Source organism: Melitaea cinxia, chromosome 5 (genome assembly GCF_905220565.1).
Source record: "Melitaea cinxia chromosome 5, ilMelCinx1.1, whole genome shotgun sequence".
In the NCBI taxonomy this organism is placed as follows: domain Eukaryota; kingdom Metazoa; phylum Arthropoda; class Insecta; order Lepidoptera; family Nymphalidae; genus Melitaea; species Melitaea cinxia.
This window is the reverse complement of record NC_059398.1, coordinates 7,097,858-7,169,946: the sequence shown is the minus strand read 5'-3', so window position 1 is coordinate 7,169,946 and position 72,089 is coordinate 7,097,858. Positions and strand designations below refer to the sequence as shown.

General features: G+C 32.2%; 1 protein-coding gene and 1 long non-coding RNA gene across 2 annotated transcripts; both read left to right on the top strand.

Annotated features, from left to right (window-relative positions):
- The first annotated feature begins 22,555 nt into the window (after positions 1–22,555).
- Positions 22,556–50,168, top strand: LOC123653997. The gene is made up of 3 exons (XR_006743172.1): positions 22,556–22,878; positions 48,585–48,613; positions 50,061–50,168. It is a non-coding gene; the product is annotated as an uncharacterized LOC123653997 (long non-coding RNA).
- A 51-nt stretch (positions 50,169–50,219) lies between these two features.
- On the top strand, positions 50,220–57,167 carry LOC123653996 (heparan sulfate glucosamine 3-O-sulfotransferase 1). Its single transcript, XM_045589958.1, has 7 exons — positions 50,220–50,320; positions 50,543–50,711; positions 54,959–55,102; positions 55,366–55,581; positions 55,978–56,195; positions 56,598–56,755; positions 56,962–57,167. The coding sequence occupies exons 1-7, from the start codon at positions 50,220–50,222 to the stop codon at positions 57,165–57,167; spliced, it is 1,212 nt and encodes a 403-aa protein (XP_045445914.1).
- The last annotated feature ends 14,922 nt before the right edge of the window (positions 57,168–72,089 follow it).

Here is a 72,089-nt window from a genome sequence, read left to right as displayed (position 1 = left end):
GCGCTGGGGATGAGGTGGGTGGGCTCGCTTGCCCGCCTCGGAGAGGGGTGGTGCTTAGGCGCTTTCCCTTGCGCCGCCCCGGCCCGTGTTGACTCACGTTGGCACTGTCCGGGCGGTGCGGGGCAGCCTGAGCGCCAGGCAGAGGGCGGTCGATTCGGGGGGGTTTCGGCCAACCATCAAATCTGCCTGGGTTGGTGCACGCGGTGCCACCGCGCGCCACCCACTAGAAACGGGATGGGCACGCAAGGGCAACGCTGCCGGAGTCTGCAGAAGAATTTTGGATTCCTGCGACTCCGGCAATGGCGAGGGAGTGGCACCCGTGGATGGTTTTTATTCAGTAAGAGTTTGACTCCCCTCTGGTGCCCCTCTTTGCCGGAAGGTGTCCATAATGGATTTTCCCCATGTTAAAAAAAAGTTATCTGCCAGTGAATTATCCAGCGTAAAAAAAAGGTATCTCCCAGTGAAAGTCACGTCAAAATCCGTCCAGCCGTTTCAGAGATTAGCCGGAACAAACAGACAGACAGACAGACAAAAATTGTAAAAAATGTTATTTTGGTATATGTACTGTGTATAAATCTATACGCATTTAGTAAAAAGCGGTTATTTCAATATTACAAACGGACACGGACATTTTATTTATTTGTATAGATTAAAATTACGTTACGGAAAATCTCAACCTCTATTTATAAAGAAAATTATTTTAGTAAGATATTTAAAAATATGCAATAATGCATTTCTGTAAACACAGTATAATATATTAGACAAATAGGAGTTGACAATAGATATTACAGACTGTGCACGCTATTTTGTAATTTAACGGTCTTTCTGTCATTCGGTAGAAACGTTACGATGTGACGTATCAGGTTGTAAAATGTTATGCAAGATTCTACTGAGTAATCAAATTTTACTAAAAATTAAATTAAAATATGGCAAGTAAAAGAATTAGAGTGGAATTTAAATTAAAAATTGTTTATAAATTGTCAAATTGAACTAGAAACTTTTGATGATCAAAAAGTCTACCATATTAGGTAGATACACAAATAAATTAAAGAAAAACACTTAATTCAATCACTAAGTCTAGCACTGTAACATTAATTTTTTTTCTTTACGTCGAAAAAAATTCGTTTCCACGTGCAAATAAATAAATTTACAAAAAAAAAACAACTGTTGTAATGACACTTACATAATAAATGGTTAAACTTGAATTCTATACATTTAAACAGTTTATAATATGTATAAACTATTTAAATTTGAATCTGTGTCGTATTTTTAACCGACTTCAAAAAAGGAGGAGGTTACTTAATTCGACCGTATATAAATTTATATTATATACACATTAGTCAGTCAGTTTAGCCTATTGTAGTCCACTGCTGGACATAGGCCTCCCCAAGTTCTCGCCAGATATCCCGGTTTTCCGCAATTCTCATCCAGCCTACACCGGCAATCTTACGTAGATCGTCGGTCCAACGGGCCGGGGGACGTCCCACACTGCGTTTGCCAAGACGAGGTCTCCACTCCAGGACCCGTCTGCTCCAACGGCTATCGGTCCTGCGACACAGACGACCAGTCCACTGCTACTTCAACTTGCTAATTCTGTATATATATTTTATGTATGTTCGGGGACAACTTTGTCGTTTATGAATTATTTTTATCTAAAAAAAAAGAATATAAGCCACTTATGTCAGTTGTTGAACTCTAACATGCAATGTCATGATGTGTACCTAACTTTTGAAATGTTTTTACCTTTACTCTTCATTAGAAATAAGTTCCTTCCATCATACACGATTTTCTTCATATTTATTTTCAATGTAAAGGAATTAATTTTCAATACTTAGTTTTAGCTATTGAAAATTATTATATATATCTAGCACGGTCATTTCTGGACTCACCATAAAATTTGAGATATCATACCTTACTTCGTAATTTCAAGCAATCAATGTTGAAACCAATACGCCTGAATTTTTGAAAATTAAAATGTAAATGGTTATGTATAAAAAAAAGTTATTACTTAGTATCTTTTGCGGGATTTTATTTTTGTACGTTGTAATTTTTTGAGTAATCATGTGAAAAATGAATGGTTGGTATACTTTTAGACGTTAATAAAAATTTCCATTAGGACAAAGAGAGACAGGGCCTTTATATCTTTTTTTCCGGTATGTTCCGTCAACCCGGAAGACAAATGAAATATTACCTACAGACAAAGTGCGTTTGGAGTTTTCTTTCTTTTCACGAATAAGTTATAGAGAAATAAATCTAAGGCAGTACTCAGTGACGTACGTCACTGACTTCTATAATGCCTACTGCATGTTATGACATGTAAAGACATGTAATTGTAATTTTTTCTGTCCAAATATTTTATTACATAGAAAAATAAGGAATACATATTATATTGTAGGTACTAACTAATATAATATATACCGAGAGTAAAACACTGTATATTTCAAGTTTGAGCCTTCAAACTTTTTTTTTGTAAGAGGTATCACCTCCTCTATCTCCAACATAGACTTATCATAATTATTCAGATTATATTATAATCATATTTCCATTGTGATTTTCTCCCTGAAAATTCGTTTAGTTATCCAACTATTGTCATTCCAACTATCATTGCAAATAGTACAGTATTAGCAAGAAAGAAATGTCTATCTTCAAAAAAGTTACATTTGTATTATTATGAAAACCGACATGTCAAATGAACATATAAGTTTTATGTTTCTACGGAAAAATAATTTGATAAGATGTTGAAATTTATAAAAAGAGAAGTAGGTGATAGGTAAACAGAACGAAATATTAATTTGACAGATGATATTTAAGAATACGTTATCTGTGGAATCATAAATCTATGAACAAGTTTCCATATCACTATTCTGTTTTGAAATATCTTATCAACGTTAGCACAATAGTATTCTTGCAATTTCAACTCAATATTTAAATATATTTGATGTTCTATAAGATATTCATCGTTAATTTTTGCAGTAAAGAATTTTTTCTTGGAACAGAATGAAAAAGAAATCGGCAAGGACGATGCAGTTCCGCATTAAAAGCGGGTCACCACCTATTGCAATAAAAGGACTTGAAAAGACTAGATAACTACGTGTACAAGACATTAAAATAATAAAAAGCTTATAACTTTTCTTCAGTTGAAATGAAATATATTTTATATCTAAAATATAATAATGTCATGTAAAAAAAATTAGAACTTTCACATTTAATATACGTTATAATATAAGCACGTAATTACGTACACATCTATATAAAGAAAATAAAATTGGAGTGTCTATTTGTAATATTAAAATAACCGCTTTTTACTAAATGCATATACCAAATATATAATATAACTATGTATAATACACGATACATATACTAAAATACCACTTTTATAATTTTTGTCTGTATTTCTGCCTATCTGTCTGTCTGTTTGTTCCGGCTAATCTCTGAAACGGCTGGACCGATTTTGACGGGACTTTCACTGACCGATAGCTGATGACATTACGAGTGACTTAGGCTATTTTTATTTAAGAAATTTATTCATTTTGTAACTCTGCGAACTGATCAATAACTTTTTTGTTAAATTCCACGCGGACGAAGTCGCGGGTACAGCTAGTATTAAATATGATTAGTTTTTCCAAAATATCAACCAAACAGGATATACGTTTTAAATTTTCACTACACTGAGCGTTAAAAGTGGTAGCAGGTGGAATGCCGGGATGGCACGTCAAGTTAAATTTCTTGTATACCTACTAAGTGCAAAACGTAAAGCTACGTATTGACTGCGCGTTCCACAAAACACGCTAGCCTTGTACGGAAATAATATCATACACAACGTATTATAAAATTACGTTTAAGATTAATTGATAGTGGAAAAATTTACCTAAAACGAAATATGAGACAACACTCTTTTTTTATCGTCAATCATTCTTGGGTTTTGGGTTCGAAAAACTATATAGAAATAGACTGAAAAATATATATTGAAAAATAAACTCAATATTTCTCTGATGTCATTTGTCTTTACGTGCGATATGTGTAATATCTGACAACGAGTATGAACAAACACCCAGTCCGTAGATTGCTAAATGGTAAACTGCGGTAGCTATTCAACACTAGTATGAACGTATCTCAAAAGCCAGAGTTTGCACACGGATTATTATACTGAGCTAGGCGAGCTGCCAGAATAGTTTTATATTAACTACGATATCTGTCCTGGAATATGTACTTGACGGCAAATCAATTGTCATATAGAAGGACTAGATATAAACTTAGAATTAGTTTTCTTTTTAAAAAAAATCTGTTAGTATAATACACGTTATAGATTTAAAATTAATTTATTGCTATGAATACAACAGCACAGTTAATATTCCTAAGATTTTTTTCACTTGTTATATATAGTTATATATTAGGATTTCTATGCTTATTTACATAAAAAAGCCGTGCGACTTTTTCCGATTGGATTACTTAGACACGGTCTCGTTCTTATGAATCGTAGCGCCGTAGCTTCATTTCGTCGAAGTATTATAGAAGGCTGCCATTTTATCATATCTACTTTCAATAATGAAGCAGTAAACAGATGTATATGAATGATGTCATTATAAATCGGAAATAACAAATAATCGATATAAAAAATACAATTAAAATTGAGAGTTAATCAAACAAATCAGTATGAAATACGCTCAGATTAATAAACAATATTAATCTTTGGAAATACGATTCAGTCTGCAACATCTCACTACTGCTGGGCATAAGCCTCTTTCTCCATGTAGGACCGGGTTTCCCAAATTTATTTTGTCTACTGCCTACTTAGAGAATAAATTATTTCATAGTGCCCCCATTTTTTCACCTACTTAAAAACCACTATAACTTCAAATTAAATTAATTATTGCGAGCTATATTAGCGAATATTAAACATTAATTATAAATGAGACTTTTACTATAACCCTCAAGAGGTAACTTGAGACCTGAGCGCAGTAGGCAGTACAAAACGACACTCAGGTCTCAAGTAATTCTTACAGGCTACACCTGCCAATGAGAATGATTAAGTATTGAGACACAACTTTATAGTATTTACAGAGTTAGACAGAGTCTCTTTTATTCAAAATAAAACAAACAATCGATTCTAATGTAAAAACTAATGTGAAGGATGACTTAAATCGCCCCCCAAGCCTCTACACAATGACACCATTTTTTTCTGGGTTTCTTACCAGAAGGCCTACCTTACCCTTTAGGCCTGCAGCACCCACAAGGGGGCGTTATCGCCCACTTCGGGAAAGGCTGATGTAGGAGATGGTTCCGAGCTTAATCTATCACGCTGTTCTACTGCGGGTTGGTGGATATATTTCCTACTAGGAGTAATGTTCGCTATCAGATGTCTATGAGAACAACTCTCTAAGGTACGGTAGGGAATCCCACAAGGACAGATAACCAGACCGGATTGAAATATTTCTACAAATTATCCAACTGGAATAGCACCTGCAATTGCCGGTATGTGAGCACCTGCACGGTGCACGCACCACTACACAGGAGCGATGTCTAATAGATATCTGTAAGAAATAATAACCTAAAATAAATCAATTTTAGTTTAATATCTCTCTTATGTAACTAAATGCATGTATTCCAACGACAGTTCGGTAATGCGTCATTTCAAAATGACGTCAGCGAGTTACTGCTATTACGAGTACATCACGTCGTATGTTGTGACCTTGCTGTCCCGAGCAGGCGCACTGGGTGCATCTTTGTATGCATTAGATATCTGTCTTTGATTGTATTGAGTCCGTTCTTATTAAAAATGTGAATACGCAGAATACTGAAGATGCTTTCTAGTTATTTTTATAATAATACCTAAAAGTTGTAAAACATGTTAGATACATGTTATAAAAATATAAAAAATTGTAATATTAGAGATCCAGGTCGAATTTTTAAGGATAAAAATATTGGTACATATGGAAAAAAGAAGCAGTCAACTAAAAACTAAAGTTGTAACTAAATATAAACAATATCATTGTAATTTGAAAATATTTTACGGTTGAGCAAATTCCCCGTGTATGTATCTAAATTTTGTCTTTGCAAAATAAAAGTATTTAACAAGTATAAAAGCTTCTAAGCATGTTATTGAGTTCACATTTCGATTTGAAAATCGTAAATGATTAAAAATATTGAGAGGAAATATTGGTTAACCTATTTACTAACTATGCATTATTAGACATTTTAAAGTATTTCTGAAAGAAATTCCCTATTAAAATATGAGATAAAACAAGTAATATATTTGAGAAAGCATTTAATTTATTTTAAAATATAAGTGTAATGGCAAAGTAAAATAAGAATTTTTTTTATATAGTATATTATTTTCGTAAACATTTAATTTTTGAACTACAAATTTACCAGCTATAAGAAAAATTCAAATATAGCTGTGAGCACTATTTCTTTGCTTATGCTGCTCGTCTTCGTCAGTCATTCCCGTAGGCGATGGTAGAAATTTTATAAGAATCTTTAAGGATTATTGTTATTATTATAGGATATGAAACAAATTTGTAATATCGTTCCGTTTGTGTTGCGTTCTGTTCCGTTGAAATATTTGTTACAGAAACGTCCAACCATATGTGGTCATCCACTCTGTCTACAATAGAGTGGGTAAATTATTACATACTTCGCTTAATTCAGATATCGTTTTAATTACGCAGTTCATCTTGAAATTTTTTGATGATGTACCTAAATTGAAGTTGTTGCTATCGAGCTTAAAATATTATCTTGCTGATTCTTATCAACTGAATGTTAATTATGAGTCTAAATAATTTTATAATCTTAATTAACATCGTTAGACAGCTTTGTTAAATATAAACAATGGTTTCCTCAAGTACTTGCCCATAATAAATTTATTATTATTTAAATAATTAGCTTCGGTTTAATTTAATCAATATAAAAAATAAATCTGCCTTAGTCTTAATATTAAGTATTATGGTTTATATGATATCATGCAATGACTCATAGAAGCGGAAAACAACATTATTGTATTTGCAGGCAAACGAAAGAAAAAAACCGACTTCAATTATATCGACAAGTAATACAAGGTAGACGAAAAAATAGTCACGTAATACGCATTATCAAAGATTACTCCAAAAGTTGTAAACAGATCTCGATGAAATTTAAATGTGGCTACATGATAAACATCAGCTTTCGATTAACTTAAAAATCATCAAAATCGATACGCCCAGTAAAAAGTTATGTGGATTTTCGAGAGTTTCCCTCGATTTCTCTGGGATTCCATCATCAGATCCTGGTTTCCTTATCATGGTACTACACCAGGGATATCTTCCTTCCAACAAAAAAATAATTATCAAAATCGGTTCATAAACGACGAAGTTATCCCCGAACATACATAAAAAAATATACAGTTGAATTTAGTAACCTCCTTTTTTTGAAGTCGGTTAAAAAAGGAAATTCTAAATTGATGAATAATGAAACAGCGCTGGCTGAAACTTTCTTTTTACATCTATTTATCTGTGAATCTGTGTGTGGCAAACAATCGTACGTACGTACGGTGTAATCTGTTGATGCCTTTAACACCAGGAGCATCACAAGCATTGTAATTACAATCACTATACCGAACCTACCCCGGCTGTCAACACAACCTGTTCCCAAGAGCTCTGGCTAGCTTATTAAAAAAAAAATGAACTATTTGAGAGCCGTGTTAATTATCTGTAAACTCTTGTAAGACTGGGCTACTTCCCTATTCGGGCTGATCCAGATTTTGAGGAAAAATATTTCCTAGAGTGTCTTATTTCAATAGCTTCATAACTTTACCAATATTACATAAAATTTATGTGTATATGTAGCATGTGTGTGACATAATGTGTCCACTGAGCAAGTTGTCGGTGAGCTGGACTATTCAACCGATACGAAATTTGCTATAGTTGACCAAACATCTGTTTATTCATGTAGATTTTTTTTAGAAAGTAGTTTTTAATTCTAACATAAATGTTGTCTATTTTTATTATCGTATAACGTATTGAACAACAATAACAGTTAAAAATTTGAAAATTCTTCTTTCTATGTGCATAAGTCACTAAGTTTTGATAGGCGTTAAGTGGAATGTTGTTTAAGATTTTATTTTACATTAGCTATACCGACGACTTCATCCGCGTGAAATTCAACAAAAAAGTTCACAAAAATGTTCAGTTCGTAGAGCTATAAATAAAATAAATTTCTAAAATAAAAGTAGCTTAAGGTACTCCTTATTACATTAGCTGTCTACCAGTGAAAATACCATCAAAATCGGTCCAGCCGTTTCAGAGATTAGCCGGAACAAACAGACGGACAGACAGACGAAAATTGAAAAAAAAATGTTATTTTGTCATATATACCGCGTATAAATCCATATGTATTTACTAAAAAGCGGTTATTTTAATACTCCAATTTTATTTATTTGTATAGATAGCAGAATAAAACAAGGCTTTTAGAAATCTCTGACTGAGTTGATTTTCCGCTGGTATTAGATTGTCACTTATTTTACATTTTAGTGTCTTTATTGTACAAGAAAATTAATAAATGTAATAACTTTTATTTTTTTACAAAATAAAAAAAAATACGCATATTTTAGGAACAAAAAATTCCTTATTCACTAAAATATTTATTATTATGAATTCCTTTTGCCATTTACGTCAATTTATAATTGATATACATTAACTTTATAATTGTAACTCTAAGGAAATTAAAAATAATTTCAAATGAAACTTTATTAAATAAAAGTAACTGTTATTGGTATACAATAATTAAGTAGGCGCTAACATAATTTAAAAACATCACAAAAAAATATTATTTTATGCAATGATATGTATTATTACATATCAATAAAGTTTAAAGTTGATGGTAAAATGCACTATTTAGTCTTTCGAATCGGATGCGAGAGCTACGGGCGTCGGGACCAGTCCCCACGGGTTAATTTTCATAATAAAACCATTTCCACAAATGGATTCGTTCTATTCCCCGTCAATTTGTTTTATGCACCATCTCTTATTCAACTCATTGATTTTATAAAACAGGAAATAATAAAACTTTACCATCTGATGTTTTCTTCTAAGTTGATTTTATTTTTGAAAAAATCTGATCGATTTATTGCTTAAATTTTAGCACCAGTTATAAAAATGTTTGTAAAAGTTACGAAAATTGTTTAAAAAAATTGTTATCAGTTTTTCTTTTACAACGTTAAGTACGGGATATCCTACCCTTGACATCAGGCCTGGTATGAAAGCAATACTTGTTAGAAGTATGGGGTCAAAGTTAAGTGCTTTTCAGCTTTCCGTAAGATCAATGCGATGCCGCGTCGGCGTATTATGATAATATAACATTTTTAGTTTCAAGTACAAAAATGTATAATCAATATGTATCAAATAAATATATTAGTCAGTCAGTTAGTTAGTCAGCTTAGCTTATCGAAGCCCACTGCAGGACATAGGCCTCCCCAAGTTCGTGCCAGATATCCCAGTTTTCCGCAATCCTCATCCAGCCTCCACCACAAGCGGTCTCCACTCCAGGACTCGTTTGCTCCAGCAGCCATCGGTCCTGCGATAAAGGTGACCAGCCCACTACCACTTCAACTTGCTAATTTTACTGGCTTTGTCGGTTATTCTAGTTCCCTCGCAGATAGTCTCATTTCTGATCTGAATTGTTATAATACAATTATTAATAATGATAATAATATTTGTACCTGAACAGGAACCTCGTTTTATTGACCTTTTTTTAGTTAACGGAACTTATAAGTTGTAATTTTAAATATTAAGGAACACTTCATGCGCTAGTGAAATTCATGCTTGGCAGGTTTTTATTTGAAACGCGAAACTGGGATATGAATAATTCAATATTACACAAAAATAAACAAAAATAAAATCTTGTTTCAACCAGCCACATAATTCGTTTATTTGTTCATTTTATAACGATTTCAAACGAAATGAATTAGTGGATTTTGATCAAGTTATGTCTTCAGGAAAATCGAATACACAGTGTCGTACATCTTTTTATTATCAAAAACTAATTAAATTTACGTTAATTGGTTTTTAACTATAAGATAAGGATTATTTAGTAGGTATATAAAACCTTAAGCTATATTATTTTTCAACGTTGTATGTGTTTCTCAGATGTACAATGGATAGTTGATGATATTGATTCGTGGCCTTCATACACATACATCTTTTAGACAATGTCGACTTTTGGTGATAAAATAACCGTTAAAATAAAATACTTTTATTAGTTTTAGAATCAAATACTACAGTTATTATTATTATGAATATATAATTTATTCCTTTTTCTTTTTCTTATCTTTTTCCTCCGTTTTCTACATGTGCATGTACAACGCTTGCAATATTTTTATACATATATGACCTTGACAGTATAGAAAACCGTAGCAAATGTGTTATTCAGAAAGGTTTTGATGTATTATACACCAGGTTTTCAGACAAGTACTAAATTATACCTACGATAAGTTACTCCGAGTAAAACCACCGGCATAAGACGCTATTATTCAACTATATATATATGTAATATAACATATCTCACATTCATATATGGATATGATTTATTGTTGTAAACATAGTCACCGAACGCTCAAATGACCTAAATAAGTGGCACTTACTGAGAGAAACAGTAATTGGCACTCGGTTTTCATCTATTCAACATGCAAATTATATCACTTTCCATTTCAGAGTAGACTATCGATGTGGTAGAAACGTTTAGTATTTGTAATCATAATAATTGTTATCACTTTATTAGAAAGTATGAAGCAAATTATTTCTAACCGAAATTGTCGCGCGGTTTTAAACATCTTTGTGATGTCGAGACTCGTTGGATTCTTGTCATTTGTGAAAACTTCAAGATAACTTTATTTTTTGTAAATTATTCTAGCAATACAATGATTTTTTGGTGCAAAAGAAAACTTTGCAAAAGAAATTTGTTTATAAATAAAATTCTCCAATTTGTTATACCATATTGACATAAAATATATCGTTCTATATTTATGCCATTACAGTCGCTTTCTATATGATTGCACTGAATACACCAGTGTTCTATAACAACCAGTGTTATATAAGACAGAAATAATTCATTTGAATTTTCATAAAATCAAAACAATGTAACCGGTAATAAATTTAACATACCCAAGGCCATAAAAAAATATACTGCTCACAAAAACGTACGTTGACAATTTCACATTTCTTTTCAGCTCACGTCACGCGTGGGCAGGAACTTTAATATAGCCTTTACGAAACCCACTTTACATATACACGATGTATATGAATTACAAACAAAACAGCCACAAGTCTTCACTCCATTCATAAAACATGATGCGACACGAGATACATTACCGACGAGTATGACATTTTAATTTCAATGCGATGATAATATTTAATGTTACTCTAAACATACAATAAAGTCGCGATCGTATAAATCGTAATATACAATATGTTTTAAAATTAATTGTGAGAGATGACTTTGATATCATAAGAGGGATGAGACGTTAGAACAATGAACGATTTATGATTTTTCTGCTGCCATTGTTTTTGTCCACGGTGGAACGGATGGCGTGTGCTTTTCGGGTTATATGTTGTGTGATGGTTATTCTTGTGTGGAATTTGTTGAATACGGTTATACGAACTAATCTAACCATACAACCCCTTATAAGCCATATTATACCTACATTACATTATATTGTTACATTTTATATAAATGTTTTAAATGTCACGAGACTATTTCGATAAAATAATTCATTTCTATACGAATTGTTTAATTTTTTTATATGAATTTGTGAAGGTGTTATCTGTATTGTATTTTATTTGTAACTTTCAGTCAATCGATAGTGGTTATTGTGTATTATTCATACGTTATCAGTTCTTGACATCAACTGTACAGTGATTTAGTTATAAAGGTTATGTTATATTTTAATGGATTAGAAAGAAACGTCTATCAATATGTTATGACAATGTAATACGGCGATGTCCGTACTAAAATACTTTGAGATAAAAAGAATTATTTTGGTACATTGTAAAAAGATATCGACGTCAAAAATGGTTATAAAATATTTTTCTTCGATAGTTTCTCTTTCCCATGAAACCCATGTTTCTTCTAATGTTTTAAATTATATTAATAATTGCAGAAATTTAACACTGAAAACAAAGCACAATATAAATGGAATTCCATCTTGCTCCTTGCATATTTTACGGAGGTTGATCGGTCTCAAGGATAGATGAAAAATAGAACGAATCGATGAGCCATGTCACTGCATTCCCAGAACTCTTGCAACGGTTATGAAGTTACCGATTTTGTGAATATTTAACGATCTCTTAAAAGCGCTTGTAAGTTTAAAAACATGGGCCTTTGTGACTAATAGTAATTTTTAATATCGTGTTCTTAAAATTTTATTACTTTACATATTTAAGACGCATAAAAAATATATAACTCTTATTCAAATGCGACAGTCACATTTTTTATTTAATTTTATATATTTTTTGTTTTATTTGATTATTTATATTATCATTCTGAATATTTGCGACGAATTTGTCTTACACAATTCAATATTGTACGACTTACTCTGTTTCCTTTTTTTGGTTTTATTAAACACACATACGTTAGCTTAATATAATTTTAGTCTCTTCATTTATCTGGTACTGAGGTTCTTCATCTATTATTGAGGTAGGAGACAGCAATAAATGTCTGGCTCAAAATTCGGAGCAGCCCGACTGGGGTACCTCAACCTTACAGAAGATTACTGCTAATAAGCAAGGCTCTAAAGTAGTGTTTTGTCCCTTGTGGTGAGTAAAGTAGCCAGAGCTCCTAGGGAGGATCGAGGATAGACATTATTTAATAACAAGCAAGTAATAATTAAATTAAAATAACTTATGAAATATTTGAGAATAATGAGTTACAAAAAAAAATATATATTCTTTAATATTTATATTTTTACTTTATGTATTATACGGAAAAGTGTAAATATATTCAGTTGATTACTGTGTTACTCAAATACTTTTATGTCATGTATTATTTGATTAAAGAATATGATATAAAGGCACGTGTAGCTCTATATATGCATTATTAAAAACTATTGATTCACATAAAACCTAAAATATGACATTGTAGCAATGACATTATCTGTACGATTATTTATTATTTATCAAGATTTAGAGTCTGTATTTTATCGATTAATGATATAGTAAAATACGATTTCAACATTCAAAAAACCGATTCTTTATGTTCATGAAGCGTGTTTTGTTTTGAATTTCGAACACGACATAATATATCATAAGGATTTTGAAAAAAGAAACCAGACTTAAATGAAATAAGTTGGATTTAATATACAGAACATATTTTTGTGGTAATAATATATTTGTGGTATAAATTAAAATTGTAACTAAAGAAAAAAAAATTACATGAGTATTTTTAATAAAATCAGTTTGAATACGTACATCACCTTACTTTGTGATATGAAATTACAGCTAATGCTCGGCAGCCTTCTGCGGGATAGTACCATAGGCGGATTTACCCTAGGGCCAAAACGGCCTTGGCTGGGGCGGATTTTTGTGAGGGCCAGTGCAAGCCTAGCACGATGAAGGGTGTGCGGTATATGGAAAAGTAATGGATGCTTACAAGAATCAATAATTATACGGAATAGTTGGCCTAAAAAAAAGATGAGCTGAATAATTCCAAAATATATCGACAGTTTTAGTAATCAGTTATATTTTTATAGGGCGGCAAGCTTTATTGACTATATCAAACTGTCACAAATGTTCAATATGTAAATTAATTGTTGTAGTTTTACTTGATAATTTGATTTAAAATTTCAGCTACAAAACTTGTATCGCTGTTAAAAATATATATGTTCGTAACCACAATGACCTCTGAACATGTATGTATTGAAACTGTATATACTTATATTGATATTCAATTCACGCTGTTTCTTCTTTTATAAAAAGTATATTCGTTTCAGCCTGTAATATCCCACTGTTGGGCATAGGCCTCTTTCCCCATGTAGGAGAAGGATCAGAGCTTAATCCACCACGCTGCTACAATGCGGGTTGGCGAATATATTCCATACTATGAGTAACGATCGTTATCAGGTGTATATGATAACAACCGAGACCGACGGCTTAACGTGCTCTCCGAGGCACGGCGGGGAGACCCACAAGGACTGCACAAACACTCAGACATGGCAAACACCTGTATGGCCAATACAAATGTTTTTCTTGTGCGGGGATCGAACCCGCAACCACCAGCGCAACCGGCACAATCCATAGCTGTGACCGTTGCGCCAACGCGGCGTCAAATAAAAAGTATATTAAAACAATAAAATTTTAGTAGTATTATTGGAAAATTGTTAATATAATTACACTTCAATAGAAATAATTTATTGCATAACGTTTTCTACTATTAAATAAACGTGCCAACTTATAAAAACAGTTTTTTATTATTATTTTAAATTTATTGTGTTGAAATTTTTTAATTATTTCTTCCACTGCTATTCCCTAATTTATATTTTTATGTAGAACGAACGACAATGATTTTGACTAAAAACATTTGTATTCAATTGTTAAGTTCTTGTGTGTAAGTAAAATTCCGCGAATAATAAAATATGACTGTTATATTCAGACCTACATTAGTTCATTTTCAGGATTGTAAAGTAAGATGAAATAGAAAAAGTATACACACTGCAGCCTATCGCAGTCCACTGCTGGACATGGGCCTAAAAATGGCGCGAACTCGTGTGTTTTAGCCATATCATTTTATTTGGTGTTTATGTTCAAGATAGTGTTCTTTTATATTAAAGAGCTTCTTTAGCTGTTTTTTTAAGTTTGCTTAGATTTATGACAGAATTTTTATTATGAGATTTTTTTACTTAAAAATGTGAAAATATTCCGAGCTCTACTTTTTATATCTTCGTGAAAAACTCGGAAATAATTTGAAGCATTCCACATTGCAACCATTAGAATGTATTGCTAAAAATATTTGAAATATTTTAAATATCACGAAAACTAGAAGTAAGTAACCTCTTTAGCGTATCTGGGGGCACGGTAGTGCCCCCGCCAAGACGAGACAAAAAAAAAAAAAAAAAAAACGAAAAGCACTACCTATCTTTTCTCGAAGTGCTTCGTCGTTTTTTTGAACCCTCATAACTTGGGTTTGGATTATACTAGATAAACAAAATTCTCGGAATATAATATCAATAGTGGACTTATTAAACATATAAAGTTTCAATTACATAGCTCTTATACTTTAGATTTTATTGATATCTAAAAAACCCCGATTTCGTCACTCACTGATGATCATCAAAATTCTTAGAGTACTTCCTGAAGTCCCAGAAAGCTGAAATTTGGTATGTAAGCTAGTATTAGTACACAAACAAGAAAAAAATTCTAAAACTTGGAACTTTTACCCCCCAACCCCTTAAACTAGGGGATGGAAGTTTGTATGAGACTTCCGCAAATTTTGATGCTAGAGGTCTGAAAATTAATATAGGGAATCCTAGTTACTCCTTGTTATAAATAATAATAATAAAATACATAAAAAATAAAAATCGGTTATTAGTTTAGGTCGAAAATTTACATTGTGTAATTTTGGTATTTAAGTTTTGCCGGAGGTCCGTTAGCATATCAGTTCAACATAAAATCAAAAACAGCGTGCTTAAACCGAATATGGTGAAGATTGGATGATATTTAAGGTATAAAATGTGTCGGAGGTAAAATGCAGCTATAATATTGTCATAAGCAACTTACAAAAAGAAGTGAAATCCCACCAAAAACATTTTCATGTAAAATGTTGCCAAGACGAGATCATATGGCTCGCACTGTCAAAAAGTTATCAGATCTCATGTAGAGCCAAGCTTCTAACTCTACACGTCCTAACTCTACAAGCCCTAACTTCATAAACTCTACACCTTAGTCAAAATATGTGGCTTGGCCGTTTCGTTACTACCGGCTGCCGATGTTGTAGATGACGACTTTCATGTGTCATTTATATATATATATATTGTCTCTTTTTATTTTTATTTGTATTATATGTATATCAATTATTCTTCTTCTTTTTATTTTTTCTTTAATAGAACTATTGTGTAACAGAAAAGTAATAAACAGTGAATAAATTTTTCACCTTACGCCGACGTGAAAGTAGCGAAACGGCCAAGCCACATATTTTGACTAAGGTGTAGAGTTTATGAAGTTAGGGCTTGTAGAGTTAGGACGTGTAGAGTTAGAAGCTTGGCTCTACATGAGATCTGATAACTTTTTGACAGTGCGAGCCATATGATCTCGTCTTGGCAACATTTTACATGAAAATGTTTTTGGTGGGATAAAATTTATACATTAAATAGATATATTTATGTATTTATTCTATAAATACATAAATATATCTATTTAAAATTAAAAATAATAATTGTTTCGTTAGTTTGTCTACAAGTCAACATATATAATATTAAAGTCTGGGCTAATTAGATGCGTGTCTCAAAAAATCGATTGTGATAGCGTTTAGGCGGCTGAGACGACCTTGCCTCTTTAGTATGGGCTTCATATCTACGTCTATACGAGATGTCACGATGGCACGCACGGTGAATATCTATGGCTGAAATTTCCAGAAATACTTATGCTTACACAAGTTATAACTTTCTTTAGACTTTCAAATCTCACAGTAAAATGAATTTATTTAGATATTTCTTTTTGACGCGCACTACGTCACTTCACCTTCCTATACTTATTTATGATTACATATTTCTTATTAAATTTTTCATTAATATTATAGTTTTTATTCATCCCGTCAAGTTTAATTTTTTAACTTGTATTGTATGAATACACATTACATTTTATTATGTTCGAATACCACTTCATTTATTATTATTATTATTTTTTTATTTGACGTATGTGATAATTGACTTTACTTATTTATATTACCTCTTCAATTACATACGTTTCAATAATATTTACTTTTTAATTGACCTATACCTACTTCATATCATTGGATAAAGAATTGCCGCTTCTTAAAAATGTTACCGTACGTATTTGTGAGAAGGAGGAAGGAGATTTAATCTAAAGTGCGGTATATTTTTGTTGCAGATAAATGGTATAAATATGAGGTGATTTGTGAGGAATGCGATGATTAGGACAAAGTAATATTATCACTGTACAAATGTGCTTTTTAAGGGATAGTCATTTTGTATGGATTAATACAGAGAGTGCTTTTGTTAGTACATTATTGTAATGCTAGTATGCACGCATGATCGTTTCTTATAATAAACTAGCTGTGTCCGCGACTTCGTCCGCGTGGAATTTAACAAAAAAGTTATTATTCAGTTCGAAGACTTGTAAAATAAATAAATTTCTAAACTAAAAGTAGCCTAAGTCACTCCTTATTACGTCAGCTATCTGCCAGTGAAAGTTCCGTCAAAATTGGTCCAGCCGTTTCAGAGATTATCCGGAACGAACAGACTGACAGACAGACAAAAACTGTAAAAAATGTTATTTTGGTATATGTACCGTGTATACATCTATATGCATTTAGTAAAAAGCGGTTGTTTTAATTAATAGTAGACGGGTCCTAGATTGGAGACCGCGTCTTGGCAAACGCAGTGTGGGACGTCCTCCAGCCCGTTGGACCGACGATCTACGTAAGATTGCTGGTGTAGGCTGGATGAGGATTGCGGAAAACCGGGATGTCTGGCGCGAACTTGGGGAGGCCTATGTCCAGCAGTGGACTGCCATAGGCTGAAGTGATGGTTGCTTTAATATTACAAACAGACACTCCAATTTTATTTATTTGTATAGATGAAACATAATAGTCAATTGTTATTAATAATTAAGGTACTCTACGAGTATACATGCTATTAGGAACGATTTATTTAATATATTTTGCATAAAAAGGTATGATATGTATAAAGAGTTAAAGGTATAATACGCTGTTTACACAACTGGTTTGGCTTTTAACTAAGCGAGCTAAAGCGATTTAGCGACAAACATGCAAACGCAACGTTATTCACATTGGATCACGATATAATCCGAAATTGATACTTCGTTATACAAACATTATAAATCATTTAAATAGCTTCTATTTTAAACTTATATGGAATAAAATTGTAAAATCAAAGCGTTGTTTGGCTTAATATATTAACATTAATGTTTTAAAAACAATTATATTAAGTATTAGTATTTATAGGCTGTAAAACATCGCATGCAAACCATGTGAGTCAAAATAATCGCGATTGCTAAAATATTTATTTAATAATTATACCCCTTTTTATACACTTTTTGGTTATTTATTTATACAGGTCGGAGTTAAGATTAAGAGTACTGCTAACATTTTTGCCAACATTCCACCCAGAAATTATTCGTATACTAATTTTATTATATGTTAATTCTTATTTGGTTGATTTTGCATTGTAAATAAAATATCAGTATTTTGATTAAATAATTGTGTATACATACGACGATTGATTATTGTTTTTTTTTCTTGGATGCCCTCCGGTCTGCTGGACCGACAATCTACGTAAGACTGCCGACTGGTGGTAGCTGGATGAGGATTGCGGACAACCGATCCTAGACGACTAATCGATGCGTACATTTTTAGTTGAAATACAGGACAATACAATTTTATTAAAAATAAGTTGTATCGATAGATTTTTTTCTAAAATCCCATCAACATATAGATTCTAAGCCATTTATTTTTATTGTCTGTGAACATTTATTTTAGTTCGAACTCAAAATCTTAGGTGAGAAACATACTTTCCTACATATATATACACTCATCATCATTATCATCATTACAGCCTATACAGTCCACTGCTGGACATAGGCCTCCACAAGTTTACGCCAAAAAATCCCGTGAACTCATGTGTTTTGCCCATAGTCACCACGCTGGGCAGGCGGGTTGGTGACCGCAGGGCTGGGTTTGTCGCACCGAAGACGCTGCTGCCCGTCTTCGGCCTGTGTATTTCAAAGCCAGCATTTGGATGGTTATCCCGCCACCGGTCGGCTTTTTAAGTTCCAAGGTGTTAGCTGTGGAACTGTGTTATCCCTTAGTCGCCTCTTACGACACCCACGGGAAGAGGGGGTGGCTATATTCTTTAGTACCGTAGCCACACAGTATATACACTATTACTATAATATATATTATAACTGTACTCATTCTCTAATGAACTTATTCTTTTACTATTTCTAGTTTTCAACTCACCTAATTATTAAATTTATTATGTAATTATTTTAAAAAACAACAAAAAAGTTTTAACGGTGCTAAAAAGTGTTCTATTCTGTCCATAAATTCTTAATTAACTCTGAGAAAGAAAAATATCTATCATTTACAGACACCTGTTCTAATTTGAGAGGGTTGCAATGTAGAATCTAGTGACTTTTTCATATCTATGTATGTAGGGCAAGGGTCTGACAGCATTCTTACCATAGTGAAAGCAGATTTGAGGTGTATTTTTGGAATGTGTTTTCCTATAAATGCTCGTTTACTGGATACAAGACTATCATTATTTTTTGATTAATATAAAAAAAAATTTCTCACCAAAAATTTTTACAATTAAAAGTATTTATTTGGCTGCGTTCATTATGATCGTACTAAATGTTCAACAAACCATAAATTGGCACTAATTATGAGCACAAAATTCTCTGGTACAATCTATGTGCACGATCATAGTTTACCCAAAGTGTCGCACACTTTGTCGGAGTACAGCTTTGCCATCGATTAGTATTGTCTTATAGGATCTAAGCTCTAAGCACAAGTCTACAATGTAGTTAGGTTTAGTTTTTTTTTAATTAAAACAAAAAATATAAATAATAACCGTTTTTTACATTTAAAATTGACTTTAAATAAATTATTTTTTCAATTTCTCAATTCGATACCTTAAAACGTAAATCCTATAAACTATTACAGTATACATGAGTAAATACTAAAGTCCGCAATATAATAGAAGCTGGCTTTCACCTCAAGAGAGTTAATATTTCAAGTCATTTACACCCCTTACACGTAATAAACGTACATATTACGAGTGTACATTAGCCACTGAGGTCAGGGCACTGCCAGATGGCGAAACGCCTGTAAAACCCGCTCTTACCAACCTTTAAATGAAATTGACACCTAACCTTTAATGTAGCGCCACATTGTGGTTAACTGGGGGGTCAGGATGTCCAATAGTAAAAAGCTCGCTATTATTATGTACTTGTACATATGTCAAAAATTCGTATTGAAATAAAAGGATTATTTTGTTTAATTCAACAAAATATACAGTTTAATGTTGTATTATTAAAAATGTATGTAAAAATGTACGCCATAGAATCCAAAAAAGTTGTTTCATTATAATGAGTAAAATTCGCGCAAAGATTAGAAAACAATATAATACATTGCATAATTAAATGATTAATTTAGTAATTTTATGATTTTTGAAAATGTCTTAAATATCTACGATTTATTTTTATTTTTGTGTTACCTCCACATTAGGAATTCTAAACATTTTTGAATATCATATTAATATATCGTTCCATAGCTTAATTGGCTAGAGCGTCGACACGGTCAGTCGGAGACGCGGGTTCGAGCACCGCTGGAGCGGTCAATTTTTGATATGATGATTTATGTCTTAAATATATAATAAAGTATGGACATACGCATCAACATCGCTTATATAACTTTAAGCTTAGCATAAATAGAAATAATTATTTTTGTTTATTATTAACTATACGTATTTTGTATATTTGTATTTTTATTTTAGTGTAATTATTATGACCTAAATTTTTTTCGTGCTTTATTAAAGCAGTGGTTTAACATTATAATACGACCGTGAGAGATGCATATCAAAACTTAAATTACGTGTTTGACTACGTTATAAGTTACCATTATAAAAATATTATAACTTCTACAAATATTATTACAAAAATAAAAATCACATACCAAATTAGTAATTGTTTCATATTTGAAAAGGTTTTTTATTTTTATTTTAATAATTATTGTTATAATTATTTTATGACACAGAATTCTTTAAATTTGTTAATAATTCTTTTTTGTTGGAAAGAGAATATCCAAAGAATAGTAACATGATAAGGAAACCAGGGTCAGATGATGGAATCCCAGAGAAATCCCCCTAAACCCACCAAACCCTCGAAAATCGTAGTGACGAGTAGTGCGTTTGTTTATTTTTTTCGTTTACTTACGTTGTATTACTTGTCGATGTAATTGAAGTCGGTTTTTTCATTTGCGAGCAAATACAATTATTATTACACGAAAGCATGAGCATGTCATACTGTCACGAGAGTACATAACAGTCGAAACAGAACAGTCAGTTTTTTTTTCAGTTTTCAGAAAACAGTCTTCATCCAGAATAATTCGATTATTCCAGCTAATGAGAAAACTTTTCTCCGAGCTGAGTCTCTTTGGAATATTTAATTATGTTCTTTTATATTATTTTTTCAAACATGATGGACAAATTTTGTTTCTTATGGTGAAGCTACGATATTTTTTTAAGCCAATTTAAAATTATTTTTCTAAACAAGAGCTCCTTACAATTTATATATGTACATAAGTAAAAATAAAAATCACATACCAAACTAACGACGACACTGGTCTAAATTTTTGAGACAAGTAGAAAAAATAAAATAACAAACAAAATGTGTATATTAAACTATTTTCTAATCTGCTTATCAATTAAACAGTCGTAAACTTACATTTAGTAAAAAGCTATAATTTTGTCATAACTAACAGATACTTAAATTCAATTTGTGCCTGTAAGCTACAGTTGTAAATATTATTTAATTGAAAAAAATGTATCTAAAGTACAGTATCATTAATCATTCATTGTATGTAAAACATAAAACTTAGTTAGTCCTCTAAAACAAACCCTTAACATTGCGTAGCTTTATATACAAAAAAAAAATATTTTTCATGAAAGGGTCATATTATGATTTATAGCAAAATGGTATTATTATAGTTTAAAGACAAAACTGCAAGCAATCCAATCCGACTACAGATGGGTTTATTATGGAAATCGAGCTGTATCAGACGTAAAGATAAGTGACGGTTACATGTAAATTATACAAACACGTCCATAGATCACATAAAAAGCTCCGAACTGTATAACGATTTTAACTCCATTTAAAACTTTAAGTTATTGCCTTTTCATATAGCATGTTCTTATTGTTTCGGTTTGTTTTATGTCTTATTGAGTGCTATACTGATGAAAATAAAATGAAAATTTAATTTGTATTAACTAATTTTTAGACGATTAAATTGAGATAACTCAAAAAAAAAATATTTTAGAAATTTGACACATTCTTTATTTAAGTTTTGTTTTAATAAATTTAAAAGAAACAAAAGCTACAAATAAACCCATTTTTTACTAGCTAACATAACATGAACATATACGCAAATCTACGAATATTATATTATACTCGTATAGTGAGAAAATATGGTGTTTCAGAACGCTACTTGACATATACGTTGAGCAAATATGTTTTAACGACAGTGCTAGAATTCAAATCCTGCTTTTGGAATTGGTAATACAGGGAGCGTTGCGAGTCTGGCAACACTGGGTGTACTCCTATCCTAGTACGGCGTGTTTATTCTGCTTCTGCCGCGTATATCGACCGGCCGGCGCGCGCCGCCTCAGTCACCGTCGTCACTTCGTTCGCGTCGCGCGACCCCACGCACCTCTGACAGCTGCCGATCACAACCTTTGTAATTTTACACAACGATACGAAAAATAAAAATACACGTCGTATCCGTGTATAAACTGTCATCGAATATCACATGTACTAACTCATGATTTTAAAAATACGCACTAAAATATGCGACGAGCGTGAATTATAAATAAAAGACTTTGTTGTGTCATGTGAAGTTGTGGTTTTTATTCTGAGTTCTGTATATCCGGTAGCTGTCATCACGGTAAGATTTTTTTTTTAATTTAATTTATACTTTGAGCAAATATATTTATAAGTTATGAAATTATCGAAGGCCAGTCGGAGACCTTGAAAGTGGTGGCGCTTAGGATGTCAAGTCGTAGCATGTAGTAAACACTTCGTAGGAACCATGATAAGAGATCGTATCGTATATTTTTTCGGTTGTTTTATGAAATAAGTTCATTTTGGGTCATGTAAAAAATTAGAACTACGTCAAGGTTAACGCGTGTGTAATTGCTGTAATAGAATAATTATGAATAATTTTAGAATAAATTACTTTATATTTTGAATTGAATTCTTTATTGGTAGAACTGTTGTACGTAGTCCAATGCCCTCTACGGTCTACGCCGTAGCCGCAGTAGACGCTCGTAGCAATTAGTGTCATAATTCTGCGCGTTACTTACCTCTACGTTACAGGAAGTTTGTTGTCAAGTAGTTTACAATTAATTAATCGCAGAAATTGTATTTGTTTGTGAAATCTTACTTTTTAAATTAAAGTTGATTTTATATCAAAATGCTCCTTTTGCAATTTGTGTACTCATTGTATGTCTACGAAAATGTTGGTACAATCTTACTTATCACTATTTACTAACGCTTTTAACTAAACTTATATGTATATATGTATACACGTTACATATACCAAAATAATATATATTTTTTATTTTTGTCTGTCTGTCTGTCTGTTTGTTCCGGCTAATCTATGAAACGGCTATACCGATTTTGTCAGGACTTTCACTGGCAGATAGCTGATGTAGTAAGGAGTAACATAGGCTACTTTTATTTTAGTTTTTTTAGTAAATTTGCGAACTGAACAATAACTTTTTTGTTAAATTCCACGCGGACAAAGTCGCGGGCATAGCTAGTAATTTGAATAATTTCTAAATCTTTTGTAGCTATTTGTTACAGAGTTAATTAAATATTGTTGATTAAATTCAGGTAATAAGTTACATATATATATATTTAAAATACACATACAATATATATTTAAAAATCGTACATATTTTAATATATAAAAATTAATAATATTTTGTACACAAAATGACGTAATTAATCGATTCTATATTATATAATCTATATATGTCTATAAAAATCTCTTGTTACGATCTTTGTCCAGACTATTCTCCAAAACTACTGGACCGATTTTAATTAAATTTTGCACAGATATGTAAGTTTGTCCAACTTTAAATATAGGTTATATTTTATTTCAATTAATGACTCGATATTTTTTTCATTAATTAATTTTTTCTATAAGGTTTAAATTTTAGAGCAATATTTTTTTAAACTATTATAACAGCCACAGTAACGTGTGGTCGGGCAAGCTAATATTTAAATTGATACAGCAATTTTTTTTTATTAATATATAATATAATTGATATAGTACTTAAGCAAATAAGATAAATATAAATTTAATGCTAGCATAAGAGTGCTGTAAAACTCAAGGGTTTTTCTTGTGATATATAAATTTTAATGTTACGAGTCTTTGTTTGTCTATTCCATATTTTTATCTACACCTAACGTTAAGGAATGATGATACTAACTTACTAATTATAAAATTAGTGTGATCACCAGTGTCTCACCTGTTGATAAGCGATTACCGTAGCTAATAGACGTCTACACCACCAGAAGCATTGCAAGCGTGTTGCCGACCCTACCCTCGATTCCCCTCTAGGAGCTCTGGTCACCTTACTCACCAACAGGAACATAATACTGCTTGAAAACAGTATTATTTAGCTGTGATCGTCTGTAAGGTACTACCCCCATCGGGCTGCTCTATATTATGAGCAGGAGATTTCTTGCAAAAGTTCGCGAATCAACTAAAGCATATTTTTGTTTTTAGGCAGTAAAATAGTTCTGGCTTTCTTGACATATAACCTATACTTTGAGATAACAGTCAATGTCACACAATCCGATAGACATGTGTCAATAAATAATGATTTCGCACAAAATTAAGTTTATAAATATTAAAAAAAAACTAATTATTCATTTTAAACGTTATTTTAATGTCAAACGACGTAATAAACGAGGAAGAGAAATTTTAATTTCAATTTCTACGTGAGTGTGTTACGATACCTTTGATAGAATTTGAATAATTATGAATGGATTTTAATTATTATTGTAAATATTTTATGTGGCTAAAGAAGAGGGGTCTATTGAAGGCATTTATTAAAAGTATTACATATTCATAATTGTATCGATGCTTCAACAAAATATATTGTGTTGAGTTATTATATACGGGGGTATTTCAAATGTTCTGGATAACACTGAACTAAGCTACGAGTAGGGCACAGCAGGAAATATCCTGCTCTTATATCTATTTTAATATTTGATTATACTGGGTTCTTTCGAAACGGTTAAATCAAGAGTGCTGATATGGCTTACTGGATAGAATAAGTGATTAGAAGAGGTTGCGGATTTAAGTCGAGGGTTCGAGGCAAAGGAAAATGTTTTGAGGAGTCTTGCATGTTTCTGAAGAAATATATTCTCTATCTCTAGCCCAAAAAGGAAAAGCCTATCAGTTTGCGTTCCAGTTTCATTTGCAAAAAAGAGGCCTTTTATAATAACAGTTGCTTCGTTATCACGTCGGACCGCGTCCTAGCCCTACTAAGTAAACAAAGGACTGTGGATCTGTAATTTTAAGTAATAAATCGCCTGTAGGCTAAGCATAATTTTATTTTATTTATTTATTTAACAATTTATGTACACTATGAAAGCAAAAGGAAATAGCTCTTATAAACAATGCTGGTACAAAGGCACTACTTATCCCATGATGGAATCTCTTCCAGTAGTCCTGCTACAGGAAACTTATAAAACAGTCGCAAAATTAGCGTGTACAATCTAAACATATAGATAATAAAAATATAATATAAAAACATAATTATACAATATATAAATAAATACATAATAATTAATGTATGACGTATAAGAAAGCACGGCCATTTTAGAGCCTATCGATGAAAATGTAAATTAAAAAGGTAACAGTTACTTTTATACAGGTTAAATAGTTAAGTTTACAATAAAAAAAACCTCGTTAATAATAAAAATAAAAGTATTGTTTTTACAAGAAACTTATAAGAGAAATTTACCTAGACTCCGCCTTTTGTTTCGACATATTTTTTTTTTTTTTGTTTTTGTTAATACTGTTTAATAGTTAAAACTTAAATAAAGAATTTAAACTTCACTTTTAATTCCTACTCAAATAACCAAATCTTTAAAAGTCTTTTTGGAATATTTAAGTGTTTCGTAGCTAAACTATCGCCAACTGCATTATAAATAAATGTCAACATGCTCACCGGCAGTTTCACTCGAGCAGCCTTGAATTAGAGGTCAGCTGAATTAATCATGCGAGCACGCTACAATTCACCTTTTATTCAATTAATTACAGCGGCTGAGCGTTTACGCCTCTTTAGCGCTTTTTTGTTTTTCATTCACTACTTAACGATCTATCATGAATACAATTGAAGTATCAAATACACACACACACATATATACATATATAAACGTAACATTTAATATTATCATTTATTTCCATGTCACTTTTCGAATAGCAATTATTTTATTTATTACAACAAACTAAAACAATTTACAAAAGTATATACCTGGAACTTACTATCATTTTTGTGAAACGTGGCGTCATCGTGTGCGGTCATAATTTTTTTCAATACTGTTTCAAAAAGTTTTCTAATACTATTTTTAACATCTAACGCATAACCTTTATTAGCATAAGCATAACATTTTATATTACTATCGATTTGTTTATAAATAATTGTTTATGAATAATAAATATTAATATTATCTCATTACGCCTGATTATGTAGGACTATTTAATCCTGTTCCATTAATCAGTATTTATTACATCGTTTCAATCACCTAAATAATAAAACAAAACTGTTGCCAAAAATAGAAACTTTCGCTTCATGTAAATAATAATTATTTATAATTTTTTACTTGAATTATCCATAAAAAGTAATCGTATTCAATAATAAAATACATGAAACGTAAAATATGTAATCAATAATTCAACACTAGGAGTTGAATCTTATTTATAAACTTTATGGGTTTTTCGGAACATTAATGTTATCATTTTACACATTTTTTTCATAACATTTGTCTATAAACAACATACTAAACCCATGAAATACTATCTCGTCTTCCAGTTTTCATTGAAATCCTTCCGGTGATTAACCGGTATAAATTTATTAAATTTATAATTATAATCTCTTGACGATATTTTTCTACACATTTCTATTTTTATTTAAAGTAAGAACTGTATCCTACTGTAAGAGTATGTAAAAAATGTTTTGTTCATTATTAAAATATCGATATTTTTGCGGGTGCAAGTTAAAGTTAGTAAATATATAGTGAAATAATGAAATATTTAATATAATGGAAATATTTAATAAATCATTACTGTACCATACCTTTATGTGGTTATAGCAACATCATATATTACAATAATACGCTAAGGTTAAGATATTTGCCTTCATTTATAGAAAAAACCTCACAATTACTCCACATAAATTATATATATCATTTTATAAATAACTGTTTGCTCTATCGACATACACAACTAAAAAATTTAAACTGTTTAAAAAGGACGGTTAGGTATGCTTTAAGAAGAAGGAAGGCTATTTTTTTCTCGCGCTTCAAATCACCGCGGGCTGAAACCGCAGCGTCCACCTAGTACAAATTTAAAATAATAATTACAATGCTAGTTTTATAACCTACGTTATTAATCAAAACGGAGGCGTGTGGAGTAGTAAAAGTACACAATTATATTTAATAATTTCCCTAAGTCAATCGCTAAGTTGGAATGTGGAGCTATAAGAACAAATTATTATATTCGTGACCCTAATTGTACCTCTATTTCATAGGTCGACCGGTAAATTATGACCTGTCAACACGCAGATTGATGTTTGTTTTTAAAAATAGTTATTTATATGGCCGTGAAATAGGAAAAGCTTATATGGTAGCTAAATCGAAAGAAACATCAGATAATTGGTCGCATTATTACGTAATTTGCTAAAGCCGAGTGACAGCAAAAGTTAAGAATATGCTTTCTTTAAATATCGATACGGTGAATTGAAATTTGACCACTCATTAGTGCCACTAAAATGATTTTGACTCTGTTTTATTGCGATAAGTATTTTTACAAAATGATCCCACCTTTTTATTAAATAACGTAACTAGGTATACATAATTTTTGTTTATAGAAAAAAGCAAATACATACTGTTTGTGTGTCAGTAAAATCTAATCTTAATATATATAAATCTCGTGTCACAATGTTTGTCCTCAATGGACTCCTAAACTACTTAACCGATTTTAATCAAATTTGAACACCGTGTGCAGTTTGATCCAACTTAAAAGATAGGCTATATTTTATTTTGATATATTATGTTATTATTCAGAAAAGAATAAGGTGATACGAAGTTCGCCAGGTCAGCTAGTTTTAATTATATTTTTAGTCATCTGTATGATCAATTGTTTTAAAATAAAAAATTATTTAATCAGAATCTTTAGACAAAAAAAATGTATTTCAATTAATTTTTTTTTTATCATTGTGTGCTATTGATAAATTAAATCATTACACACTATTAATTTGTATTACACAAGTCATTGCGATTGATTTATATCAGTTCTTATCTGAAATAAGCTAAAAACTCTATAAAAGTGATAAATCATAGAACGGCTAGTAGATGAAATTTATGTAATTTCAGTATAAATTTTAACTGCTTCATAAATGTCAGACATTCTACGAAAGCTTAAATTTTTATTGAGCTTTAAATCTGAAAATAAGATTTTTTTTTGCAATATTAAATGCAGGTAAGTTACGAGCACATTAAAATGTCTTTTATAAATGGTTTTTATAAAACCTTAATAAGATTTTTTTATTAGAAATACTGGCTTCCTGACACGTCTCTGCTAACAGAAGCATTTATGGAGTTTAAGTCTATTGAAATTATTTACATCATCAAAATAATTTTAAAAATTCACCTACAGTTATAGGCGACCAACTTATCTATTATTTACGAAAATAATTTTTATTTGATTTCAACAATATCAATTCAGTTATTGAATTATAAAGACCAACAGACACAATGTAACGTTGTGCTTTGTAGAGCTGTTTCGTACTATATAAGACTTTCCTACTACTCATGTAAGCTTGCGTAGCGTTAAAAATGGCAAAAAAATTCAACCGGTGTTGTATATTAAGCATTAAATCATTTCTAGTAATAAGTGAATGTATCAATACTGTGGTAATGAACACCAGGATGATTTTGTTTTTCAAATTTACTTTGGAATATTAATATATTTTGAAGCGAAACTTCTTGCGAGGCACATGAGGGTAAAATTTTTACGGATGAAACGGCAACGCTTTTGTCGATGGCGCTGGAACGGTAATCTAAGGTTTTAGATTTGTATAGATATAAACGAGACTTAAAAATTAGTTTGCCATAGAAGTTTCACTCCTGACATGTGTACTTTGTACGCACGCACTTTTTTATTTATTTTTTTATAACAAATTCTTTTTAACAACATTTTCAAGAAGTGATTTTGATGACTTTCCCTGTATGATTAATATTACTCAGGGCTTTTAAGACTTACATCTGCCTATAATGGTTTCAAGTACTGTGATAACTGAAACACCAGGAACGATTGCGTAAACGCACGACAACCTCTCACAAATAAAGTGAGGGAAGAACGACAGCGTTATTAGTGCCCGATGAAACTATGTAACGAAGTTATATGGAAAAACATCGAAGTCCAGTCGGAATAATTGGCGACAATTTCGCCATTCAATTTAGGATGAATATTTAAATACCATCATCGTAAATGCCACTAAAACTGACGCCAAACATTGTTTTATTTAACATGATTACTTATATTCTGTACATATTTCACTCAAAACCGATATTTATATCATCATCCATTATACAAATAGTCACATCCTGATACAAGCTGGCACCGCTAATGAGAATTGCTTTTAACAATTTACCAGTCGTTTAGATTTCAATTAAGTATTCAATTTACATATTGAAACAGGGCAGGTGATGGGTTAGCGGAAATGACCTCGCAATCCATGCGATCATGTCGCGAGTTCGCTACTATCTAGGCTTTAGGTACCATTAAAATGTTGCTACGAGTATATCAGTTGGTAAATCAAGCACATAATTGAGTGTAACCTGTCACTCGTTACGCTAACAGCGTTAAAGTAAAGGCCTATATTTAACTAAGGTTTTATTTTTTACTTCAAAATTTCGCAACGTAGCAGATAATAAAGAATTATGTGTATTTGTGTGTATTGTTAGATGTTAATTTATTAATTTAGAATTAAAAGTTTACAAGTCTCCAGCTTACTATTACTACTCGTAACTATTGGAATCAAGGATCTCCTGCTTGAAATGATTGATAAAAGGAAAAACGGTTGATAAATATAAGTACTTAGTGAACCTTTATTGAGGTAGGGAACAGCAGATCACAGCTAAATAATACTGCTCAAAAGATATAAGATTTTCAGGTGACCAGAGCTCGCGGGGAGGGTCGAGGGTGGAGTCGGAAACGCGCTAGCGATACTTGTGTTGTAGAAGGCGTTAATAGGCTACGGTAATAGTTTACCACCAGAAGAGCTGTAAGCTTGTTTGCCAACTACTCGTATAAAAAAAAAGTTTATAATAAACTTCTGTATCAAACATCTTATGTATTGTATTTTCTACGGAATGACGACCAGTAAATCAAAATTTTCAGTAAGGACTACCTACTAATTAAAAATTTATCCTTTGTTTAATTTTTCCCTTTGAATTGTCAATTCCTCTTTTCAATGCTTAATTACGTTTCGCGGAGAATTCGTTGCCGACACAAAAATACTTAAAATAATTTCGAACGAAAACAAACGGGATTACTTACGGGTTCCAAATAACAGTACTGCAGGAGTCATGTTTTTTTTACCGACTTCAAAAAAGGAAGAGGTTACTCAATTCGACCGTATATTATGTATGTTCGGGGATAACTTCGTTGTTTATGAAGCGATTTTGATAATTCTTTTTTTGTTGGAAAATAGATATCCCAAGTGTGGTACCATGATAAGGAAACCAAGATCTGATAATGGAATCCCAGAGAAATCGAGGAAAACTTTCGAAAATCGTAATGACGTCTAGTGCGTTTGTTATTTTGTTTCGTCTTCTTACGCTCTATTACTAATCATAATAATTGAAGTCGGTTCTTTTCGTATGCGAGCAAATATAAATTGCCATCGGGTTTTTCATTTGCAGGCAATAATAAACATAATTATTGTTATATGGTATAGAAACAATTGGATTCGATATATTCACTTCAGCCTGTAATATCCCACTGCTGGGCACAAGCGTCTTTCCCCGTGTGGGAGAAGGATCAGAGCCTAATCAGGATTAAGCTCGACATATTCATATTTGTTAAATGACAAAAAGAAGCTTCTAAATTGGACTACGATGTAAAAATATCTGCGTTACACGTAAAAAAAATACAGATCAATAAGGATCTACTCTAAAATATTCCATTATTTAAATATAATTCATGTTTTGAATAATTAATCTTCTTCTGTTTGGAAGCTTGTTCCACTAATTATGTTTCGAGGCATAATTTAATTTTTATTTTTGTTATACTTTAAGGCAATTAGAAGACAAAAGATTTGACTATTACGTTTTATAATAAGAATTTACGGTTTTGAATTTGTTTGTTTTATTTATAAAGGCAGTAGTATTAATCTTTATTCTAAACTCATACCTATACTATACGCTTTATTTAACCCAGTATCGAAATTAATTTTCAAGTAGTTTTATTTTCTTAACATACTGTATTGTTGCTATATGAGTCATGCTGGCTTTTCTCGCGTTGATGGTAAAAGTTTTTCTTCATAACGATATCTATTAAACTTAAACTAAGCAAAATTTCCAACTTGATCTTGTATTTTAACTCGTTTTCGTCAATTAAAATCGGTGTTTCAAGACAGACATAATTATCCATTTATAATTATTAATAATAGATGATTCGTGATCCATGTCGTCGTGTTTTAATTCTTGTTAGTTTGGTTGATTTTTCTATTACTCTTTTACTTGTATTGTTTGTTGTGTTGTATTGTAGCTTACAAAGGCGTTTGAAACAAAAATAATTTCTCAAGTTCCAACAACCCGAGATCTCATTTAAAGAGAATAAGCAAAACTTTTTCCCAGTACAATTTCAAACAGGTAAGCAGTTGCTTTGTCTATTACATACTAATGATTAATCACTCCACTCTTTAATGCTATTTGTTCAAAAATCGCGTGAAAGTTATAAAAGAAAACTTAAATTTAATACCAAAGAACATAATTATATAATATAAACTGGTTTGAAAATTAATATTTCTGAAAAATAAGTGAATATAAGCGGTCGTTTTACTCATAATTCTTGCTTACAATTCTCTTTGTTGTTCCTTTGTTGCCCTTTTTTAATTATTCCTTGGTTAACGATGCCAATTATTATGATGTAATAAAGCTTTTGAATATATTTCCATTTAATTTTTTAATTTTACAAGTCTAAGGCAATTAATTAGTAGTGTTTTCCCTTAATAAAACTGAATCTGTTATCACATGACCTGTTATCACATTTTCAGCTATTTTGTAGATGTGTGATTTTTTTTTCTATATATATAAAAATTAATGATTATCTGTATGCCCTTTGTAGTATCGTAATCTATGCAGTTGATCATGTCTTGATCTAGCAAAGTATTGTGCATGAGCCCAAAAAAAATTCTGAGTTGCTACGACCAAAAAAGAAAAAAAGCGTACTAACGCACACAGGTGCAGCTAGTTTTTAATATTTATATTTTTATTAACACCTTGACTATAGATGACTTGTGTTGTACCATTATGATCATGTCATTGATGTTACCTACTGTTAAGTAAATAAATAAATAAATATTATATTTCAGAAATTTTTTACCGTTTTATTATGAGTTTTATTCGAAAATATGTTTCCGGCATTTACACAGTTAAAAATCTCGGATTACATTTTCAAATTAATGTATAATAATGTGGTGAAATGTGAAAAACTTTTTATTATTTTATTATTACTTGTCATTTATTCTTAATTACACCTCCGCTGCTCAAATACGAGAGAGGTTGCTACTCTGATTGAGCAGAATAGGGGGTCCAAAGTTTTCCAAAGACCATTGGGGAGAAGCCTTCTTGCGAAGCTTAAAACAGTAGATGGTAGAACCGTCTGCTCTCGCCCTCAGGTCCGAGAAGAGGTTGAGAATTTTTATGGACAGCTGTACTCGTCGAGCGCACGCAAGCCTGCGACTTGGGACACCGAAGATCCACGGGCACCATTGTTGCGCCATTATTCGGAGTGTATCCCGGACTTCGAAGAGGATGAGATTGGTGCAGCGCTCGGGCAGCTTAAAAACGGGAGGGCCCCGGGGGATGATGGATATACCACTGAACTCCTTAAAGCCGCAGGGCGGCCTGTCCTGAAAGCCTTGGCAAGACTATATAACGCCGTCATCCACCGAGGTACCACGCCGGAGGCGTGGTCCAGGAGTGTGGTGGTGCTGTTCTTTAAGAGAGGCGATAAGTCTCTGTTAAAGAATTACAGACCGATCTCACTTCTGAGCCACGTCTATAAGCTGTTTTCGAGGGTTGTTACGAATCGTCTCGCCAGAAGACTCGACGAATTCCAACCACCAGAGCAGGCTGGGTTTCGAAATGGCTACAGCACCGTGTGGCTACAGCACACTATGGATGACCACATCCATACTGTTCGGCAGATTATCCAAAAGACGGAAGAATATAATCAACCGCTGTGTATGGCATTTGTGGACTACGAGAAAGCCTTCGACTCCGTCGAGACCTGGGCTGTCCTGGACTCTCTGCAGAGATGTCATATCGACTGGCGATGTATCGAGGTACTAAAATCTATGTACGACGCGGCGACGATGACCGTTCATGTCAATGACCAAAGAACAAGACCTATTTCCCTCCGGCGCGGGGTAAGACAGGGGGATGTAATATCACCGAAACTGTTTACCACTGCGCTAGAGGATGTTTTTAAGACCTTGGATTGGGGGGAACGGGGCATCAACGTCAACGGTGAATTCATCTCTCACCTTCGTTTCGCCGACGATATTGTCATCTTTGCGGAGACGCTGGATGAGTTAGGCCAAATGCTGGCCGGCCTAAACGAGTCCTCCCGACGTGTCGGTCTCTGTATGAACTTGGATAAGACGAAAGTTATGTTTAACAACCAAGTCATACCGATACCGGTATCGGTCGATGGTACCCTTCTCGAGGTTGTTCAGGATTATATTTACCTAGGCCATACTATCCAACTAGGCCGCAACAACTTCGAGAAGGAGGCCGATAGGAGGATTCGGTTGGGCTGGGCGGCGTTTGGCAGACTCCGTCGAGTCTTCACTTCGAAGATTCCGCAATGCTTGAAGACAAAAGTTTTCCTGCCTATGTTAACATACGGAGCCGAGACGTGGACACTGACCAAGGGACTGGTCCATAAGTTTAAAGTCGCTCAACGTGCAACGGAACGGGCTATGCTTGGGGTCTCTCTCAAAGACAGGATTAGAAATGAGACTATCCGCGAGAGAACGAAAGTAACCGACATAGCCCACAGAATTAGCAAGTTGAAGTGGCAGTGGGCTGGTCATCTGTGTCGCAGGACCGATGGCCGTTGGAGTAGACGGGTCCTAGAGTGGAGACCGCGTCTTGGCAAACGCAGTGTGGGACGTCCTCCGGCCCGTTGGACCGACGATCTACGTAAGATTGCCGGTGTAGGCTGGATGAGGATTGCGGAAGACCGGGATGTGTGGCGCGAACTTGGGGAGGCCTATGTCCAGCAGTGGACTGCGATAGGCTGAAGTGAGTGTCATTTATTCTGCTGTGTGATTATGGCAGTAAAGAATAAAGCCACCCCCTCTCTTCTCGTGGGTGTCGTAAGAGGCGACTAAGGTATAACAAAGTTCCACTACCACCTTGGAACTTAAAAAGGCGACCGATGGCGGGATAACCAACTAACTGCTGGCTTTGAAATACACGGGCCGAAGATGGGCACCAGCGTCTTCGGTACGACAAAGCCAGCCCTGCTGTAACTATGGCAAAACATATGAGTTCACACGCCATTTTCGGCGCGACCTTGAGGAGGCCTATGTCCAGCAGTGTACTGAGATAGGCTGAAGTGAGTGTAATTATTTATTGATCATTTGTACGTGTCATAATAAATACAATGCAATGCCCTGTAATGGGGAATGTTCTAAAATTTCTACCATGCTCTCTTCGCCGCAGGAGTAGGTCACATCCACACCACTTGGATGCATAGTTTTCATCCAAATTTGCATGTTCTCATAAATGCTTGACACTCATTTTTTTCTCGAAAATGCAATTCTGAATTGACCCTCGCCTTGAGATTTTCCCTGAGGTCTCGAGCGATTTTCAAGCGTCAAGTGTACATATATCTTTTTTCTAAAGGCCGACAACGTACTCCCAATTTATATAATGTTGCAGATTTTCATGAGGGATTGTAGCCATTTAATATCAGATGTAATTGTTTAATTGTTCATTTCCTTTATTACAAAAAAAAACTAAATAGTGTATTTTTACCAATAAAAAAAAAATAAACGTAGTTCTCTTCGCCTGCTGGATGCTTACGAAGCTTTACGACTACACTCTCTGTCATAGACTACGCCGGATACTCCGGATGTTGTAACCGTCCATACCCGTTAATCACTTACCGTCAGACAAACCGTACGAACATAAGTGTTTACCAGGGTGGTATGAAAAAAAAATAACAATTAAAGGTTAGGTAAAGGTATTTTTTTAAGTGAATCCATAACAAATATATTTTTGAATATTATAATTATTTTCAAATTTAAGCATCACGACCTCGCCGGTTAATCTGGGTAAAGAGACAATACGTCATAATATAAATTACAAAAGCAGTACCTACAGAATTGCTATAACTATTAATATTTCTAATTGAAATATATTTTATACAAAGGTTTATTTTTTTTTCATTTCGACTGTAGTGTATAATTCTCACAGTTGTGCGCTGAAAATATATTTTCGTTTGCAATATTTGTTAATGAATGTAAACTATTTAGTTGCGACCATTCAGACTGGCTCGCTCTATACAAACCTATGAAAATAATTAATTGGTACAAACATACAATACGGGGAAAACAAAAACTTTGTAGCGTTCGATAATTAAGTTACACGGACTAAAATATTATCAATAAAATTTTTTAGAATTGCAAAATGCGACACGCTTTTATTGGTTTATTATATTCCTATAACTAAATTATATTCTTAAATTATATATTCAAATGGAACATCCCTCTTTTTATTTGAATTGTCTTGATTGAGAAGGGAGATTTATTGAAATGAGTTTGCCAGTTTTGAATTACTTGAGGTTGTACTTTTGACCTTTGATCTCATGACTGTTGGACCTCGAATCCTTTTATTTTTAGACGCATAAAAATCCAATAGTAGATATTTAAATCTTGCGAATATGTTACTCCTCTATAATATAACTAAAGTCACTTTAATGTAATTTAATATAAGTACATATAAGAAATTACTATCAAGATTTTCTTTCATATTATTTTAAAGTATTAAATTAAATAATAAGAGACTTTTCAAAATAAATTTGGTAATTTCAAAATGTCAAACGAATAAAATTCTCTGCCTTGTGTGTGTGTACACTATTGACTTCAATATTTCTATAAGTCGAACTATGTTTGTAGAAGAAAAACTTTTAAAAGAATTTAAACTAAGAAGTTAGTTTGGATTAGTGTTTTTTGAATTCTTTTTAAAAGAATTCTTAACTTAGCAATCCCGATCTCAAGTTTTCGAAGGCAAAACGAAAACCAAAGTTCGTCCAGAAAGTAAGACCTTTTCCGGTTTAAATATGCACGGTTCAAATGAAATTTAATTTTCTCTTAAAAATGGATATTTTCTTCGGTCTTCTATAATTTAAATGCTTTAATGTCGCTAATGTTTTAATGCGATTGCTTTTGAATTTCGTGAACTATAATTATTTCAGAATTGTTAAAGATTTTACAAATGCATTACGTATCGAGTCTAAGTTCCCTCCTTAATATTCTTCTTAATATATATAAATCTCGTGTCGCAATGTTTGTCCGCGATGAACTCTTAAACTACTTAACCGATTTTAATCAAATTTGCACACCGTGTGCAGTTTGATCCAACTTGAAAGATATATTTTGTTTTGATATATGTAATTATTATATTTAAGAAAAAAAATAAGGCGATACGAAGTTTGCCAGGTCAGCTAGTCCTATTATAATTTCTAGTATGTATGAAATATGTTTTATATACGCTTCAGGCTGTAAAATCCCACTACTGGGCATAGGCCTCTTTCCCCGCGTAGGAGAAGGATGAGAGCTTAATCCACCACGCTGCTCCAATGCGGGTTGGCGGATATATTCCCTACTATGAGTAACGATCGCTATCAGGTGTACATGATAACAACCGGGACCGACGGCTTAACGTGCTCTCCGAGGCACGGTGGGGAGACCCACAAAGACTGCACAAACACCCAGACCACGGCAAACACCTGTATGGTCAATACAAATGTTTGTCATATGCGGGGATTGAACCCGCAACCGCCAAGTGCAACGGGTACAATCCATGGCTGTAACCGTTGCGCCAACGCGGCGTCATGTTTTATTATATAAAATATTTTAGGAATATAAATATACATAAAAACAAATGTATATAAAACATAATAGTAATAAACATATTTTACCCTTTCAAAACATTCGAGCAGTGATAATATCTTGGTTACCACTGACAACGCAGTGTGGGACGGGCCGGAGGACGTCCCACACTGCGTTTGCCAAGACGCGGTCTCCACTCCAGGACCCGTCTACTCCAACGGCCATCGGTCCTGCGACACAGATGACCAGTCCACTGCCACTTCAACTTGCAAAAAAAAATACATATCAGACAAAAAATTATACATATCAGATTAATTTTACACGTGTGTTATATATTACTCTTCTTAATGTGCAGTAAAATATATTTCTAAAAGTAGAGCTACTGAAAGTATATTACTGAAATAATATTTATATTACCAAACTGATAAATAATTCATAATGAACTTAATGAATGATTAAATGCTAATAAGTGAAACAAGCTACTCAAATAGCATTAAAAATTAAAAAAAGGTAAGGGAAATGATAACGCTTTTTAGTCCATTGTGTTGTTTGTAATTAGTAGGGGAAATTTTGAAATAAAAACCAACAAGAGATGTCATAAACAAAGTCTTTATAATTTATCATTCACACTAAGTTAATTTATTCAAAATTGACGCGACAAGAGTTTGGCAAATTTAAATCCGGTAAACATTACAAATTTTCCTGTTTTCCTTGAAACTGTCTTATTTAATATGATAGATAGAACCGGGAAATTTCGCTTTAACAACGAGGTTATTATGCATTTATACAAAGAGTTTGTAAATAACCTTCTGCGTCGCTTCGAAAATAAATTACTTAGCATTTGTCTTCTGTGTTATTGTTACTCTGATAAGAAATTCTAATAAAATAATAATATCATATTAACATATCGTAACTTTTTACTGGGTTTACCGGTTTTGATGTGTCTTTTGTTTAATCGAAAGCTAGTGGTTGTCGTATAGTCCCATTTAAATTTGATCAAGATCTGACGAGTGCTTTTTGAGTTATCTCAAATAATATGTATTTAATATTTTTTTTGGCTGCCGACGTTGTAGCACTTTTCGACATAAATTGAAGGACATTTTTTTCGTTTGCAAGCAAACACAATTATTATTGAAAGATTTTGTGTACATTTTGTAAGTATAATAATAGGTTAAAAATGATGTTTCATACGTGTGATTAAAAAAAAATATTTAAACTTTATGCGTTTTATAGCCAGAAAAAAACATCTGTCTGTCCAGATAGTTACCAAATAAATTCAAGTTATTTTATACAAACAAATATATACGACAGCTCGTTGGCGCAACGGTTACAGCACTGGTTTGTGGCTGTTGCGCTGGCGGTTGTGGGTTCGATTCCCGCTCATGACAAACATTTGTATTGGCTATTCAGATGTTTGGTGTGGTCTGGGTGTTTGTGCAGCCTTTGTGGGTTCACCGTGCCTCGGAGAGCACGTTAAATCATCGGCCCCAGTTGTTATCATGTACACCTGACAGCGATCGTTATTCATAGTAGATATAGAATATATCCGCCAACGCGCATTGTTGCAGCGTGGTGGACTAAGCTTTGATCCTTCTCCTATATGAGGAAAGAGGCCTATGAAGCAGTGGGACATTACAAGCTGAAGCGCTGGCTTTTAGAATTTTTAGGTAATATATTTACAGGTTCAAGTTATATGTAACCATTGTAATCTTACTGGGGGGATAGCTCAAGTCATTCTTTAATAAAACGCTTTAGCAAATTTTGTATAAAGCGCAAACACTTTGATGCTACCTGTGACTGCTGCTCGTGAACTATTCGGACTGTTGGACGATTTATTATTTATTTATTTTATTTTATTCTTAATGTACACCAAAATACAGACGATGACGATGTAAAATAATTCTTAAATAGCTTGAGATATGTTGGAACACTGTTAAATTAAATTAAATAGTTTTAGCAGTTTTGTTTTAATTCTTTATTTCCAGCTAAAAATTAGTAATTTATATAAACAAATGTGAAGTTATTAATTATAAAGCTTTCCTTAAAAAGTTTATATGAATGTTATAAAACTTTAAAATTCGAATCGTATTCATTTATTTAATTAATTTTTGGTTCAAAATTCTTTTCGTAAGACATGATACAATAAATTTATTTTCTGACTGAGAAATAAACTCTTAAAAGTTTTAACGATTCTTTATTTTAACCTACCTTATTGTGTAAAAAATTGTACTATACGCTTAGATGAATTTTCTCTAATTATTACTGAATTAAATTTGAAATCGTTCAGGGCTAAATAGTATAATTTAATAAATTAGTCTTAACGACACAGTCTAACATTTATTAGGATTTAAATTTTGTTTATAATTTTCACTATTAAGATATTAATTGTTCAAATAACGCCAATCCCACTTTTAAATATACAATACTTTATTAATTATTACGTTAATTATTTATTTGTATAATCTATACAAATAAATAAAATTGGAGTACCTGTTAGTACTATTCAAATAACCGCTGTTTACTAAATACATATGTATTAGTAAACAGGGGTATTAAAATATGGATAATATATACACGATACATATATCAAAATAATATTTTTACAATTTTTGTCTGTCTGTTCCGGCTAATATCTGAAACGGCTGGACCGATTTTGAAGGGACTTTTACTGGCAGATAGCTGATATAATAAGGAGTAACTTAGGCTACTTTTATTTTAGAAATTTATTTATTTTATAAATTTGCGAACTGAAAAATAACTTTTTTTTTGTCAAATTCCACTCGAACGAAGTCGCGGGCACAGCTAGTAATGTTATAAATCAATAAGGTTCTAGTGACAATAGGACTATCCATGCCCGATAAATTATCATAAAATTAATCAAATTATCTACCTTAAGGTCTTACTTCAACGTAATTATTATGTACAAAGAACAGGGGACACATAAATACAACTTACGAGACATTACACAGCAAAGTACAAACTCCTAATCATATTAGAACTCTGATACGAAACGTGCATATCTCGTAACTAGAAAACTTCGTGGTCTTGGAAGAGCCTGGGAAAATTAAATTTTTTATTCGTAATTTTTAAACGTAAACTTTTGTATTTGCTAAATAGTAGGAAAAATTATTAATACACTGTTGATGCAAATACAGAGAATTTTCATGTTATATTTTTCCATTTACAGACCTATCGGCGTGTTGTGAAATTTTTGAACGGAATTTCTTGGAGGTTATGTTTTATTGCTTCCGTACTTTATGTTAATGGGTACAAACCACCGATGAAATGTGGGAGCGATATTTTGATTCTGAATTTTTTTACTACGTTTCGCCATGTAATATTTTTATCGATTATATTTTCACATACGAGTATGTACACCTACGTGACACAAACTTAATTTTTTTAATAGACATACTTTGAAAGTTTTTAAAATGAATATAGTTTACGATGAATAAAAACTTCTTATTAAAATAATCCATACTTGAAAGTGCCACATTATACACGATTTTAGTAATTATGTAAATAATATGTTCAAAATATAATAGTGTATAAAACAGAAACACTTTTTCATATCAGTATCTAGTAGAATTACGGAACCCTACTAAATCCACGTAATCCGACACATAGAATTATTTATTATGAAAAAAGTACTCGGATCCGCAAAATACTTTAATAAGTTAGAATATAGTTGAATATATTCTTAAGTGTTGCGAAGAACGTTTCAATCCACTTTACGGATCTCTGTGGCGAATAAAAAAGGTACAGGCAGCACTATTTCATTGTACTGAGTTCGCGTCAAGTGTTCAATAGAGATAGGTACAGTAGAGAGCGACCTTCGAGGTCCTTTATTCGTCGAAAAAGTTACCCTTTTCGTAATGTTAACATAAATCTATGAGACGAGAGGAAAACAACATAGATTGTTTTACGTATATGTTATGTGTAAAACTAAACTACAATTCTCAAACTACCAATATTACGTTTCTTATCGTTATTGTAATAAGAAGGATGATTTATTCGTTATTATATGAATGAGGCTGAATCAATCAATCAAATTTAATTACTACTTTGTGACAGACTAGCTGTACCCTGCGCGCGTTGCTACGCCTTTTTTTGGTCGTACCAATTCAGAAACTCTCGTGGGCTCGTGCACAATACTTTGATGAAGATCATGACATGATCAAATGCATAGTTTACGATTCTATAAAGGACATACAGACAAACACTCATATATATACTTATTTATAGGTGAAATCTTGTTTATGTCCTTTTGATTTTTGAAGTTAAAATTGTTATATCTCTAACATAGTAATGTACTTTGATTTATTGTAAGCACAAAGCTAGTTGAAATATATTTGCAAAAGCTTAAACATCGCAACTATATAGTTAATTGTTTTCGAAAACTGACTATATTATAGTTTACTTAAGCCTGTTCCATTTAGTAAATTACTTCTAGCTATTTCAATTAAGACTGGAACTGTGTGTCATCGCTGTATAATGGCAGCCTTTATTTTATGACGAGGAAACTTTATTAATGTCAGATAAAGATCTTTGATACTGAACAATAAAATTCTTTTTCAAAAATGTAAATTTTTGCTGTCTCTGTTTTGTTATCCTATAAACAAATTATGGGTAAATTTTATGATAGGTAAAAATATTTTGTATCTGTATAAAAACGATTTTTATATTTTAAAATACGCATAAAAACACACGTGCGATAAGCCAATAAGTAGATGGCACATACAATTAATAAAATGTTATTAACAGTAGTAAGTAGGTTTCCATAAAAAGACGTGCTTCAAAATTAAATCTCTATTAAGTTATTTTTTGCGTAATCGGTGTACATACATAAAAAATACCAACTAAATTGATAGCCTCCTTCTTTTTGAAGTCTATTAAAACTGTAGGCTATAAAACATAATACTATGACTTCAAAAGAACAGGAGTATAAAATTTTTGATATATTTTAAAACTAGGTGTGCCCGCGACTTCGTCCGCATGGAATTTAACAAAAAAGTTTTTCAGTTCGCAGAGTTATAAAATAAATAAATTTCTAAAATAAAAGTAGCCTCAGTTACTCCTTATTATATCAGTTATCAGCCAGTGAAAGTCCCGTCAAAATCGGCCCAGCTGTTTCAGAAATTAGCCGGAACAAATAGACAGACAGACAAAAATGGTATTTTGATATATGTACTGTGTGTATATTCATATGCATTTAGTAAAAAGCGGTTATTATAATATAACAAACAGATACTCCAAATCTATTTATTTGTATAGATTAGTGATAGAATTGAAAACCAATGATGTCATACTACGAACATACATTTAACACGCAATTAAGAAAATCTACATAACAATAAAATCATGTTTTTATTCCATAAAACAATAATTGTAAACAAGTTATCAACTACATTTAAACTTAATCCGCAAAGCCTCCGCAATGCAAATTGACCGAAAGCCGAGCTAGAATCGAACTTACGACTGTCGGCGTTAATGGAACTTTAACACCAGAATGGTTGCGAAGTAATAAGTAAAATTGAATCTTAATCCACTACGTTATTATTGAATTACCAGTTTCTGTCTGTGCACGCGACCTGTCTACGTAGATATAAAAGTTAGGCTTTGAAGAAAAAAATAACGGTATTGTACATACTTGTCCAGTTACTTTCGATTAGCAGTTAAAAGGTACATAGCTTTCATGTATTAGTTTGTTATAGAGGTATAAATTGTATTTTTTTTTCATATTTATATTTTTATAAATATTTTAATGGAGATATTTCTATGTAAGTTTTTCAAACATATAAATACACCACATACCTCTTTCTCGGTCTCAATACTAAACTACTAACTTTTCTTTTAGTGTTTGTGTTGATTTGAAGCAACAGCTAAGTAGCGATAAGTCCGCCCATTGTACTACACGATATGTTAAGCTTAAGCTTTAAGCTTTGTTTATCATTGCAGTACAATTAAGTATAGAACAATGTGATTGGATAACACGCATATTAAAAACACATATTTATATTAGCAAGATTGGCTTTTATAATCTTAAGTTTTTATTAGTAATAAAAAATACGATTTCAATATTCAAACATAGTATCAGTAAACAAACTTTAAATATGGAACAAGGCTCGCGTTAGGGACGGTGTTAGGGTACAGAGTAACTTTATACGAAGTACCAAAAGCCTGTTTTATGATTGGTCGTAAAAAAAGAGCCTCCACGGGGCAGTTTTATTCTTTAATTAGCTTACATTCTTGTTTTACAGATAGCCTTAAAAAGTAATGTGAATTGTAAAAATCATTTGAATTTGAATTAATATTAAGACGGTATGTTTTCGAGATTGGATTATAAGCTGTGAAAACATATCCATTTTAGTCTGGTTTCATGTCGTGTAAGAGATATAATAAAATGAATATATTATAATTAAACTTTATATGAAAAAAAATCTATAATAATATTCATGGTATCTGAAAAACTATTTACGTATTCGTTTTTTTCCGATCCATCTTCCTTCTATACCAATTTTCTTCATATCCAATCATATATGTCCAAATTGGTTCTATTTTACTACTTATTCCAGAAAAAAAAATACAATGTTGATTGAAGATTATAGTTATTAAAAGTATTATAAAATATTGACGATAAAACACAAAAATAGCCTTAACACTTATAGATCGTGCTTGTGTTTTAAACATACCAAAACCAAATAAAAATATTCCGGGACAAATTAAAATATACCTTATTTCGTCGAATTAAGTTATTCTAATGAAGGGTTTTAATTTATTCCAATTTGAAATAATAATCCTAGATGATCCTTGAAACGAGGCTAGGGGCTAGTAATCTAGTCGCCACACGTCGCTAGTAGGTCCCATATCGTGTAAATAAGTTAGTGCATTCGCCTTGACCTAACCTTCGCCCATGGATAGACGGCCTCGATATTAAAAACTGCAAGAAAATGTAAACTTTTATTCGTTCCTTCGGAATAAGTAATAGACTGTAGTACCTCATTAAAACACTTGTGTTTTTCATTAACCTACGGCGCGCGGTTTTCTTTGCTAAATACTTATATATTTTTTTAATACCTGGTTTTGCGGGAATCATTACAGAAATAGAAAAGTTACTTCAGTAATTCTCATAAATCTTCATGAATAGCTCCGATTAAAAAGTTAAAATAAAAAAAAAACTCAAACGTAATCCATCAATGTAAATGTTCTAAAATACCGTTGAATAACAACGATAAATACTAGTTTTGTTTTCTTTGTCATAATGTTTATATTAAAAAATAATAAAACATACGTTTATCTAAAGGCAAGCGATCCTTATTTAGATTCTAGCTGTGCCCGCGACTTTGTACGCGTGGGATTTAACGAAAAAGTTTTGTTCAGTTCTCAGAGCAATAAAATAAATAAATTTTTAAAATAAAAGTATTCTAAGTTACTCCTTACTACATTAGCTCTCCGCCGGTGAAAATCTCGTCAAAATCGGTCCTGCTGTTTCAGAGATTATCCGGAACAAAAAGGCAGACAGACAGACGAAAATTGTAAAAAATGTTGTTTTGGTATATGTACCGTGTGTATATGCATTTTCTAAAGAGCGGTTATTTTAATATTACAAACAGAGACTCCAATTCTATTTATTTATATAGATTAGTAATAGAATTGAAAACCAATCATGTCATACTACGAATATACATTTCTTTAGAACGGGCAGTTTTAAAATCGTTGTGTAGAATAGGCCCTGTTAATTAAGATTAAAATACAGCCAATTCTGGTGATGTTAATTTACGAGAAAATAGCCTATTAAAATCAAAGGTAATGTCGAAAATCTTAACACATTATAAAACCTTTAATTTACGAGTAAATAACCTATTAAGATCAAAGGTTATGTCGAAAATCTTAACATAGAGATCACATTTATAAAACCTTTTAAGCGGATTACTTGTATTGCTCACTTAATGTAAAACACACCGTTTCCGCAAGCTGCTTACGATGAATTTATCGATCATTTCATCGGAATTTCATTGGAGAAGAAGTATCCGTCTATTCAGAAAGTAGTATGCGGACGAAGTTTATATTTCCTAGTTACTTTTTAAAAGGAAATGCTACATCAGGCATTATTTACGGGAAGTTGCCGTCGTAAACGGTGTACACAAGATAAGGAAAGTATTCTGAGCTTTTATCTGATTCCAAGCTATTGTTACCTGCTAACAATACGTGGAGTAGGCTGTGGTCAATTTGGATATTAAGGTTGATAAATTATTACAAACATTTTGTAGAACAATAGTTTATTAAAAATAAACAATTTAACAATTTTGCAGATCTCATCATTCACGTATTTTTCTATTTCTTTTACAGCACTATAAAAACAGTTCTGACAGTTTTTGCGTACATGTTTTTTTGCATTTGTTATTAGCAAGGGTAACATATGAATAATGTTAAATGATAAAATTTTAATAACCCAAGTACTTAGTAGCAGAATAGGTACGAAGTTAATTGCAACCTTACGTGATGGAAAGCAAGGCAGAGCAGAGCGCTTTCTTGTAAAATATATTAGCAGAAAAATGTCAACCTAAGCGGTTCGTAAAAGAAACACGAGGAAAATTTCTTGCTAAATTTAAACATAAGTTAGATTTGACCATGTTAGCGTTGATCCTGTTGTTGAAAGATCTCATCAGTGTATAATAAGTAAGATACATTTTTCGCTAATTTGTATTGATGTTAATAATTAAAATACACAAAATTTGCTTGTTAAGAATATGTGTCTTCGTATTGCGAATGTGTATCTTCACATTTAAAATTTAAAACTGTTGTGAATAGATCTTCAGGATATTGGAGTTATAATGAAGAATGGTAAGAAGGTCACTTCAGTCTATCGCAGTCCACTGCTGGACGTAGGCCTCCCCAAGTTCACACCAAAAATGTCCCGTGTATTTGAAAGCCAGCAGTTGGATGGTTATCCCGCTATCAGTCGGCTTTTGAACTTGAAACAAATGTGATTTACGCAGAGAAAACGGAAATTGTTGAAGACTATCCTGTTGATATTATCGTAATATCGTAATTGATTTGTATTTTCATTGTACAAATATTAATTGCGTTAATTATTTATATAAATATTAATGTTATATTGTCAGGTGCTGACAAAGTTGAAGAAAGTGATAAAACTTTTATAATAAATGTTAATAAATTATCTTCAGCTTTGATTTTCTTCTAAGCCTTTTCACTTATTCAAAATTTAAAAAACAATGCAGTCTTTTAACAATATATATTCAATATTCTTAAGTAAAGTAAAAACAAATTGAACAGGTGAATGAGTTTGTGTATCTGGGTTCAAAGTTTACAAGACATGGAAAGTGTGAGGGTGATATTGAAAGAAGAGTGAATGTAGGAAACAGGGTGAATGGAGCTTTGCACTCATTTATGAGCAATCGGAAGGTGTCTAACAAGGCTCGTTTGGCTGTGCATGAGGGGGTGTTGGTTCCGACACTCATGTACGAAAGTGAAAGTTGGGTACTCAGACTCAGGTCTGGGGCCTAGGTCCCAAGGGGAGGAGTTGCTGGACTTCTACTTGGGCGCGTCCCCCGTTTGGCGGATAGGGGAATGCCGCCTGCGGTTTAACGACTGCGGGTGGTAGGGGTCTTCGGACCCCCGCGGACCAAAACCAGACGATGCGCTCCGGGTACCGCTCTGGCTCTCAGAGTAGACTTGTGAGCGCAGGTATGTTGGCATGGAGGTGCGAAGGTGTATGTGGCGCTGAGACGGCGCGGAGACTTGGGGGTCGGGTTTTCCTTCCCCCACGCGGCGGACGGGGTGGGCGGGTTCGCTCGCCCGATCTAAGGCGCGCATGCGCATGCCGCTGGGTAGCGCTGGCATGGCATCCCCACTAAGGTGCCGGCGGAAAAAAGATGTGGATTTTAGTGGATAGTCTGGCATTGCACCTCACGCCGGGAGTTCCACACTCCCGTCACATTCGTGTGGCGGGGTTAGTGCGTGAATGCATTTCCCCATCTATAAAAAAAGGCGGACGTTCCGAGACCAAATAAGGGGTGTATTGAAAAAAGGCCAGGTCAAGAGTACTCTAAACCGAAGAACATTTATGAAGGGAATAATGAAAGTGGACGAAGCGAAACAAGTATGCAAGGATCGTAGCAAGTGGAGAGAAGTAATTTCTGCCTACCCCTACAGGAAAGAGGCGTGATTATATGTATGTATGTTTTAAGTAAAGATTGTTTGTCTGACTATAAAAGTTAACGGAATATATAAAAGAAATTATGGATGGAAACCTTAATTTTTTTTTAAATAATTGACTTTTAATGCTCATAAAAGTAATGAACGTTTGGTATATGTAATGTTTTATTGACGAGGGGTTGATTTAATGAAATGTACTATAAATTGTTATATAAAACTGTTTCGTGTAGAAACTCGAAATAGATACTGCGATTGTTAAAATATTTACCGTGCTTCCATTTTACGACCGAGGGCTTATACGGGTATCGACTGAATATTTGCATACTAAATATATTAATGTTACTTTAGTAGACGAAACTCAATATTGACAAACTCTGTCTTCGATATTTTCATTATAGTAACTAAGGAAATTAATTTGCCTTAGTAATAAATTGTTTTTCAATCTCAACATTTTGTAGGTATGTTTAGAGTAGAAAAATCTTAATTATATTTAAAAAAAAAAAAAAAAACAAAACCGTACTAGAATTTTTGTTAAACTTAAAGAAAATAATATACAACTATTTTTAATTAATTAAGTAAGCAAAACTGTATTTGGTTAATTTCTAAATTATTTTTATTAACTGTCAAATACACCCAGTTAAAATGACTATTACGCTTTCTGAAATTTTCGGTGTAGTTTTTTTAATTATTTTTTTTTTATCCCAAAAGAAACTTCAACGAAGTATTAGACCCGTTTAAAACAATTAGTGATTAATTTTTATTTACATAAATTTAGAAGTAAGACCAAAGAATTTAAAATTTCTTTATATTGTTACAGGTGCATGTCCTGCGTTACTTCATAACATGGTATGTCAACTAAATTTAAAAAAACGTTTATCTTTTAAGATACATAATAAGTTATCCATCTAAAGTACCAAGAGGATAGGATAATACCTTTACTACTAAGGCTTAGTTGTTTGTCCGTTCGTATGTCAGATCTACTGGAATGTAGGCAAATACTCAAAACGTTTATAGAAAGTGTATTACTATATACTAATAAACAAATAAAATTTAAGAGCTCAATTTAATAATATTATAAAATAAATACATAAAAACATATAACGGATTTAAGGGAAAATTCTACACTAAACATTTTTTAAAATGTGTTGTCGTAAATATATAAGTAGTATGTGTTCGAAATATTGAAAAGTAAAAATTAAAAAACAATTTCACAAGTGTCAAGTGACCCACTTATTAAATAATTTAAAAATTTTAAACAATCTATATTTTTAGTCTTTGTTTACATTATGATAGTGTTCATCTTTTAAAATAGCAAGCAAATATAATCCGTACAGAAGTCACTATTTCGTGGTATTTTTATATTCAATCAAACTTGAAGAATCTTATTCGAAGACTTTTTAACATAAATTGAGTTCAGGTTTTGCCAACATTCGAAAGTCTAAATGATTTTAATTGGCCCTTTTGGTTGTCTTCTTATTATTATGTTCTATCTTTGATTGTTTTGTTCACACAGTTTTTATTTTATTTTTTACATAAATAAATACATGCATTAATTCTATTGTGGGTCCTTCAAACTATATGATGGAAAGTATTGTATTTATTTATCTTGTATATTAAATTCTCGTATCGCGGTGTTTGTAGTTAAACGCCTCCGAAACGGCTTGACCGATTCTCATGAAATTTTGTGTGCATATCGGGTAGATGTGAGAATCGAACAACACGTATTTTTCATACCCCTAAGTTATAAGGGGGGGGGGGATTGAGAAGGGAACAACGTTTGCGGGGTCAGCTAGTCTTCTTATATATAAAATTCTCGTGTCACAATGTTAGTTAACAAACTCTTCCGAAACGGCTGGACCGATTTTTATTAAATTTTATGTGCATATCGGGTAAAAGTCTGAGAATCGGCCAACATCTATTTTTCATACCCCTAAGTTATGAGGGGGGGGGGGGGGTGATTAAGGGGTTCCTGAGATATATGGTACATCAATGTTTGCGGGGTTAGTTAGTAAACATATATATTTTTAGTGTGGGAAACAAAATGAATACAAAAGTAATAAGTAATAGTAAATTTTAAATACAATCACTATGACCTCTCGACTCGATATAATTAGCAGTATAGGTACCAAAACTATTACCTGTATAAACTATTATTATTACGTATTATACCATTTGAATTTAATATTTAAAACATTTTTTTATCAGCGACTGGTTATTATAATGATACGATTGTGACATCAAAATTGCGATTGAAAGCATATGAGAACGAAAATAAAATTTTCGTCTATTTCAGAATCGAGCATTTAAATACAACACGATGACAAAGATAAAGTAACAAAATCAAAAATCGTAATAAAAACATTGTAATGACAATCTTAATTTCTACAATTACGATGTAGAACATTGAAAAATAACAGGCGGAAATGAGAAGAGCTTATTAAATGGAAGACTCATGGGGTCGCGGGCGCAGATGAGTCAGTCTCTGCCGAATAAACAACATCGATCAGAGGCTAACTACAGGCGCTGCTCGCAATCCTTGCCACTTAACATTCTGTAAGTAAAGTATCTGTTATATTCGTATACTTCTTGGTAATTCCGTAAAAAGTACTTTTGGACCATCATTTTACTGATTAAATTTTAATACGTTTTTAATAATTTAATCATAGTTTTCGAGTTAACTGTTTACTAGTAAGCAAATAAACATTTGCTTTATATACATAAAAGAGTTCGTGATTTTTTTAACTAATACTTTATGACCATTAATTTTATGTTTAGATGGTTGCCGAAGTCGTCATTTCGGCCGGCAGAGGGCGAACTGGCTGATTGCGTCCTAGTGGTCGGGGTGTCGCGGCCGAAGGTCGCCGCGGTCCTCCTGTCAGTCACGCTTCTGTCGCTCTTCTTCACATTTCACGTGCTCTATGACAACGCCATCTATAGCATACAGGTGGATAAATTTTTATTTATATTTTTTAAGCGGATTAAGCTTACGATGACCCCAAATCACAATCAATGGAAGGTAAAGACGATGTCTAGTTTAGCTTTTTCTTGCATAAATATGTCTATTCACTTTTCTTTTGAAGGCACTCAATGTAATTTTTACTAGTCATCTTTTGCGATATCACTCATTTTGACATTTACGACTATTAATTCGTTATTATAATTTATAAGTGCAATATTTTATACAGTCGACTCTCGTTAATTCGAATCTCAGGGGACTCGAAAAATATTACGAATTATTGAGTGTTCGAAATATCAAACGGTTCGAAATTTAGCGAGAAAATAAATAAAACTTCGAATTATTAAGTGTTGATCAATTATTACTTACAAATTTATTAACTGCTATTCCTTAACAATGACAAAAGTCACCTTTCTTCTCGTCTCCCTCTACTTTTTCGATTTACTTCTTCTTTTCAGCAATCGTCAAGCATTTATACTTTTTAGGACCCATAACTAACACAAACTTTTAATCTGTGTACAACAAAAGAGTAACAATAACTAAAATATATCTAAACATGGGTTGTCTGGAAGAAATGGCTAATTAGCCATAAGTCCGCCCATTGTACTTCACTGTCTGTAACTATTTTTATACTTTGTTTGTAATATATTTGTGGTGTACAATAAAGTATAAATAAAATAAACAAACCAATTTGTGCGGAAGTGTGTGTCAAACTAACCACAATAAAAAAAAGACTCGTGTACGATGATACATGTATTTAAAACTTGTCTCGAAATGTAACTACTTACAAGCTTTCTGTTTTTTCTCTCTGCAATTTTGAATTGTCGAGTGTTTGACGCCGATAAGTTCGAGTTAAAGCGTCGTTTTGTTACGTGGCAATGTTTTTTTTGTTCGAATTACCAAGTGTATAAAAATGTATTGATTTATTTCGAAATATAAAGTGATTTTGTAAGGAACTCGTGATGACTTTGAATTATAGAGAGGTTCGAATTATCGCAGGTTTGAATTAACGAGAGTCGAAAGTCGTATTGTTACTTGTAGTCCTTGTAGAAAAGAAACATAGGGGACGTGTTAAATTCGCACGAATAGCTACGCAACTAGAGCATGAAATGGGCACATTTACACCATTACTAGTGGCGAAATATAAACTCTTTTAGATGTATCTTTCAACTTGGTAGTTTTATAAGTTTTAGCTTTGTAAAATATTATTTAAACAATATTATATATTCTACATTTCGCATTTTTTTAAGTAATAAAAATTTTAAAAAAAAATCTACGTTCCAAAATAATCTATGAAAAACATTTGGACATTAATAACTTGTATATAAAGAGATTTTTAACCAGATTTTAGGGCACGCCAATATAATTTTAGCAAATTAGGCAAATCTAGCTAAGCTGACAAGTCAGTGGTTCGTTTCTTATGTAATCGCTTCAGCCTGTAATATCCCACTACTGGGCATAGGCCCTTTTCCCCATGTAGGAGAAGGATCAGAGCTTAATCCACCACGCTGCTCCAATGCGGGTTGGCGGATATATTTCCTACTATGAGTAACGATCGCTATCAGGTTTACATGATAACAACCGGGACCGACGGCTTAACGTGCTCTCCGACGTTCTTACGTAAATATCCAAATAAGAAAGAATTCTCAAATTCATTTTCCTCGGAGTTGAGGTGTACAAAAGATTGACATTTTTAATTTGACAGCAGATCTCTGCAGCTAACAGCAAGTTAACCTAACGAGACAAAAACCTAACGAGATAAAAAATAAATATTTACTAAATGACCGCTTTCATCTATCTACATATATCAAAGGCATTAAAATTAATAAAAGAAAATAAATTAAATTGTTTATAGCGTTTTACTTTAAAAAAAAAATAGTCGATTAGGCATTAAAATTAATAAAATAAAATAAATTTAATTGTTTATAGCGTTTTACTTTTAAAAAAAATAGTCGATTATTTTTTATTAACTTATAAATTTTACTTAAGTCAGTGGGTACTTACAGTCAAGTCATAAATTAAACTTGAAAAGAAAATAGCGAAAGCAAAACTGTAACAGCATAATCAAATGAAACGATCGTCGCTCACATAAATGTCACTTTAAGTTATAGTCACCAGACGGAGTGAGTGTAAAATTGAAATGTTTCTTAACTTTATTACCCACTACTATAGAAACAATACTAAAATTTTAGTGTAGATAATTAAAAGGAAATTTCTTTCAAACCACAATCAAGGCGTGTTTAAAAGTTACAAAGCCAATTGAATTAATTAGGGTCTATATTGTTGTTTCTTTGACACTAATTTTTCTTTTATTCATTAATTAATATTATCAAATACAGTTATGTACTTTTTATTTATGTTATTGAATATTGTTTTTACGCTGCACTTTAGACGGCACTTCGTTTTCTGAGTTTAAGTTTTTTTCACTGTATTTATTTTTATTAATTGTATTTTTAACATAAATGTCAGCGTTACCCATTTTTAGATTATTTTAATTCAAATGTGGCTTATTTGCTTATAACAGAAAAATTATAAGTTAAAAAGGTGTATTAGAATTATCTCAAGTAATAAACGTTAAGCATAAACCCTGAGCTATTATGATAGGTTTATCTCAAACATATAAAAGTGTAACGTAACATCAACTTCAAAATTATTACATAATTTTGATATTTATCTTGATGAGATTCAGCATCTATTCTTACGAAGAGTCCTTAATAAGTCTTGTCTTATTAAATAAATTTTGATTACATCACCCGGAACGGTCCTCACTTTTTGAATGGATCTTATCGAATATATAGGATTTCAGGGAGTACCTGTCAGTGTGTTTAAGTGCTAGGGATGCTACAGGCTGATATAGGGAATTTATTATCCCTTAGCCGCCTCATACGATACCCGGAGGAAGAGAGGAGGTTGCAAAATTCTTTACTGCCATAGCTATACATCAGATCAGCCTTTCGCAGTCCACTACTGGACATAGGCCTTCACAAGTTCACGCCAAAAATGGCGTGAACTAATGTGTTTTGCCCTTAGTCCACCACGCTGGGCAGGGGGGTTGTTGACCGCAGGGCCGTAGCTATAGCCGACTAGCCCGTTGGCGCAGTTTGTAGTGACCCTGCTTTCTGCTCCGAGGGTTGTGGGTTCGATTCCCACCCTGAGTCTGGGTGTAATATAAATATTTATTTATATATTTATATATGTATTATTTATAAGTATGTTTATCAAAAAAAAAATATGTAGCTATATACCAGTCGGCTGTTACCCATAACACAAGCATTAAGTTGCTTACTTTAGGAACAGACGACAGTGTGTGTATTGTGTAGATATTTATTTATTTATACACCTCAACTGAATTAATATTCAATTACGCCTTAATTATATCTTTTATTCAGATTTTTTTTTATAATAAAGGGGTATCTTTTTATACATACTACTATGCTACTTTTATGTTTGATTATGTTAAGAATCTTATCTTTAAAATACATTTAAGTTTACGATTGTGGCGAGCACGTGATGGGTGTGTCAGACCAAGCCTTCCACAAAAAGATCGTGGTTTCTATATTCTGAAAGCGTAACAAATGTATCCATCTGGTTTAAGATACTATCAAATAGGTATTTACCAATCTGAACGTACACACCATTTTAATCTTTAATGAAACGTCTTACAATTTAAATTGGCTCGCTGCTATGTACCTGGTCTACCTTACCCTAAGTTTATGACACCGTTGTTGTATTACCACGAAGTTACAGACACTTTACGATATAAACCGGTAGTATTGCGATAACATCGGAGAGAACCTACAAATACCCTTTTAATATATGATAAGCTATTAGGTATCTACAGTAATATAAAGAACGGGAGACTTTATTTATCTATCTGTAGTAATATAAATTCTTGTCATGATGATATTGTGTGGGGCAACAAACTTATAGTGAAATAAAATGGTAAAGTTTTCTTTTCAACATACAGAGTTGTCTGTTTCTAAAATGGACAACCTAAGGTGTTAATTTGTACGATTTTATTTTTGTGTTACCCACACACTAGGAAATTCTAAACATTTTTTAATATCATATCAAAATTAAACATTAACATGTTAATGTCATAGGAAAAAATAACAAGACATATCAAAAGCAAATCTCCACTGAAGTATAATATTATAATTTTAAAAATTGTTGTATTTCAAAACGAAATTTCCGACATTTTGCAAGTAGTGAGATAATGTTGTATATTTTCACAGGCAGCGAACATAGCGTCAGCTGCCAGTGAGGGCCGCCAGATATTACAAAGCCAAGAGAGAGGCCGTACAATAAACCACCCTATGGTATTAAGAAAAAGGTTAAAAACGCCACGCGCGCCGAGACCAGCCCGTCGACTCCCGCAGGTATAAAACTTCTTGACACATATATTTCTACACAGACATCTGCCAATTGCCGCCAGTATAAGGTACTTAAGTGCTACCATACTCCAATACCGTAATTAGATAGTGTAGTGACAATAGTAAAGTTGTAGATACAATATTATCGAATTGCTTGTTCTCCTGAGACTGTTTTGCCGTATTTATGTAAAAGATGTCAAACATGTTATTATCTGCTACATAATATAGTTGCTTATTTGTGTATTTATTTACTGTTTTTTTATATTTAGGCTCTCATCATAGGAGTTCGCAAATGCGGGACTCGTGCTCTTTTAGAGATGCTCTATTTACACCCGATGGTACAAAAGGCATCAGGAGAAGTACACTTTTTCGACCGTGACGAAAACTACGCTCTCGGACTAGAATGGTACCGCAGCAAAATGCCTCTTTCATTTAAAGGGCAAATAACTATAGAAAAAAGTCCGAGCTACTTCGTTACCCCTGAGGTAAGGAACAAACAGCGTATCACGAATTGTTTACTAAGTAAATATGACATGGCATTTCTTGTTAAGGCCCTACAAAAATATATCTTACAATTTGGGATTCGTAGCTTTATTAAATATTATATATTTTATGTTATATTATCCAAAATATTTTATTACAGACAATTTTTATTTACTTTTATTGTAAAATGTAAGCATTTGTAGTTAAATAAAAATACTGTGGTAAACCTTGTTCTTTTTTTTGTTTCTTATCAATTACGCAATAATTGGAATAGTAAATGAAAAGAAATTATTGTGTCAAAAACATTTACTGAACGTTAAGAAAATATCCATGAAATATCGTTCAGAAAAATATTTTATACGAAATCTTTAGAATTTTTTTAATTGTTATTTTTTTAGGTACCAGAAAGAGTACGTGCTATGAACTCCACGGTACGTCTTTTGCTCATAGTGCGCGAACCGGTGACACGCGCCATATCTGACTATACTCAATTACGTAGTCGAGCTACGCCCTCCGCTCCCGCGGTGTCCCTTGTGGGACATCCGCTTCCCGATGCTGCAAAACCTTTTGAACACCTCGCCTTAGCGCCGGATGGCTCTATAAATGTAGAGTATAGGTAAGAAAATTTATTCATATAAAATATATAATTTATTAGCTGAATTTTTATTAGCTGAATGTTTATCTATAATTGTCATTAGTATCAAATATTTTTATTATTATATTATAACAATAATATTCTCTTTTAAATTTTACTGTGGCTTTAATAACGAACGTAGATATTTTATCTCGATTTGTAAAATAAATGTCTTAATGTAAAGTAGTTCCTGCGAATAACAAAACTTTATATTTTTTGTACACTAAACATGCAGTGGATATCCAAGGAATTCGCGACTAACGCATCACATTTTCTTTGAAAACTAATAATTAAATGACAAACAGTAGACAAATAATTCAACCCATTTTTTTACGTAGCCAATGGATTTTTTATTGTTTTTATCTTAATATAAACTGTTTATAGGCCAATAGCAATATCCTTATACCACGCTTACCTGCATCGATGGCTCGAAGTATTCCCGCGGGAACAGATCCTGGTCGTAAATGGAGATCAACTAATAGAAGACCCAGTACCGCAACTACGTCGCATCGAGAGGTTTCTTGGATTGGAGCATAAAATAGGTATGTAGCGTGTCTTTGTTCTCTCCTGAAAGATGAAATAATTTGTCAAAATAGTAAGGAGTAAAGTATTTGAATGGTTATGAAAGTTAGATACGTCTATGAGAACTCTTGACATCCTCACAACAAAAGTTTTCCAGCCGGCCTCAAGTCTTGAGAATTCTGTTTTACTTTTACAATTTTTATCCTCGAGTACTATTTAACAACAGGACGGAAAAATTTCTACTTCAACGAAACTAAAGGATTCTACTGCTTGCGTAACGACACCACAGACAAGTGCCTCCGTGAAACAAAGGGCCGCAAGCATCCTCGGGTAGACCCTGCCGTCGTCACGAAATTACGCAAGTTCTTTATACAACACAATCAACGATTTTATGATTTAATCGGGGAAGACCTCGGCTGGCCTGAGGACTAAATTGTGTATTGCGATTCGTTGATCGACTAGTTCATCAATTAATCTCCAAAGATGGAACGTTACATATCATCGTGATAAACATTTCAATATAATACATACATATCAAATTAACATTAAACATATCACTAACTAATAAGATTTTTTAAAAAATGTTTATGTATACATTTTGGCGTATATAAGATAGATTAAGATATTTAAGAGATTTATTAATTATTTATTTACATAAAGACGAATGGTTATAATAATTGAAGTAGAAAATAATTTTAACAATTGAATTCGTAAAATAATAATATAATTTTAGCTATATATATTTTGGTAATTTTGTTAATAATCAACATTTTTATTAGTAAATTCTGTTATGAAATTTTACGGGCAGTGTGTAAGAAAGGGAACAAAATGTTAATAAATAAAATTGAAAGATTGATTTTATTTCGAGCTGATGGTATTGTTTTTTTTTAGTATTTTATACAAACTTATAATAGAAATAATCTACAGGCATCAAACGTGTACTGATTTGATAAACCGACCCACTGAAACCCTGAGCAATATATTTTTTATATATAAACTAAGTATTGTGTGCTATCCTTATACAAAGTTGATTAGATATACAGATATGAATTTTAATATTTGTGATCGTTTCGTTTATTAGAATCGATTGATTTTAATAATAATAATAATAATAATAATAATAATAATAAGGAAACCTAATGTAAGTTAAACCTCTAACTATAGATAAATGAATGAGTGTTGTAAATTGTTCGCTTTCTCTTTTTAGATGTTGTAATTTTTCATCGTACCATGTGTCTTAATGTATTATGTTATTAGTGAATGTGATTTTTTGAATCTTAGACGAAACATTTCATATTGTCCAAATTCGAGTTGTAATTTTAAAGTTGTAGCTGTAATGTTGTTGAATTAACTTCTTTAGTACGATAATATAGACTCGTGTAAGACAAAATCTCTGAGTCTACAAGTCTATACTGTTTCCCTTTATCTTGATCAGATTCTTTCATGTGTGTGGTGGTTCACGCTGTAGCATATTTTAATATAACACGCTGATTTTATTAAACATTTTAAAATTAAACATTCGACGCGGGTTTTAGAAGTATTTCTATTTAAGTGTAACGTCCAAGACTGAAGAGTTAGTTGAATAAGTCTAAGTGATACCTATTTAGCATAAAATGTCCATAGGTAAGACGCGAGACGAGAAAGTCACAACCTATATACACCACACCGTAACAACAAATCGTGTACAGATGGCACTTAAGACGCGTTAACGGGTAATTTTTTTTCAGTAGGAATTTTGCTTCCAAATACAATTTTCACGATCAACGAATATTTATATGTTTTAATATTCCGAATTATGTGAAAAATATCTTAAGCGCACGCGATTATAAAATACACGCGTATCACATGATAGTTAAATATTAAGATATCGACAGTATTACTACTGTCTCGAGCTAAAAAGTTAAAATATTTTGTAACCAAATTGCTGAAGTTGGATTTAATCATTTTTATATATTTTATACGTACGAGAATTAAACTTTTTAATGTGTTCAACTCGTAGTAGACATAGCGCAACATAGTATTTGTTAACTTCACAATAATATGTTACAGCAGTAACTATTTCTAATAGTTGGTGCTCTAAAATCACAGATTCAATTCTAAAATACTTATAAAAATCTATACGGATTAAATAGTACGCTTCGTCACAATTAAATGATATGATAGACAATTATATTATATAATATATATAAATACGATGTATGTATACAAATTGTACAACAATAGCGAATTAAACTAAATTTATTTATTTTGCATTTACGCTTGGAATATAATAAACGCAATTTCAAGACTAACAAAGATTCTAAGTTATTTTAATTTAAATTTGATCACAACAATGAAACCTTAAAACATTACTTACGTATTATTAATTTGATATTTGAAAGGGATTTAAAAAATAATAATATTTTCCGCTATAATTCGGAGCTTCGTCCGATTGTTTGATGTTTTATAGTTATTCAATAACTTACCTACTGTATGAAAGTAGAAGCTATTAAAATGGTTTCTTCAGAAAAGATTATATAATATAATGCTACTTGGACACGAAAGTCTTCACCCATCATATAAGTCTAAGCGTTTTTGATTGAAACGCTCAAGCAGTTTGTTGGGGTTTTCATAGCATGTTTTTACCCAAAGATGCTCCTATGATAGTACGGTACGGTAGATACGGTTCGACAGAATATTTTAACGCTAAGTCATGATCAGATAAAGTGCTCTTAAAATTTATACAAATATTTAGCTCAGATAACAACGACAACATAATATTACATTGATTATAAAATATACAATTTCAATTTAAATAATACAAAATCAGTCCAACTTCAGCAATTTGTAACAAAACAAGAATATCAAGCATATCAAATTTTCAACATTTACAATTAATATAACAGTTATAAATTAAAGTTAGATATCTAGTTTATTTAGTTGTGTCTCTTTATCCTAGTCTTTATTGGTTTAGATTTAATTAGTTGATAGATAATAATTTTAATCACTGTTAAATGTTGTGCACATTCATATGTAGTTTTATCTGATTAGGGCAATAATTTTTATAGTTGAATCATTTAGGTACATAATATAAATTTATATTTTAACTAAATTCGTTACGTTTTACTTCGATACAAATCTTTAATATGTTAATATCTATTTCTCGGTGTTGTAACATATATACGTTTATTTGGTTATCTAAGCACTAAGATCGATTTAATAAAAATAAAACTTGAATCTCAATGTTACATTTCCTTGTAAATATCTTCGAAAATTCTTTTCTATAAGTTAATTGTACTTGTCTTCAATAAAATATATAAAATTCTACTGATGTTTCTTTTCATCGATTTTTTGTTCCCAAAACATTATTGATTTTTGTAAGATTAATGACCTCCATGATATTGTACAATTATATATAGTGATTCCGCAAAGAAATTAAAATTTCATTATAAGATAAGTGGACATTTCATAGAATTATGCATGAGAGGAGCCCACACGATAGGGCCGAATAGTTGGAGGATAAATCCCTTGACCCGAAACGCTAACATTTCTATCACCGCATCCATCAAGATAACAGCCAACCTTTATATATCGCTAAACGAGATAGTAAAATCACTTTAGGAAATTAATTTAGATTCAATATACTTTGTTAATAATACGAATGAATCAAATTTTAACGTAAAAAACATAGTTATAGTACAACTACAGTCGTTAAATTTTATTTAAGACTTAGACAATGATAAAAAAGAGTGTGCTTTAGACCACACAACCGAAGTAAAACTTCTTTACCTCCTACAGTTTTATATGAAACGTAAATCTCTCTCATTCTATCGTCACTAACTTATATCAATCATATCAACTTCCGTTCGCCTCGCCCGATCACACTTTTCGTAACGCTCTCGTCGCGCATTCACCAGCTTACTCCCCAGGTCAAGCGTGCGTAATGAAGTTTTACCTCAAAAATAATACTACGCATCCCTTAATACAAACTCATGAAGAAAAAATTTCATGTATTTTTCTTGTATAAATTATCATTTATGAATTTCTCATAAAGTTTTTGTGTGAGTAGTCAATTATGTTAATTTAAAATTTGTTCGAGAGAAAATAGATAATTTCGAAGTTTGATTTCAATTCCCTTTTGTTTTTTTTTTTTTTTTTTGTAGAGTATTTCCTACTTGAAAATATATATGTATTTAAATCATACTTCTTTAAATTTGATTGTATTAGATTATTCTTAACACATACCGTTGTTAGTAAATTTACCGAATTAGGGTTTAAGTCGGTTATTATGCAACAGCCAGTCCGCGGTGTGCGCATACAATATTCATTATTCCACGCCTCTAATGAGAGAATGTATTCAGGTTTACCTTGCCGATAAAGCAAAGGACTACAAAGTTTCATTTTAGTAAAAAAATCGGTTTTGTATATTTAACTCATCGTAGTTATTTTACTGTTCGTTTTTTTTTTTACAATCGGTCGCTTACAAATCAAAGTATACGAAACAGCCAATATCTTATAATTGTCTTTGCTAGCAAACGAAAAAACACCGACTTCAATTACATCGACAAGTAATACAACGTAAGTAGACGAAAAAAATTTAACAAATGCAGTTAGTTGTCACTACGATTTTCGAGGGTTCTTCTCAGTGTCTCTTGGATTCCATCATCAGATCCTGGTTTTCTTATCATAGTACCACCTTTGGGATATCTCCTTTGCAACAAAAAAAGAATTATCAAAATCTAAATCGGTTTATAAACGACGAAGTTATCCCCGAACATACATAAAAAAATATATATCTATACGGTCGAATTGAGTAACCTCTTTCTAATTTAAAGTCGGTTAAAAATGTAAATACAAATGTAATTGCCTAATTTAATAACAGCAGAATTCCTCTATCTATTTGAAAAGAAAATTCATTTCTGTTGATTAAAAAGTGCTCAGAAATATTTTCCTTTAGAATTCTTAACTAGAAAAACAAATACCGCTCAATTCCTTCACGTCTGTTCCGTTCAATATTGCAGATATTGGCTACGGGCTAAATTGAATTTCTGATGTCTATTTCAAACATTCTAAATAATAAACTACAGCTATTTGAAAGATAACATATTTTTATTGCATGAAATAAATCAACAATATGTTAAAAATATTTATATAAAACCTGCTTTCTAACAAAATCTATTTTAATCTTTTTTCTTTTTCTATATGCTTACACAATATATAAGGAACATAAGTTTGACAATATAGACACATGTTACACACTACGCTTATACGCGCTTCGGCTTGTAATATCCCACTGCTGGGCATAGGCGTTTTTCCCATCTAGGAGAAGGATCAGAACTTAATCCACCACGCTGCTCTGATGCGGATTGGCGGATATATTCACTTTTATAAGTAGCGATCGCTATCAGGTGTACATGATAACAATCCGGACCGACGGCTTAACGTGCTCTCCAAGGCACAGTGGGGAGACCCACAAGGATTGCACAAACACCCAGACTACGGCAAATATCTGCATGGCCAATACAAATGTTTGTCATGTGCGAGGATCGAACCTGCAACCGCCAGCGCAACGGCTACAAACCAGTGCTGTGACCGTTGCGCCAACGCGTCGTCAATGCTGTAACACTACACACTAAAAATCAATTAAGGGCTAGAAACATTCAGTATCAAATATCTTTGAAGTCTCGAGAAGTACTGTTTTTTGGTTTGTCAAATTATATTATTATTTTTTGTGCTCTAAATTTACTTATAAGTAGTGGTAAATTCTAATTCTTCTAGTGGTAATCTATACAAATAAATAAAATTGGAGTGTCTGTTTGTAATATTAAAATAACCACTTTTCACTGAATGCATATGGATGTATACACGGTACATATACCAAAATAAGATTTTTTACAATTTTTATCTGTCTGTTTGTTCTGGCTAATCTCTGAAACGGCTGGACCGATTTTGACGGAACTTTCACGGGCAGATATCTCATGTAATAAGGAGTAACTTAGGCTACATTTATTTTAGAAATGTATTTATTTGGCAACTCTGCGAACTGAACAATATTTTTTATTAATTCCACGCGGACTAAATCGCAGACATAGTTTAATGGTGGAAATATTGAAATGGTGGAAACAATGTTAAAGTGATATATTTTTCACAAAATAAAAATTATGTTTAATTTAACTAACGTTACCTTTTTAAAATAACGAAATTAACTTGAACATTTATTTTAACTCACGTCTAATTTATGTATTACTATGTTTTTTGTAGAGTTAGATGCTTCAGTTATTATCAATGTATAACTATTAAGTATTGTATATTTGGGCTCTTTTCTGCTTCCATTATTTTTAGTATCATGTAATCGTTCGGAAGCTATGACCATACATATATAGATCAGCGATCATTTTTATTCATACATACATGCTGATGATCCTTCTTATGCAACAAATCATGTGACGGAAATAAAGCATGTAGTTTATGTTATGCTTGGTCTGTGGCACTAAATACAGAGAAAAAAGGACATTGCCGCATAGTGGCCCATAATCCCCGTGGAGCGTGACCTGAATTTCAGAGAGCTGCATTATCGCCTGGAAATAGGGTTACCATTAGAGACTCGAAAATAGTAGGTGTCTTTAAAGGAACTTTAGAGTTTTTAAAGTACAATTTTTACTGAAAATTTATAAAAGTAAAAAGTTTGTAAGATATTTTACTTCCACTTTTCATTATATTAATGATTTTAAGATTATTTTTAAAAAGTTTATATTATAGTTAATGTTTCAAAACCAAGAAAAACGACTGTAAAGACGTTTACTAAACATAACTTTACTATTTTAAGATTAACCGCAATTTTTACAGTGAACAATATGGTTTCACAAGAGGTCGCTCTACGATAAATGCTGGTGTGGCATTTCTCAATCAGATATGTATATATGACGCTTGCGACAGGTAACAAAATTAGTATTGGTTTTTTTTGTGAATTATCGATGGCGCTTGACTGCGTGCGGAATGTAAGAAACGCTCTTTTTATATAGTCAAGCATCCTAATTAAACCAAAACTAAAATAAAAATAATCAAGTAGATGTTAATAGTCTGTCAATAAAATTTTAATATTATTGTTTTTAATGTTAACAATAAGTATTGTCTATATATTTATTCAAACTCAAATATAAGAGAATGTTATTTTACGTATTTTCTTTTGTCTACTATGTTCGTGGCTTTAGAAAAGTTGATGTCAAATTTAAAAGCTAACGTTAGCAGAGTTCTTAGCCAAAATAAAAAATATGTACATTCAAACAGGCATCGAAACGACATTCGAATCGTCATTTAACAAATTAAAATTTTAATTATTTTTAAAAGTAAAGCTACCACCGGTTCAGAGTTTAAATGCTGCAGAGAAGAACCGGCAAGAAACTCCACAGTTACTTTTTAAACACATCATCATTACAGCCTATACAGTCCACTGCTGGACACAGGCCTCCACAAGTTCGTGCCAAAAATGGCGTAAACTCATGTGTTTTGCCCATAGTCACCACGCTGGGCAGGCGGGTTGGTGACCGCAGTACTGGCTTTGTCGCACCGAAGACGCTGCTGCCCGTCTTCGGCCTGTGTATTTCAAAGCCAGCAGTTGGATGGTTATCCCGCCATCGGTCGGTTTCTTAAGTTCCAAGGTGGTATCGGAACTGTCTTATCCCTTAGTCGCCTCTTACGACACCCACGGGAAGAGAGGGGGTGGCTAAATTCTTTAGTGCCTTTTTAACTACTTACTACTTTTTAAACACAAGTTTATAGAAATTTGGTAATATCTTGTATAAAATACAGCGTCACTAAGTCCACATATCTTTATTATCTATGTAATCATGCACCGAATCTTTAGCTATTAATTTCTTTTTAATACAAACTTTAAATTTTATCTTAGATAATTTCAATATCGTTTGGTTTATAACACATGTGAATACTATAACCCAAAAAAGAGACATTTACTTTTCGCAGTCACAAATGTGGAGTTAGTTAGGAGATTTTGTTATTCCTTCTCGTGTATAAACTGCGGAACAATCGATGTGCTTGTGAATAAACATAATATTGTTATAAATATATTGTGACGCATTTATTAATATGTCTACCTTACGAAAAGCATCTCACAAGGAACTCGAGTTCCAAGACTATTAATTCCGCGAATAACCCTTTTTGTAAAATAAATACAGTTTCAATATCTATTGCGTTATCCCACAGTAACAGACCGTAACACGAAACACGATGAAGATAGCTAAAATATATTAAACTCGCAGTAGCAACGTCGGTCAGTTGTCGAACTTTTCTAACTGCGAATGCTGCAGAAATGAGTCTACCAACGATTTCTAAACATCATTGACGATAAGCTTCTTGTTATTTATTTCCAAATTATTATATTATTGAGAAGTTCGACATTGCTCAAAGCAAACAGAACACGCTTGGTTTTCTTGGAATTCAAAACCATGTTGTTTATTTTAAACCAATCTTGAATTTGCGATAAAGAATTCTTCACGTCATTATAATTTACTTTATTCTGACTTTAAAGTAAGCGGTGTATCATCAGAAAATAACACTGTATAAAAATATTAAAAAAAGAAAAGGAGCTTGAATATATCCCTGTGGAAGGCCTATTTTAGCACAGATCCAGAATATTTCGTTACGTTAATTAATACATACATTGGCGCAATGGTTACAGCACTGGTTTGTGGCTGTTGCACTGGCGGTTGCGGGTTCGATCCTCGCACATGACAAACATTTGCATTGCTCATGCAGATATTTACCGTGGTCTGGGTGTTTGTGCAGTCCTTGTGGGTCTCCCCACCGTGCCTCGAAGAGTACATAGTAGAGACTATATCCGCCAACACACATTGGAGCAGCGTGATGGATTAAGCTCCGATCCTTCTCCTACATGGGGAAAGGGGCCTATGCCCAGCACTGCGATATTACAGGCTGAAGCGAATTGATACGTGTTGAATTCTATTAGTTCAATATGAAGCATTGGATTACGAGCTTTCCCATTAACACTGTAATACTCAAGTTTACTAAATAGAATCCCGCAGTCCATTAATAAAGTTTTATTCATAAAAAAACTATTAGAATAACAAACTTAAATATGAAACAACTTTTTACGGATTTTATCGCAGTTAATTAGGTTTTTACTTGCCTGACGTTTGAGGATACTTTACAGCGACCATTATAATGAGTTTCATTATAAGTTTCATTTGAAATTTGCGTAAACATTAGAAAACAATATTTGAACTCAAATAATGTTAATACATTTTCATAAATAATATTTTAAAGATTTTTTTATATTCTGAGACAAATTAAACAAAGATCTTGGATCTTTGGAATAATAAAAATCTTTATTGTTATACCATTTAAAGAAAATAATAATAAAATCATATAAAATAAAAGATGTAAAAAGGCGGTTTTATCACTGAAAGAGCGATAGTAGAGTCGATATATATCGACATTGAAAATAAGGTTAGGAAGTGAACAAATAATTGGAGTGCGAATAATAAATGCAATAATATCTAGTTCAACTTCACGCTTTACTTTCAATGACCCCCGATATAAGAAAATTTATAGGTCAGGTTTTGAAAACAGTTAAGTGCGTTTAATAACAATAAACAATAACTCTCAGACTACGGCAAACGTCCGTAACTTAAATGAAATTTGTCGTGATCAGGAATCGAATTTGTGATTGCTAGTACAAAAACCAATTACTGTGATGACTGCATCAACACACCGCCAACCATATAGAGCAATTTATCAATCCCTTTTTTTATCGTAATGGCTAATTTTATTTATTTTAGAATAATTGTAAACTCTGGTCGACTGAAAACGAGGTATATACACTTTATACGTAACATATATAACATCTATTGTGTATATATTACATATGCACCTATCTGAATCAAGTGCTGTTGTAATCTCAACTCTCCTAACATCAACTTCTCTAGTTCAAACAAGCGCTCCAAATGTGCAAGTTGTATTTGACACAATAGTTCCATGCATTGGCTTTTCTACAAAGTTTTGATGCATTTTGGAGAGTACTTGACGAGAAATTCATGAATATTGTGACGTCATACTTAGATACTACTATAAACTTCAAATCTGCCTTGTCTTTGGTCCTGGACATTAATGGTCTAAATAAATGTTCGTGAATTATGTTTTAAGCTGCAAGCTAAGAATAGGTTTTGGAGCCCTATGCTTAAATTCCCAGATGGTGTTTAATTTCGAAAATTTTGTCCGTCCTATGTCTTTTCATCAAATACAAGTAAGATTAGAATCGCAAGCAATAAATACTTTACTCCACGTAAGACCCCTAAAACGGAATACAACTTTTATTTGACATTCTTTAATTTCCATCTTTATTTTATTAAGAAAAATTATTGACGTAATCTTATAAAAATATGTAGGCTTAAGTATGCGGTTATATAGACATCTTCGTATGAGTCCAACTGGCACATAAAATTTGTTTTTTTTTTCCTATTTTTAGGACTTCTCAAAAAGAGTAGGTTGTTTTCTTACTGCCTTTCACGTAGTTTTCAGGCCATTTAGTTTTTCAATTAGAGCTTTGTTAATGAATATTGTCTGCCAAATATCTCTTGGGAGTTTTTTTAACAAGATGGATAAATTTGAATTACAAAACTAGACACCTTAATGAAAGTAAATTACTTGTAATTAAATAGTTAGTTTAGTAAAAGTAAGAATATTAACAAGAAACAATACTTTAATGAAAGTAAAATAAGAAAATGATAATTTGGTACGTTAATGTATAATGAAACAAAAAAAAATCAGCCTTAATTAACCGCTGTGATATCAAACAGCTTACTTTCAAGCGCGCTCGAAAAGTTGTTATAGGGGCATAAAATAATTAATTACGTTTCATGCAGTAATAGACCAAAATAGCTTTCTTAAATATATTTTTTAATTTCTTTATCTTAATCAGTAGTATTTTTGGTTTTATTAACGCAAATAATTATATTAATTAACGAGGTGAGTGACTTACTCCTAATTATACTATTATATTTATATTAATATATTTTTTTATTATATTTATATTAATATATTTTTTTATTATATCATAATTATATTTTTACTATTATTTATTTTCCGTGGACACTGACAAAGGGACTGGTCCACAAGTTTAAAGTCGCTCAACGTGCAATGGAACGGGCTATGCTAGGGGTTTCTCTCAAAGATAGGATTAGAAATGAGACTATCCGCGAGAGAACGAAAGTAACCGATATAGCTCACAGAATTAGCAAGTTGAAGTGGCAGTGGGCTGGTCATCTGTGTCGCAGGACCGCTGGCCGTCGGAGCAGACGGGTCCTGGAGTGGAGACAGCGTCTTGGCAAACACAGTGTTGGACGTCCTCCGGCCCGTTGGACCGACGATCTACGTAAGATTGCCGGTGTAGGCTGGATGAGGATTGCGGAAAACCGGGATGTCTAGCGCGAACTTGGGGAGGCCTATGTCCACCAGTGGACTGCAATAGGCTGAACTGAACTGAATTGACTGAACTGATTTATATTAAGTTTTATTTTTTATACTTTAATTTAGTAGTTAAAATTATTTACAATCTTATTTGTTTGTGTAATTACTATAGTAATGCTGAACCACGTGTTAAGCTATAGCCTTCAAGGTTCAAATAAAGTGTACACAACTGTGTAAAATAAATATGAATATATCAATTTTCGTAGCTAAAATTTATAACGGGCGTAGTATTTTTCGTAGCAGTATTTTGTTGATGGTCTTTACGGAATGATAAACGACTTACTCAATGTTAGTCTAGTTATAAGTGGTATGCTTATTTATTTACAGTTAGCAGTCTGACTTTAATGGAATTTTATGTGAGTGCTTGTTATTGGCGTTCCATTTTTGCTCACGATATGTATAAGAAATATGTATAAGTTGTATGTGTGCTTTTTTAACAAACCTTCAGTATTTAATGATATGTTTATTTAAAAATAACATTACATTACAACCAACTTTCAAATGTTGATGAAAAAAAAAACTATGCGATTGATAAGACATTATGGACATAACTTATTTCGTGTTGATTTTAGCCTTTTGGATTTATTGATTATAAGAAAAATAAACATATTTTGTCGTTTTTGCATCATTAAATACTGTTCAAATATAATTAAATATATAGTTGTTTATATTTTTTTACTCATACACACATACTCAGCGGTATAAACACATCTGGGTTTTTGATTAATACTAATTAAAAAAATTAATTTCAAAATCAATAATACAGAAACGAATATTATATTATATCAAGAGCAACTTAAAATTTTTTTTCGTGTCGCCAGACTGAAATCATCGGTCGAAGCTTTCGCAGTGCACACTAACAAAACTGTAGTAAAAATTAGTCAAAAATAAGTCACTGCCAAAATACACATCTATGACTATGTTTTTAATAATTCAAGTTAAAGTACCTACCACTTACTGTTTTTTGTTTTTGCGTGTTTAAACGCCTAGTTTCCGAATAAACTCATTTATCGCAATATATTATTATTATCATTGAATAACTAGTAGTTATGTATGGAACGAAATTATTCATGTAACAGGCAGTGCTAAACTATATAACTTAGTTAAATTAGAAGATAATATATTCATCTTACTCTCACGCTTCAATGTCGCTATTCATTTATTCACGGAAAAGTTAAGAACTTTAATATTTTAATTAATAATGAATCTGAACTTAGCGACAATCAAATAGAAAAAACAACATAAGAAAAAAAAGTAAAGATTTTTAAAAGAATGTCTTAGGGAAAATTCGAATAATTAAAACAAACTGAGCCCAGGGTAAATCTTGACCTTGTCTTTAGATAAAAGTTGTACTTAATTGAACTGTCATCTCAAGTTTGTCTAAATTATTTTGATACGTCATTAGGCGAGAAAAATAAAATAAATATTCTGTCAATTAGTTCTTTTTATATTGAATTTTTTTATAAATTTTTAAAAGGTTGACATTGTTATGTATTATATTTTTACTCCACTGTTTTACCACCTACAATGTATAAAATAAGCAAATTTAAACAAACAAATCTAGTCTCATCAATATGTATACTCGGTCATTCTCCAATTCGGCGTTCTTTGCCTAATTACCGTGACGTTTTTTATTTTTCACTGATTTGACTTAAACACATTAAAATATGAAACAAATCAAAAATACGAATTCAATAATTATTTTGGCATGTAACAGTTAATTGTGGTTTTCTAGATAATGAGACTTAAAAAATTTATGGGTATGGTAATTAGAAAATTTTTATATTTAATGTAACGGTAATTAGAAAATATGCTGTGTGGTTACGGCAGTAAGAATATAGCCACTCCCTCTCTTCCCGTGAGTATCGTAAGAGGCGACTAAGGGATTACACAGTTCCACTACCACCCTGGAACTTGAAAGTGCCGACCGATGGCGGGATAATCATCCAACTACTGGTTTTGAAACATACAGGCCGAAGACGGGCAGCAGCGTCTTAGGTGCAACAAAGCCAGCCCTGCGGTCTTCAACCCACCTGCCCAGCGTGGTGACTATGGGCAAGACAAGACAAGACACATGAGTTCACGCCACGTTTTTCTTGAAATATATTCTCTCTTGCCAGGACAAATGCGACTGATCTCATCTTGCTCTACAAAAATTTGGACGTCTTGTTTGGTTTTCTCTACAGTAGTCCCTATATTATTATTATGTAAATACTTTGGTTCTATTTCTTTATCATGACTTTGTTTTGGTTTTGGATGTGGCGTGTTTTATATTTCAGTCTTAATGCTTGCTTCCTGTACTTTTCTTTTGCTCTTCTTAGCTCTAATGTTTGGTCTCAAATATGACATTTCTTTATTTGTTTTCTATACATGCCTTCTAAATAACAATAAGAGTGAGATTTTTTTACGTATCGGTTTCTCGACAGTTATCTTTGAAGATGGTGAAGTTGGTTAAGTTGGTGTTGAACACAAGGAAGACGCTCGTTCCATAATATTCACACTTGTATCTTTATTTTCGGTCAAATGCTCATTATTGATTAATAATAAAATAACATACTTTCAGTAGAAGATGATGACAGAGCACTAGATGGACGCGGCGTTGATGTGGTTAAAGAAGGTTTAAAATTTGGTGTCTTTTTCAAGGGAACTAATTCTTTTTCAAAAGAAGTCGACAGCAGAAAAATTTGGTCTTGCTGATTATCTTCTTTTTTTGATTTGGGATTTTCGGGACAATTTTGTACTCTTTTAGTGTACTTTTTAGCGCAGCGAGTATGATAAATCATTGAGATGTGGTGTGACAAAGTTTCAAGAGGATCTGTTATATTGTTATCAAGCACCTCTATATCTAAGGTCACTTCTTCCTCGATTGTTTTCAATTTTCCCTTTTCCTTTTGTCTTTTATAGTAAGCTCTGAAATTTTCTCTACTTCTTTTTTGAGTTTTCTTCCGGCTTTTGGTGACATTTCGCAGATAGGCAGTATTTTTTTTTATTGTACCCTTCTTTCTCCTTTATTTTTTTTGATTGCTAATACAAAAAGGAGCATTTTTAATTCGTTCTCGGCATTGTCGCGCGGCAAGCCTTCTATTTTCTTTAACTTCCTCTTTGGTCTTTTTAGGTTTTCCTATCTTATAAATTAAATAATTTGATGAATGGTCAGCATATAATATAGACATATTTACGGACAATAATAATAATAATCTACGAAAACCGCGGTAAACAAGTATTATTTTTTCATATAACGGTAATTATAAACATATGGTAATTAGTATACGGTAATTAGAAAACGATACATTTTCATAAAAATGTTTGAAACCGACACAGTATACAAATTCTAGCTTATTACAACGTACGGAGGCCAAAGTACTGTCTCCATTTACATGATCAACTTGGGTCTATCTTAATAATCTAGTATTAAAATAAGAACAACGGTAATTAGAAAAGTTTTTAACCAAGGCTACGGTAATTATATACTCACGTGCTTCATTGGCGGTACACTAACATGAGAGTCATACAACTGCTGATGGACCTCGGTACACACTGAGGAGACGCGATGCGTACGGTAGTGATGTGCCAAATACTTTTATTTAGGAATGTGCACTCGAGAACAGCAGATGTTACGGTAATTAGAAGTTTCCATTGGACATACGATTACTTCATAATAATTATTTGTAGACTGGTTCTATTGAATTGATATTTTGTTATGCGATAGACGCTGCTTAATATCGTTTAAAACGTTGAATGGATCAAAGTAAATCTATACGCTATAAAAATTACAAGCAAGTTTTAAGATTAAGTTGGTGTGCGGACACGCCACGGTAATTAGAGAACAGAGGTTTTTTGAACATAAGTTAAATTAATTTTGTCTTAATTACT

Coding starts and splice junctions, on each gene's coding strand:
- LOC123653996 (XM_045589958.1), top strand. CDS start 50,220: ATGGGGTCGCGGGCGCAGATGAGTCAGTCTCTGCCGAATAAACAACAT. Junction 55,103..55,365: donor CAGCCCGTCGACTCCCGCAG/GTATAAAACTTC, acceptor TTTTATATTTAG/GCTCTCATCATAGGAGTTCG. Junction 56,196..56,597: donor TCTATAAATGTAGAGTATAG/GTAAGAAAATTT, acceptor AACTGTTTATAG/GCCAATAGCAATATCCTTAT.